Here is a 70,788-nt window from a genome sequence, read left to right as displayed (position 1 = left end):
ACATAAAAGAAACACAGCCTTGTTGTTTTACAGGTGGTGCTTCCATCCCCAACAAGGTCAGAGCTACTTCAGTTCTTGTTTACAAATCTCTTTGGGGTGGCTTAGAGTGAAAGACTGCAAGAACCCTGTTTGCAAACACATACACAGATAGACCTACAGGCTTCATTTCAAACCATTTGGCTGCAATGAAAAGCAGCTATGCAGCCACTGGGTTCTTACTATCTGCTGTCATACAGCAATATGAAAGGATGAAACTATTCCTTAAGGAAACACTTAAGGGAAAAGAAACTTTTACAGCTGGGCCAGGTGTGTCAGGGAGGGCCGTTAGCAGGAGAAGAGGCTCCAGCTCCTTGCAGGATTTGCCTCTCATCCCCTCAAAGGCCCAGCTGCAGCCTCCAGGCAGTGAGAGTTCACCCCCTGTCTCATGCAGATCAGCCATTCCACTCACAAACCTCCTCCTCCCAGGAATGCCCACGTGGCCAGGCCCTCCACAAGCACAGTCAATGCTCATCAAGGGTCCAGTGTCTCCCAGCCATTTGACCAAAGCCTTGCAGCACCTGGAACACCCTGGAAGAGAAACATGGCAGTTTGGGGAACCAAGGAACGGAGGAGCTGCCCTGTCCCAGCTGTGCCTCCACACCCAGCAGCAGGGCAGAGGCAGCCCTCAAGCCCCCCCAGGGCTTCTCCTGGAAAGGACAAACACCTGCATCCAGCCGGGGACAGACGTGGCACAGCCTGAACACGCTCAAGGAGCGCCTCCAGAGGGGACAAAGGGACAACCCCAAACAAGACTCACAAACAGGGGCTCACAGAAACTCTCCAACACCATTTGCTGTTGCTCTTGCTGCCAGGACCCTGAGAACTTCTGGGTCCCCTTCTTTGTCACGTGCTTGTTGGTGACTCGGAGAAGACAAGGTTACGTTCACTTTCCGAGCAAGAGCTGAAACCAACAGAGAAGCACAAAATGAGACAAAAATCCTCTTCCCCCACCCTCTAGAGGCCCAAGTCAGGAGAACCAACAGAACTCAACAGTTCTGGAGGAGGGCAAAAATCCAGGTAGACTTTTAGCTCAAGCAGAGGAACAGCTTCTCCTTCCCACTCCTGGGGAAAAACTACGGAAACAGGAGAGCCAAGGCACCAAATCAGCTCAGTCTGCACAGCAGGTTTTCTTCCAATGCCCCTGGCAGACAGAAGAGATAGGCCCTGCCCATCCCCACAGCACACTGCTCTCACTACAGTACATCCCATGATCCACACCCAGCCAGCCCCTCCAAATCCAAAACCCAGCACCATTCCCAACAGGCTGCCTCACGAACAACAGGTTTTTCCAACCGCTGTCACACCTGAACACCTTGGACTCCTCAGGTACTGAGGGACTTGGAGCAGAAACGAGCTCAGCAGTATAAAAAGGGTAACACTGCTTAATTCTCTTGCCAATTCCTGTAAGAAGCTAATTTTCTACTGTTTATTGCAGGAAAGCAAAGTTAAATAAACCAGCTCGGAGAAAAAAAGCCCAACAGCAGCTATCACAAACTCCATTGGGAAACTCCTTCAGGCTGAGCCTAAATCACCTATGTCCCCAGGGATGGAAAAGAAAAACACAAATAAATGAGTCCCGCCTCCAACAGTGCAGGAAGAACAAAGACAGGACAGCACAGATGCAAACAGCTGTGGGAAAACTCCCCCAAGTTGCCACATTCCAGTCCTGCCCTCCTACAAGATTCAAAAAGAAGCAAGGTTTTCACCTAAAACTCACAGGATCAAATGTCTGTAAATATTCCATGCAGCACAGGTCCCAGGATGTGTACTGGACAGTAGAAGTGTTTGGCCAGGGGGCAGGGCCAGCAGCAAAGACACAGACACCAGCTTCAGGAATCCAGCCTCATCCACCAGAGCTCAAAGCAGCAAAGAACTCAAACAACAAAGCCCTGCAATGCCCCTCACCATTGCTACCAAAGACAGCGGCCTTGCAGGGACTGAGACACAGCACCAGGGACCCTGAAACTTCACCATCCTCCAGAACCACAGCCTGCGAGCTGGGAACCCCCTGTCCCAGCCAAGCACTGGACAGCCTCTTCCCACAACCGGGAATTCCCACGGGTGCGGCCACCCGCAGGCAAAGAGGCTTCCGACTGTGCTGGGACAGGGCCCAGCTTGGACAATTGGGTGCCAGCAACAGGCTGACACAACGTCCAGTGCGGCAACAGCCGGGCTCGGCTTCCTCGTGGATTGGGCCCAAAGCCTGGCCAGGGCTTCAGGAGCAATCCAGGAGCTGCCTTGTCCCTGCACCTCCCCACAAGGCCTTGTGCAGCTTCTCTATAGAGAAAAGTCAATCCCTGTTTTGTTAATGAGCAGATAACCCAGATCCTAGCACTAACCATCCTGTGGCTTTCATCAAGAAGTGGAGGTAAACAGAACATTTTGTTGAAGGTTCCATCAACAGCTCAGCTTTGGCTCAGGGCCTCTTGTTCTGGCCTTTGTACACTGGTGACCAGTACACATCCACAGCCATCCAAGTGCTTCTTTACATCTCCACGAGCACACCCCAAGCCCCACACACACAAGAGCATCAAATTTTCCTAGTCCACTGATAGAGACATCAACAGGTCTAATTTTATTTTATTCTTCAGTCAACAACTAATCCAATTAACTACAGGGAACTTGGACCACTTCATGTGGAAGGGTCAAAGGAGCTCCCGTGCATCCTTAAGTACAAAGCACAAAAACAACAACCAGTTTTGACACCCAAAAGGAAGCAGAAAAAAATCAGAAGACGTGATCCCACAGACTAGAAGGCATTGGCTTGCCTTTGGGTGTAAGGCCCCAGAAGTCCATCCTGCATTCAAAACAGGGAACTCAGCCCAGGTGGACAAAAGCACCAAGCATTAGACAAACCTTTCAGCAGAAGTGTCATTCTGGGAAAATGGTGTCTCCAAGTCTCTTCGCCTCATCCCAAGCCTCTCTTCATCCTCAGGGATCACTGCACTCGCCCCAGGGTACTCGGCAGGGAAAAAGAGCATGCGGAGAGACTTTGGAGCTTCCCCAGGATCTTTTCCCCTTCGCCTGCCTCATCAGGCAGCACCCAGTGCCTGGGAAATGCTCTCTGGGAACCCGGGGCAGGCCACAGCCTCTGAGCGTGGCACAGATCCCCCTGCAAGGGGAAGGATTCTTACCTGTCCCCAGGATCCCCACGGCCACGCGACAACCACAACCGCAGCATTTGCCAGTCGAGGCAGGCAGGACACAGCCACAACCAAGATCTCTCCCTCAAGCACAGCACGGATCAACTGCCCGGGAAAGGAAGGGCTGCTTGAAAGGGCAGGACAGCTCTGCCCTGGGACAGAGGCAGAGGAGGAACCCGGCACGCCATTACACCCCTGAGCACCGCCAGACAAGCGCTCCAGGCTGGAATGCTGCCCATCACATCCCTGAAAACCACCCATCATACACACCAGAACAGCTGGAGCAGAGATCCAAGTGTGCCCCACAACTGCCAGAGACAAGAACAGCTTCAGGCCACTGCTTCCCTGAGAAGAAAGTGAAAACATCCACATCAGCTTGTTATCTTCCAGGGGGCTTGAGCTACAAAGGGGCACACCTTGGAAACTTTCACTCCCATCCAAGTTGAAAAACTGTACAGAAAAATCACCTCAACCAAAGCTGTAATTTGAGGGAAATGAACTTATTGCTTCCATCCTGTTGATACAATTTTGTGCAGTTTGTACTGCCTAAACTCCCTCTAAAATGATACCAAATCCATCCCATTCCTCCCTTTACATTATGTCATTATTAGAAAAAAATATTTAACTATTTTTGAGGCTTGTCCCTAGTTCAGTTGACATTTTCCTTTGCAGAGCTTTTCAAAGAAGCCTCTGCTTCGCCTCTCACAGGTGCTTAAGCATTGTGACCACGATCTCACCTTCTTCCCTGTGGATTTCAGAAGAGCATTGAATTTCAAGACTAGGACAATCGATTGAAAACTCTGAGAAACAGACAGAAGAGAGAAAGGCTGTGCTTGGTGGGGAAATACTTGATTCCTCTAGATCAGCAACAGCACAGCTGACGTTGCAGTGCAATAGCCATAAATGCATTTACTTACATGAGCAAAGGCCACAGAGTTCCCCCAGATTTCAGACTTAGCCAAGGTGCTCCACAGCCAGAAGGGCACAATTACCAGGAATCAGCGTGTCCACTAGAGCTGCCAGCCTTGTTCAGCTTGGGAACTTTGGCTCAGAAATCCCTTCATCAGCTCACAAATTCCTGGAGGCTCCTTCAATTCTTGGTGGAATGAGATGAATTACACTGCACAGACAAGGACCTTGCACCTGTTGGGAACAGCCCAGCAGCTACAGAGCCCTCTAAATGCTCTGAGGGAAACAAACAGAAGTCTGCCAGCTGCAGCAAGTGCTGTTTACTTTAGGACAGGAGGCAGCTCTACATCAGAGCTAGCACAATACCCCCTCAAATTCCAGCATCTCCCACAATTTTGGCCCCTTGACCAAGAAATCCTGAGCTAGATGGAAACCTGGATTTTCCTACTGCACTGGTACCAAACATCAGGAGGGGGGAATATCCCGGATCATGTCTCCCCAGCCCATCTTCAGGCTTCTCACCAAGCCCTCCCAAGGGTTCCCAGGGCAGAACAGAAGGAGCACCCAGCCTACAGCTCCTCAGTCCTGAGAGGAAGACACCTCCATGGCAGTTCCAGGAGTACATCAGGCCTGGGAGGAAGCTCACCAAAGGGAATACCGGGCCTAAAACCTTAAATCCTTGCAGGTTTGCTTGGCCAGGGGGGCAGGGGCAGCAGCAAAGACACAGACACCAGCTTCAGGAATCCAGCCTCATCCACCAGAGCTCAAAGCAGCAAAGAACTCAAACAACAAAGCCCTGCAATGCCCCTCACCATTGCTACCAAAGACAGCGGCCTTGCAGGGACTGAGACACAGCACCAGGGACCCTGAGACTTCACCATCCTCCAGAGCCACAGCCTGTGAGCTGGGAACCCCCTGTCCCAGCCAAGCACTGGACAGCCTCTTCCACAACCGGGAATTCCCACGGGTGCGGCCACCCGCAGGCAGAGAGGCTTCCGACTGTGCTGGGACAGGGCCCAGCTTGGACAATTGGGTGCCAGCAACAGGCTGACACAACGTCCAGTGCGGCAACAGCTGGGCTCGGCTTCCTCGTGGATTGGGCCCAAAGCCTGGCCAGGGCTTCAGGAGCTATCCAGGATTTCCCTTGGACCGTGGGCTCTCCAACAAGACCATAGGTCTGATTTCATGGTCTTGTCCAGCTTCTCAGGTACAGAAAGAACAATACTTTTCCAACTCCATTTGCTGCTTCTCCCTCTCTGTCAGGGTCCCAACAAGCTCTGCCTCAGCTCTTGTCCTACCCTTACAAGTTACCTCAAGAAAAGGAAAAAAAAAAAAAAAAAAAAAGGACAATTATTACTAATCACTCTGGCCACAGACTTTACATTCACTAATGGGTTCAGCCTTCTGGAAAGAGAAGCAAAGCTCAGCCTCCTGGGGCTGATCTGTCCATTCCCTGGTCTGCTCTCACAAACCCTTCAACCACTCTGCCAAAGCCGCAGAGCTACAGGAGAGCAGTCCTTAGCCACAGTCACTTCTCCTAACACGCATTTCCCATTACATATCCTGAGCAATCCAAGCGCTGATTTCACACTTCCATAAGTGTGACCCAAGATCCCATGCACACAAGCACACCAAATTCCCACTGTGTGCCAAGAACCTACAGGGCACTTTGGATGTATCCTTAAGTACAAAGCACAAGAAGAAAAACCCAATCTTGCTCTGTGAAAACAAACAGTGAAAACAGCAGGAAATTCTTCCATAGAACAGAAGACACATACCTTTAACCCAGGCAGGTAATGAACTGCAGGAGGGGACCACCTGGCAGAAGAACGCTGACCAGCCAAACACAGAGCACAGAACCAGGGGCTGCCTGAGGGCCTTCAGGCAAGCATGCTGGATTGAAGGTAAAGCAGCAGGAGGAATGAACTCTGCACAAATACTTGGTGAGAAATTCCAAGGCAGAGCTACAATTGAACAGGAAAATTACAAGAAAGACAATAGCACAGAAACACTGGCTTAAACCAGACTATGACCTGACATGCTGTTGCTCAGGGTGCTGCTTTTCTCTCTCATTCACCCCACTGTGTGACCACATCACAGTGCTGAGTCACTCTTCCCTGCAAGCTTTTCAGTCTGTAACTTCCATCCCTCAGGAGGAGCCTGAATTAACAGAAACACTCCAATGCTCCCTGCCCTAAGCAGGGATACAGCAACACCACCTGGAAAGGGAACAAAACTTCACAGCTCCCGCCCCAAACACACGAACCCCGGCCAGAACCACAGACAAAGCAAAAATGTACAGGTTAGAGGAATTAGGGCAGGAAAGGCTCTGTCTCCCCTTCCTTGCCCAACAGGCTCCAATTCCACACTGCAAGTAGGAGTCAGGGCTTTCACTGGAGAAGCCTGAAGAGCCGACATAATTCTGGTCTAGAAAGGAGCTTCCCAAAGCAATTATCTGGCCCAGCAGAGAGCAAAACCCTCTGCACTCTACCAGAGCCACAGGAAACCCAAACCAAGGGTAGAAGCTGATGCAGAAGATACAAAAAGCACCACTTCAGCCCTATAATGACCAGGAAAAAGACAAGCTGCAGCAACTCTTGCCTCCTGGGGGAGGCAACAGCCCCCCAGCATGAAACACAGCTTCAGCTGGGGCCACCCAACATCGGCCCTGCACCACACCACACGCCCAAACATATTGGCTCCAACACAGTTCAAACAACTGAGTTAAACCACGCGCTTACCTCGTTAAACAGCACAAGGGAGGAGAAGGCCATCACACACCAAAGGCACAGCCACAAACACCAACCCCCACCAGCCCTTAGAAACGCCCCCCCTGGCTCGTGATTGGCCGATGCACAGAGGCACTCGCAGCGCTGATTGGGCCGTGCGCCCAGGGCCCCCCGCCCCGCCCCCCACAGGTGCACGGCGTCCCCGCCCCAGAGCTCCTGGAGCCTCAGGTGGAGCTGCAGCACTGCCCGACCGCCGGCAGGGGGCGCTGCCGGAACCCTGGGACAGCCCCAACACACCTGCAGGCGAAAACCCCTTTCTGCCACTCTTAACAAATCGACTGGAGCCACTGCTTCAACTCCATGATAACTATTTAAACATTGTTTCAAGAATCCCAGGGGACTCCGAGCTTGGAACTCCCAGCAACTGCTCAGCTTGGCTATTTCAAAGATTTCCCCACCCAGGAAACCGAGCTCTCCCAGCCTGTAACAGCGCATCTGCTACAAAGCCGATCAAACCTTGCACACACAGATGACACGAGGCTGCTGCGAGTCCTTTATGGGCGGCAGCAGCAGCTCCCGGGGACGTGAACAGCACCCCCTGCTCCCAGCTGGCTCAGGGTGGGAGCAGGGGGCTGAGTGGGGACGGCAGGGAGCGGAGGGGAAGGGAGGGGATGGGACAGGCGCTCGACACGGCACAGGGACCGCTCCTGGGATGCCGGCCGCGGCAGGACCTCGGCCGATCTGGGCGACCCCGCCGCTGCCTGTCAGCGCAGGCCCGGCTCCCGCCCGCCCCTGGCACCGCTGAGCCCCCAGCCCGTCCCCCCGCACCTTGAAACGCCGCGGAAAATCGAGCCCGGGCTACGTCGTGGTCAGGATAGCGTGCAGGCAGTCGGCTGGACGAACCTTGATTTTTCCCACCCTTTCTTCCACCATCTTTGGAAGGTCAGGCATGTTGTGCCTATCCACCATCTTGGGAGTGGCATCATGTGACTTCTGCCCTTACCCATCTCCATCTTTATTAAGGGCAAAGTCACTTCTGGTGGGGTGGCCATCTTTTTTTCTGGCACCCCTAAGGCCCCCATAGGCTGTTATCGGAGCCACCTGACTAAACTCAACTCCCTGAAAGTGCCCACGGAGTGTCTGAGCCCACAGCCCATGTCTGCACACCTGGAAGCACCACGAAAAATTGTGTCCAGGCGGCGCCGTAGTCAGGATAGCCCGCAGGCAGTCAACTAGACGTACCTTGGGGTCCTCGATTTTTCCCCGCCCTTTTTGTTGCCATCTTTGGAAGGTCAAGCAACTTGAACCTGGTCACCATCTTGGGAGTGGCATCACATGACTTCCACCATTACCTGTTGCCATCTTTATTAAGGGCGAAGTCACTTCCAGTCTGGCTGCCATCTTTTTTTCTGGCACCCCTAAGGCCCCCATAGGCTCCTATCAGAGCCGCCTGACTAAAATCGACTCCCTGAAAGTGCCCACGGCGAGTCTGAGCCCACAGCCCGTGTCCACACACCTAGAAGCACCACAGAAAATTGTGTCCAGGCGGCGCCGTAGTCAGGATAGCCCACAGGCAGTCGACTAGACGAACCTTGGGGTCCTCGATTTTTCCCCGCCCTTTTTGCCACCATCTTTGGAAGGTCAAGTACTCTGTAGCCAGTCACCATCTTGAGAGTGGCACAAAACCACTAAGGCCCCCCTGGCTTGTCGTTTAGGTGCCTGACTAAATCGACTGCCGAAACTTTCCATTGACACCGCTGAGCCCCCAGCCTGTGTCCACGTGCCTCAAAATGCCCCGGAAAATCGCACCCGGGTGGCATCGTGGTCGGGGTCGTGCACAGGCGGCCGACTAGAAGCACTTGGAGTCCTTGCCTTTTTCCTGCCCTTTTTGCCGTCATCTTTGGAAGGTCAAGTGGCAGCACTGCCCCAGGCTCACAGCCCGGGCTTGGGGACAGGCAGAGAACGGAGGCAGAAAAAGAACGTGCCCAAAAATCCCCGCCCAAAAATCCTGTCTAAGAAATGCCACAAAAGACCCCCAAGCGCAACTACCAGAACCCTGCCACTCACCAAATTCAAACCAAAAAAGCCTTGATTGTAAGCTATATCTAAAATTTTTAGTATTTATTAAATTTATATTTATCATTACCATTTCTGTTTTATATCCATATCTATGTATATTAGAAATAATGCACATAGCATGTCATAATATAGATTGTATTTATTTATATTGCTGATATTATTTTTTGTATTTTACATTTCACTTTTTATTAATTATACTTTCCTAGTTTTGTATTGATTTTAAAAAAATTATGTTTGTTTATATTTTAAACGATACAAATTCATTAACCTAACACATCAGAACAACAATTAATTAGAATTAAATTAGCCTGGTTTTTAAAAGGGTAAAGATTTCATTCTCATTAAAATAATATTGGCATCTTTTCTCTTTCTGTGGTTTTTTTTCGAGGGGGGTTGTTTGTAGGGGGTTTTGTTTTGGTTTTTTTTTGTTTGTTTGTTTGTTTGTTTTGGATTTCTTTGTTACTAAACAATGAGGTTTGGAGAGTTACAGAATAAAAAAATCTACTTCCTTTTATTCCTACCTCTGAAATACACCACGACATCAAGTCACTGCTGCTAATACTCTGCATGGGTAGAATGAGACCTGTTAGGGGGTAAAAAGGAAAAAAACGGCACCGTGGCGTTCACAGCTTTCTCCGTTCGGGTTCTTCAATGGAGCAGAAAATACAGAGGTTTTGCTCTCGCTCCCGATTCTATCCAGACCTTCAGTGGCCACGGATGTAATTTTCCAACTTCTTTGTTGCCAACAGCCAGTCTGCCACATACTCCAGGTAAGAAAGGGTAAGGGAAAAAAAACAAAAAAACCAAAAAAACAAAAAAAAAAAAAACCAAAAAAAAACACCAAAAAACCCCCCAAAAAACCAAACAAACAAAAAAAAAACAAACAAAACCCCACAACATTTTAAAATAAAATAAAAGTAATAAAAAAGTAAAAAATTAAAGAAAAATAAAATAAATAAAATTGCCCCTTTACCCCTGCTTTTTCTTTCTGGACTTCCAGCAGAAGTCTTTTCAGGCTCATGTTTTCACTACCAAGTCTTGTGTTTGGAGCAATCCTGTGCCCCTTGTGCCTTTTTCTTGTCAGATCATGGATTCCTGTGCTTGGAGATAAGTTTGAGTTAGGAAGTTTGTTACGTGGCTTGGACACTGCTGACAGTCATTTCAGAGGCAGACACAACCAGTGCATATTGGGGCAGATGTTTGCATTACATTTTATCTCTTCTGCTTTCCTAATTAAAAAACCAAACAAACAACAACAACAAAAAAACAAACAAAAAACCCAACCAAACAAAAAAACAAACAAACAAACAAAAAAACCAACAGACTTTTCCCTGCTGCCTTTCCTTGAAACCTTCTGTCTACTTTCATCTTCCATCCGGGCCTCAAGCATGTTACAGCCTCACTATTCAAATTTATAAGATTTATATTTGTTCGATAAACACTTAATCTAATTTTTCTTGTTGGCGTTCTTTCTCTGGAAAACCCGGATGGATTCACCCGGTTGGATGGAAAACCCGGACTGGATTCCTGGCAAAAACTGGAATGGATTCACCCAGTTGGAGGGAAAACCCGGACTGGATTTCTGGCAAAAACTGGAATGGATTCACCCGGTTGGAGCGAAAACCCGGACTGGATTCCGGGCAAAAACTGGAATGGATTCACCCGGTTGGAGCGAAAACCCGGACTGGATTTCTGGCAAAAACTGGAATGGATTCACCCGGTTGGAGCGAAAACCCGGACTGGATTCCTGGCAAAAACTGGAATGGATTCACCCGGTTGGAGCGAAAACCCGGACTGGACTCCTGGCAAAAACTGGAATGGATTCACCCGGTTGGAGCAAAAACCCGGACTGGATTCCTGGCAAAAACTGGAATGGATTCACCCGGTTGGAGCGAAAACCCGGACTGGATTCCTGGCAAAAACTGGAATGGATTCACCCGGTTGGAGCGAAAACCCGGACTGGATTCCTGGCAAAAACTGGAATGGATTCACCCGGTTGGAGCGAAAACCTGGACCGGATTACCCCCAGAAAACTGGAATGGAGTCGCCTGGTTGGATTCCCCTAATTTAACTTTCCAAAAAGTACCAGACAACTTCCACCTCATCTTGAGCCACATGCCTTTCTTTGGAGCCCTCAATACCTCTCAGCATTCACATGCTACTGCTCCCCTGGTAACACACCAATCCCCTCACTGCTTAAACCAGGGTCCCCCCAAATACAAGGGATGTGCCAGCCTTTCCAGCGCCAGCACTGCTGAGCTGCTGTTCTTGGGGTGCTGGAGTGAGAGGAAGGCAGCCAGCAGGCACAGCTCAGCAGGACCACACACTCCAGCTTCTACGGCAGTGGTGCTCCAGCAAGCAGCAGGTGCTGAGCTTCTGTGGGATTTGGAGCTGCAGAGCTGCCCTGCCTGTCCTGCCTGTGTAACCCAATCCTGCAAGCATTCTCAAAGCACAGTCTGCAGGCTGTAAAACACACCTGCGTGGTTATGGTGCTCTCTGGTAGCTCACAGCTCACACCTGGGACACGGTGGCAGACGCTGGTTTAGAGCTGTTGGCTGAGCTACAAAGCCCAGATATCCACTCCACCAGAAAAGTCTCCTCCAGTGTAAGCACCAAACACAAGAAGCAGAATTGCTGCCCTTTCCAGAGCATGGGAATAATAATTTTAATCAGAAAAGCATCATTTGGATTAGGAATGAAGGTTCAGTGAGTGCAGGGACAGCCAGGCAGTTTCTGGGGAGCAGCTGACGCACCCTTGTCCATGTTCTCACAGTTACAGGGGTGTGTAGATTACAGAGCTGTTACCTGGATGTCTTACACCTTCAAACTGGCTTTTCCCCTGCTTTCCCAAAAAGGTTCTGCTGTTAAGTGTGGGGGGGTACAAACTTGGGAGGTAGGTTTGTCCCTTGTAAATCAGAATGCTTGCTGTTTCTGGAGGTTTTCTCAAGGATAAGAGTGGGTCAGAAGGAAGTGACTCCTCATTTTTTTAATTACCCATCCCTCCCCTGACATTGTAACACAGTTGTTGCTTTCAAGAATATGCATGATCTGTTTTCTTCAGACTATTGGCTCATCTGGTAAAATAATTAGCTGTTAGGCGGACAGAGGGAAAGGATCACATCTGCACAAGACAGGAAGACTGGGACAGTAGAAAGGGGGGAAAAAAAAATTTCCCTGCTTGAATCACAGCTGCCCACCATGCATAGTAACAGAGCTTGCCAAGAATATTCAAATTGATTTAGGAAGAAAAGCTGAGGAAACCGTTTAACCCCAGCCTGCTTGGATCAGTGACAGTATCTCCATGGGCTGCTCTGCTCCCACTTTGGGCTGAAAGAAAGGTTTTTAAGCTGCCTGTTTCCCTAGCCAGCCTTCCTGTGTCCCCCTTCCTCTTCTGCAACAGCAAAACAAAACACAGACTCATTGCTGGGCATAAGGCTGTGAGCAGCTTTCCACACCAAGGAAATAACCAAAGGTGGGAACATTTATTTCATATAGATGGGATTAAGTTGTAATTAGATCGTTAGATGTCATTGCCTTGTACAGACAGTTAAGCATCACCTTATACTGAGTGTCCATCTGACTTTCAATATATGCAAGCACAGGGCCAACTTCAAGGGAGATGTTCATGTGCATAACAGGCAGGATGAAGCTTTAAAACCACTGGTAGTTACACTTTTACTGCCAGAAGCAACATTTTAATCTAAGTATTGGCTCCTGACAAAGGCTGTATTCTGAAGTGCTCCAACATCTTTGCTCCATCTGAGTAATTGCAACTGCCTGTCTTTAATCTATTTTCAAGAATTGTTTGGATTGGTTTGGGTTTTTTTAAAGTACAAAAGAAAATGTTTCTGTGTGTACATTCACAGCAACAGAGCTACACAGAGACATAAACTGGTGGAAGGTCCATATGTTTAGAGAATATCATATGTAATGAGAACAGCTGCATTTTTGTAAAATGTAATGGGACAGATACGCAGCAGCTGTGGGTTACTCAAGAAGCAGCTAATTTAGCAAGCTGAATTCAAGGATATTTCCCAGATCTCCCAAACAATGAATAGCAGTGTTTTTTAAGATCACCATTATGCCTTACATCCTCCTTTGACAGGAAGCAGGGGGAGGAAGCCCCTATCTGTGCTTCTGGGGCAGAAGTAAATGATTAGTGCCTAGCTATCATATGGAGTCCCAGGGGAGCAAGGGGGTCTGGACTTGAAGGAAGGAAGGAAATTGTGTAGGATAAACAAAAAAAGAGCCTCGGGAAAGCAGTTGAGATGGGCAAGACTTGGTGAAACATAGAAGAGAGAAATTAAAAAGGAAATATTGAAGGGATTGACTTGAGTTCTAACTAGTATTGAACTTTAAAACAAACACACTGACTTCAGAAACAGCATCAGAAATTTAGCAGGTTGTATTTTTATACATTTAGGTTTCCTCTAAGTCAAGATATTACTCATTTCAAATACACAAACGGAAGTTTTAAGGCTTGATTGCCCTTAGATTTCACTTTTCCAGGGATTTTACCTATCCTTCCCCCAATAAAAGAAAGAAGATACAGACAACCTGGATGGAGTCACAGCTCCATTTTGCTGTTCACTGAGGATACAGGGGTGTATCCGTCTGCTAAGGTGACCAGTTTGCCTGCAGCCACTCCACACTGTCACAGAGACCCACAGCACAGCCCACTAGACCCAGCTGCCCTCAATTCCCACTGCAGCTGGAGCCAAATCCTTCCTATTGGAGAGGGAGATACACCAGTGGACCCTCTCCAGGTTCTGTTTATTCACATATTTAAACAGATTATACACATTGCTTAAAAAAAAAAAAAAACAAAATGGGGTTACTTGAAAGTCTGAGATCTTAATTTGTGTGGGGAATGTCTCTGCAGTGACTGTGCCAATGGCAGTTTCCAGCCATCCTTCCTCAGCTGGGAGGAGGATAGGGACTCTCTAATCTGGAATAATTTGTGGGAGGATTTACACATATAAATAAAAGCAACCAGGTCTTCTCCCAAGTAAGAGATTACCTGAGTAAATAGACTTCCTAAAGGATTTTCAGATATAGTAACTCGGTAGTAGTACACTGCAAAGGACATTGTTGCATTAAGATATATTGCATTTATCTGTTTCCTGGATCTGCTATTAGAATTTCCTCTTGCTCTACTATTGAGATAACCAAAACCTCTGCCTCTGTATAAGAGAAAAATGCTTGATGTCTAAACAAATGGGATGAACTTACACAACAGAAGTATGAGGAAAATCCTTCTTCTCCGGGCCAAGCTCATCTGTCTGCTCCACTGGTGGAAATCAGGAGTAAATGCCTAAAACTCCAAAACTTGATGTGAACTCCTGGGGGTAGAGCAGAGCAGAGGCTCGTGCTTAACTGATGGAGTCATTCCCACAAGCCCAGCTTTAGAAATTCATTATAGCAACAGGCTCAAGCCAACCCTTTTGCTTAGTTACACAGAGAAGGGTTTGCTCCTGGTGAAATGAATGTTAAAACCACTGAGTGGCTTATGTAACGTAGCACTGGGCCTCCAAAGTGTTCTGTGGCAGAGGAGCGCATCTGGAGTCAGCAAAAGGCTATCTTGGGCTAAGGACTTTGCTCTTTGCCATAAAACAGCTACATGTGCAAGTCTAGGTGTAACTCTGCTTCTAGAACCACAGCTGAAGTGAGAGAACACAGCTAAAAGTTTGGGAACTACTTGAAATACATACATTTTTAAGGACACATTTTTTTCGTCTTAAAAGTTTTTGAGCAGACCCTTTATATTTAGTGGTGCACATACACCCTGCTCTCATATCAGAATGTGGTTCCCAGAGCAGCTCATTCCTTTGCACAAGGACAAAAGCCCAGCCCATCAGCAAGAGGAGCTGGAGTTTATTCAGGAGTCCATAGGAAACAGCTGTTGCTTTCAACGCAGCCTCTCCTTTATCTCCTTTATTGTTTATTCATGTCTCAGCTCATACTAGCCACTGTGAGCAGGTCAGGAATATGCACTCCAAAAAGCTCCTCAGAAGCTGATGGAACTCAGCCCAGTGCCAGTAGGACTGAGGAGCTGGGTTTTATATTATTCATTTCCCAGGTGGTGACAGAGGCAAATTCCTGACTTCATTAGTTAATAGTGCAGACAACAGCCAGGCCTCTGCCCGGGATTTTTGCAGAGGGGGGCCAACGTTCAGTGAGTAGCATGAAAGAAACCAAATGCAGCAAGCCGAAAATGGAGGGTGCCCTTGGATATTTCTCCCCTTCTCTCGGAGTTTGTTGACAATTCCTTTGTACTGCAAAGGATGTTTACTCCCCCTCTCTTCTGTAATGATGTAGTGAGTAGGACTGTGCTTACAAACCTGCAAATGTTTATCTGTGGAGACTGTGCTGTGGTGTAATGGCATGCAGAAGTGGTCCAGAGCCTAAACAGACCAGAGGTATTTTCTGCAGAGGAGCAGGGAGTGGTGACCCCAGTACATTTGCTGGAAGTTTGCTACCAGGCAGGGGGAAAGACGGCAGTAATGAGCCCCGTGTGAAGAACAGGAAAAGACAAGGCAAGGCTCCCACGTCCTCCTTCTAACTGCCTTCCTTTGTCTCTGTTTCCCAGTCAAAACGTGGGTGTAATTGTTCAGGCATAGCATGAGGCTTTAAAGACTCACAGTGGATACGGCAGAGCGGGAGGACAGCATGATGTCAGCAAGAAGTGAGTTATTCTCCTCAGCAGTGAAAGAATTAGTGAGCTAGAAATCTAGGGATGGCAGGACTTTAGTCCAAACTGGAGAGAACATTTCAGTTCACCAGATTGGCAGGAGACAGAGGGACGACCCCACGCCTCCCCTTGCAGAAAGGCTTTCCTGAGTCACAAATCCAGAGCTGTATGGGTCATTCCCACACCCTTGAAAGCTCTGCAACACCCAAAGCAGTGTCCCCACGGCGAGAGAAACAAGGGTTTGCTACTTGGAAGGGGAGAGGTGAATGCCTGCTTGTGAGCAGACCTCGTTTCATTTAACAGCAGATGACAGTGCCACTTATTTTCACAAACAGCTGCTTAACATAAGGAAGCATCGTGAATAGAGAACAGCAGATAAGGCCTAAATTATGCAGCTGTCTCAAGGATGTGGCTCCTACTCGACTTTAAAAGGCAGGCCAGATGTCTTCAGATACCGTCGGCTGCTGCGAGTCGGTGTCGCAAAACCTTTCAAGCTCAGCTAACTCAAGTCACAATGTGCACTTGATTTCCTTGGCTGAAGGGGGAACTTCCCGAGCTGTGAGCAGGATCTACGCACAGCTGAAAATACCGTGGGAATGACTCAGTTCCTTGGAGCTTGCGTGGGAGGCAAAGACAGAACTGTGGGTGGCTTCAAAGTGTTAAACAGCCTTTTAAATTCAGGCCCGGTTTCTCAGAGCAATAAGGAAACAGAGATATTCACCCAGTCTGGGTTTAGTTTAATGTCTTGGGTCAGCCTTGAGAAAATTGCTCTCTGATAGTAACAGCCACTTCCCAGGAACACAGATCCACTTGCTCCCAAGGCAGCTCAGCTCCAGATGTAATTCTGTGGCGTTTAACAGCAACCCACTTAGTCCCTTCACCCACAGCAAGGCAGCAGCAGCTGACCATTCTCTCTCAACATCTGCCTCCAAGGTGAGGCAGAGCCCCCGCAGCTCCAGGTCAGGCATTTCTCTGTCCATCTCTGCTCCCTGCATTTCCCCCCTGGGGAAATTTTGCCTGGGCTGCCTGGGACGATAACTCCTCCAACACAGGCATTCCAGGTGCCCAGTCCCTGTGATGACAGAGAGCTGCTTCAATCTTTCCAGTTCTGTATTGGCAGGGAGTTTCCTCACCCTGCAATCTATCATTTCACCTCTGGTGCCAAGGACTTTGGGATGTGGTCCTACCCACAACTGGTTTGCACATATAAGGGAAAGGGGATGCTGTGGTTAAATTACCTGGTGCATTGGAAATTCAGGCCCCAGCCAATTACCTCCCGCCAACTGTTTGCCATTCAGCCTGGTTCTCCTATAGTGCAACTGGAGTCTGGTCAGCTCTAAAGAGGATTTATTGCTTTTACTGGATCAGGCTCACCCTTCCATTTAAGTGGATTAATGTGGGTTAGCTCCACACAGCATTAGCCAAGTCAACAGAAAGTTCCCTACTACTGGCAATGTTGTTGTTTTTTCTCTGTCACGATGAATTTTAATGGTCTTTTTGTGCAAGAGCAGCTTTGCAGATTCTTAGACTCCTGCTTTCTGACTTAGATGATTTGGCATGTGAAGAATGCAATGAATATTTAAACCTGTAGTTTGGCATAGCCTCCACAGAGCAGCTGGAAACCTAGTCCTGGTCTTTTGGGGACCAGCCAGCAACGATGCAAAACCCCAAGCCTGGAGGAACAGCACGGGGAGCTTGTGAGGTTACATAAATCTTTGGTGCTCAACCAAAATCACTCTAACCCTACCATTCTTTAGATTCTTTAAATGAACCTCAGGATTCATATGGAGGAGCTGTATGCGGGTGGAGCTGTGGGTTATTTGACAGATGACACAGTCATATTTTATTCACGTGACAGTAACTGCTGGGGGCTGTTATTTACCACTGGAACCAGGGTCCGCAGTGCAGCAGACGGCGTGCGACCATGTGGCAACCATCTCTGCCTGGAAGATCTCACAATCAAACCAGAGTAGACAAAAAGATCAAAAAGGAAGGCACCCTTCTTTTGCCCTCCTTGTACACATGGGTGAACCAGGGGCTCGTACACACATTCAAGCAGCCACCAGCTCAGGGTTTACTGTAACCCCTTTGTGCCCAGCTTAGCCCACGGCGAAATCAAGGCAAATGGACTCAGCTTTATTGGCTGTAAATGGATGCCCAGTTCAGGAACCACCGCCAGAAATCCTCCATCATCCGCTGGAACACACAAGGATAGATGCTGGAATTCAGCCAAGACAACGTGGCTTTCATCTTCTACATGAAAGGGGGCTCCCTTTGACATTTCGAGGCCCACTTTTTTAGGAGCTCTTATGCAAACTTCAGCTCACGTGAGCTCGAACAACACGTTGGTGCGAGCACGACCAAAACTTTCAGGGCAAGCAAAGTTTCTGTGTGCTCTGCAACGTGGGAACAATCCCATGGGCTGGACAACTCCAACAGCATCAGTTTGCAAGCACCAGCCATAAAGGTTGGCAGTGGGAATAAATTTCTGATCTCAGCATCCCCTGAGCTGTGGTTTCAGTAGAGATACCAGCATGGAAAGATGCACATTTCTCCAGAAGTTGTTGCTGCTCTCTGTGAGGCCTTCTGGAAATCCCAGATCTAAATATTGGAGGTTCTGTGCTATTTAACTTGCGAAGCCGTCCTGTAGCCAGTGGCCTTCTTCACACACGATTATATTTAGAAGGCTCCATAGGTTGGTATGTCATTATCTGAGTGTGTTAATTGATTAAGTCTGGCCTACATACAGCCGGCTGGAGTATCCTCTTTTGGGTTGTTATTATTAGCAAGAGGCAGACATTTTAAGCCTTTTGGAGCACAGGAATCTCTCTCATCATGCAAGCAGAAGCCCAGAGAAGTCTCTTGGAATCACTGGCTTTCCAGCTACAATAATTTAGGTGGAAAAATACTCATATTGATGCACAAGAAAGTAGTAAAAAAAGGTGAAAGCAGACTTCAATCTGACAACAACAACAACAAATCATCCATCTACAGTCCTTCAATGATGCAGCCAACACTCGCCGCTGAATTAACAAATTCTGAAGCAGACCCTCTAGCAGCAAGAGTCAGACTGAAAAAACCCGGGGCATTACTTGACAGATTTCTTTGCCCTGATTGGGAAAACATGTCACTTCCCTCCTAGATATCATTGGTGTATGTTAAAACAAGTATTCCACAAGCGATGTAATAAACGGGGCTTGGTTTCTAAAGGATGTGTCTGAGCACAACTGGCTGTTTAAGTGAGAGGTGTGGTGTGAAAGCAAAACTGCTCTTGTGGGGTGGCTGTTTAGTGTCCAGCAGGGCAGGACTGCCAGCTGAGTTTATCCACAGGTGAGGCACTCGTAACAAGGGTTTTCCCACACTGTTTACCCAGTGTCTAATCAGGGATGAGCTCAGCAAGAGTACTAAGAGCCCTCTGTTTTACACAGCTGCCTATTTTTATGAAGCCCGTAGGAAATGAATGTCTAGGAGACCACAGCTTGGTTTTCCCTGGACATGTGGCTCAAGAAACATTACTGGAGCAATGGACAGGACAAGCAGAAGATTAATGGTGCAAATAGAAATCGGTACGAAACCAAGCCGAAGATGAATTTGTGTGTGTCCTTTTACTCCAAGCTGTAATTAAATTCAATGAGGCACAGAGCCTGAAGACCCACATCTTAGAGAGCCCTGGACCTACTATTTTCAATGATCTGTGGCCTGGTTTCCGGAGATGCTGTTCGTCTGTACTGCATGTTGAAGCAATTAAAATTCACCAAATGACCAAATTAGATCAAATTAAATTTAGAGTTCTCACTCAAATTAGAGGTCTCACATTAGGATCCAAACATCAACCAGTGAGTTTCTGCAGCAGAACCACCAAGCTTTTTCTATCTGGCTGAACTGCTCAACTGGCCAGGCCTTGTGTTAAGCAAAGCCGGTCTTTGTGTTGTTTGTGACTAAGACCAAAAAAATGACCCTTAAATGGATGGCAACTTAGGCTGCAAAATTTTCCTGTATTTCATCATAGGTTTTGGGGAAAATGCAGAGAACTTTGCACAAAGAAATAAAACCCAGAGAGGCATTCTGGTATTTTTCTGTGCATTAGCCAAGCTCTTAGAAAAATAGCTGCCAATAGTTAGTGTCCTAACCCTGTATTTTACTAAAGAAATATACTGTATATACTTTACTAAAGTCAGTGGGAAGTTTTCCATTGACCTCAGCGGAGCCAAGTTTTGACACCTCCCAAGCTCATGGGTTTCAGAAAAAAATTAAGACATTCAACACCTCTCAGAGCAAAGCCCATTGAGCCTAAATACAGACCTTACACCTTCCTGTCAGACACCCCGTTCATCCTAGTTAACATTCACAGCTACAGCACAGCTGCTTTGGAAAGTATCTGAGTTCTAGAAAACAAATATTATAAATCCAGCTCAATGTCAGCAATCTGACAAACAAACAAACCAGTAAATTGCTGTGTTTTCACTACCTGCCTCGTACCCTCAATCTGTTTTGGGTCTTTGACAGACAGGAGGCTGCAGAGAAACTGTACAACAATAACACACTATCATCCCAACAATAAGGAAATGATCGTAATAGGATCCATAAAAAGAGGATTAAATCTCTTGCCAGGAGAAGGATTTGGAGGAGGAGACACTGTCATTTGCAAAATATCTGCCACAGGGCCACAGCTCCTGAACACTGTCACATTCCAAGGGCAATCTGTATTTAAAAAGTGGCTGGAAAAGACCCTCAAACTGTTATTTCAGCACTAGGAAAACCACCACAGAAAAAGGTAGGAGAATTTTTATTTTAGAGAAATCAAATCTATTTCAAATAAAAATTTGTTAGGGTTAATGGATAAACTCACCTCACTGTTACATTCAACTGGGTCTCTTTTTTTTTTTAAGAGGCACATAAACTTTCCTGTTTGAGGGGATAAATCAATGACAAATTGTCTGATGTTGGGAAGAAATTTCCTCTGCTAGCAGATGATTCCAATACTGTGTTTCTTATATTCTTTCCTTTGAAGTATCTGGTACAGGCTGTGGTTAGAGGCAGGATATCAGCCTGATGAACCCCAAAGACATTTTCTTGTAGCTCAAAGTTCAGATGGTCACAAACAGCAGTTGTTCTGGTTAGAAAAAAGTATCACGCATTTGCTCTAAGTTCAAAAGCTCTCTGCTCAGCACCTGGACTTGCTGCTCTTCATGCCTCATCTTTACAACCACTTCCTTCAGGAACTGGCTGTAAAAAGTGCTCTGATGGTGACAGCTCTGAAAATGTTATGTATGTGAGTGGGTTTGAAAACACAGTCCTTTCAGAGGTGCTTCTTTGTTGCAGGACCTTTTGGTCATGAATGTTAGTACACAGGCATCCTTTCAGCCTTTTTTTTTTTAATTCTTTGATTGGAAAATTTTCAACCTTATATCAGAAATAATTGCTACCATCTGGAAACCCCACAAACTGTCAAAAATGAGTGAGAGGTGGATGAGGGAACCTCCCTGCCAATTTGTTACTTTTTAAGTCATAACTGTCTACTCCTCCTACCTATATTTCTTTTGTGAAGGTCCAAGTAAATGAAATGTCCTAGTAATTTGGCACAGGAAAAACAAACAAACAAACAAACAAAACAAACAAAAAACCCAGGTGACAAACCAATGTGCTAAGTTTAAAATCAGTGATCCTAGGGTCCCACAAAACCCTCAGCTCTCACTAGGATACTTTGCAGGAGCAGAAAGTGGCTCCCATTTCAAACAGCTCTCTTAAGACAGAACTGGGGAGTTGGTGCACTGTGTAGTATAAGAAATCCCCTTTTGTGGATGTAGACTGTCATCGCAGCCAGTGTCTCTGAGGAGGATGGGGGAAGGAGAATGAGGGAATATCCTCAGCTGGAAGGGACCCACAAGGATCACCAAACTCCAGTTCCTGGCCCTGCACAGGACACCCCAACAATCACACCATGTGCCTGAGTCTTGTCCAAGAGCTTCCTGTTCTCTCTCAGTCTTGGTGCTGTGATCACTTCCCTGAGGAGCCTGTTCTAGTGCCAAATCACCCTCTGGATGAAGAAACGTTTCTTAATACCCGAGCTAAACCTTCCCTGACACAGCTCCAGGCTGTTCCCTTGGGTCCTGTCACTGGTCACCTGAGAGAAGAGATCAGTGCCTGCCCCTGCTCTTCCCCTGCTGAGGAAGTGGTAACTGCAGCGAGGTCTCCCCTCAGACTCCTCCAGGCTGAACAAGAAGAGCATGGGAAGTTCACCTCAGAGAGCTGCCAGTCAAGGAGGTGGTTTGGATGCCAAACCTTAAGATACTGGCATCCAAACCCTTCAAGTCCCGGGAGAGAAGTCCTGGTTGCACTTTAGTGTATGGGTCTTTTGCCACTGACTTAAGTGGAATTAGGATTTTACCTCAGGGAACTGGAGAACAGTCTCCAGTTGTTTCCTACAGTTGCCGGAAGGAATCCATTTATTCAAAGTCTAGAGAAGCACAGATGCAGCAAATAGCATTGCACCGGTGATGGCTGCTAAAGTCTTGAAATTAAATGTATGTGGTATATTTGCTACCTCTCTGGCACATTGCAGCCCTTCAAATCTGTCTATAAAGATCTGCAAAGACAGGGGTAAATGTGAGGACTCTGCTCACCCTGCAGCCTGCTCCAGGCCTGTGGCATTTCTGGCCACATGTGGAAGTAAAACTATGTCTCAGCCTTGTGGCAGAAGCTGTATTTAAAGTGTGGACTTGGCACTGCTGCAAAGGCTGCCTTGCTCTTGCCAAATGGCTTGGCCACAAACCCCTCCATTTCAGACAGATGGATGAAGGAATGAATGCACAGGGTCTCCTGCTTGCCAAAATGCCCACGGTTTGCCCAGAGCCCAGTCAATGGCCCCTGAGAAACAGAGTCACTGATCACCCAGCACCTGACCCTCGAGGCCCAGCGAAGCAGAAAACTCCTCTGAGCAGAATCTCTCTGCTTCGTCCTGTTGCTATTTTGTTTGCTGTTTGGAAGCCTGCTCATTTCTGTGGCTGGCTCAACCACTTAATAAGGTCCTGGGGTTTTGCTCTAGATGAGGATGTTCACTGAGACGTATTCAGTAAGCGAAGAGAGGAATCCTGCAGCCATCCCCAGGACTTGGGGTCACTGCACAGAAAACCCCATTCATTGTTGCCAAGCCACCAGGGTCAGCCACACAACTGGAGTTTTACCTGTTTATTTAGTTATTTAAAGGGCAGCTATCACTTAGGCCTTTAGATCATGTTGGTAATTTCAGATTTCTGTTCCAAAAGGTTATGTATACACATATTCATATCCACCTTTCCAGTCTGACAGCCTGAGCCATGCTCTTGGTCTGAATGCTCCTCTTGGAGGCACTGACCATGTGGCCTTCCATGGAAAAAGCTGGACTGATGTCCAGCTTGAACATCAGGCCCCATACCCATACATTGCTGTGACAATGGGAGCTTCCTTTTAGATATCCCTCAAAAGAAAGTAAAAAAAAGAAGATTGTATTTCTTTTTGTGTTTCATATCTAGGATGAACCACATTTCCCGCATCTGCATTCAGTCCTAACTTCTATTTCCTTTTTTGTTTTAGCTGTTCAGATTTTTCTGCTCAGACTCCTGAACAAAACCAGCAGAGTACTGCTTCTTTTGGCTGCCCACACCAAAATACTCTCCGCTGTTAAACCGTGGCCAGCACTTTTGCAAAATGTGGTTGAAAGTTATACTATGTAACCTGGCTTTTATCATTGTTCTCAGGAAGTTGTAAAGAGTAAGCGCTTTTAAAGTGAAACCACTTGTGTTCAGTTGTTCTGGAATTGGGCTTTTAAAGCTGGAAATTACTCTCTGGGGCACAAGGACGAGAGTGCTTCAAACTTTAGAAGTGTCTGAGCTTTTGGTTTCTGAATGAGGTTGGAGCTAAATGGAATCTGCGTACTGGAAATCTCAGATTTGAAGACAGGGTTCATTTGGAAACATAGCCAACTTGATACTCCAAGGGTCTCACTGTATTGACAAGTTCCTATCCCTGTTCTTTTTTACAAGTGAAATGTCACATCAAGAGCTCTATCAGTTAATAAGATAACATTGGCACAACACCGAAGTGGGAAATTAGGAATGTGAAAATCAGCAAAGCACTTGCTCAAAGCAGTAAGCCTAATAGCAGTCCTGTCAGTTGCCTTAAAACTGATGTTGGCCGATTCAGTAGCTCATCGTGACATAAAGGTCAGAAAATGCAAAAAAAGGAACGCCAGTCCACGTGACATTTTCTATATCATTAATAATAATTAAGTAACCTAGATAAGAATTAAATTTAAGGCTGTGTATGACTTGGCAATCTCATCCATCCCCAGGCACGCATTAATTCTCGCTCCCCGAGGCAACGATATGCACTCCTTAACATCAGTGACTCCTTAGGTGATTACATGAATCACATTAAGTCTGAAAATCACTCTGTGCTTCCCTTGCCACCTTGGAGCAGGGAGCTGTCACAGCTCATGCAGAGGGATGGGATGTGTTGCAGCCCTCCCAAACCTTTCTCCTTGTAACCACCCAGAGCGCTTGTAATAAATACGATTCACCAAATTCGATAAATCAAAATTTTAGAATTTTATTGAGAGACAGAATGACAGTCTCTGACAGCCACAATTAAAAGGACAGCGTCGAGCCTGGGATCGGTGCTGGGTGAACACAGTAACACACTTAGCTAGTATGTTACCCCCCAAGTTCACATTTCTGGCTTGGAGCAGTCTCTTTTTATACACTGGATCGCTGAGAGAAACTCAGGACTTCGAGGTTCCTCCTTCTGAGGCAGCCTCATTAGACATTCATGTTCCAGTTCTGGGATTCTGAATAGGGCAGCTGGAGAGGACAATGCTGTTAATGGCTGGATTCAGGTGTGGCGTGAAGAAGTTAATTTCAGGAAGAGACGGATGAGATATCGATCTGACGTAATCATCTGGTTCTCCGGGCTCTCATCTCCTTTTTCCGTTGTCTTTGTTCTCCCCTTAACGATTCCCGGCAGAGGCATCCTCATGTCCCTTCTTCTGGTAATTCTAATCATGGTTTCTTCGTGTCCCTCCCATGTCTTTTCAGGCAAAAGAAATTCCTGTACCCTTCTCTGGGCCGTTTTCATCTGAGTTAACTCTTAGCATACTGGATTAGAAACAAAACTTATAGGGGTTGAATCACATTTTACATCTTTTAACACGAATTAACTTTAGGACATATATCACAGCTGCCAGGAGATCCTGCCTCACATGATGTTAGGCAGCAGCCTTGGAATCCAACAGAAGCCAAAACAAACTCTGTCAACTCTTCCCAAATGAATTTACAAGTCGGGAATGAGATGAATGGCATGGCGTGGTTGCGCCCTGCTGCAGGGAAGCGACTAAAAATATTTGTGGGGATCTAAGTGACCCCAAAAATATACACATACTTTCCACCATTTAAGTATCTTGTCTCTGGGTGGAAGCCAAACATTTTTCTATTTATTTCCATGTATGTCATCAAGATTCTAAGGAATTTAATTGCCTAAATACATCCTGGAAAAGGACAAGGGGTTAGGAGGATGTTAACTCACCTAACATCGTGTGCTGAAGAAAGGAAAGCATCTCCTTGCTGCTCTCACAGAAAAAAGGCTGCATTTCTTTTATTACAAGAAGACAAGTTTTGTCTGTGATAAGTACTGAGAACACATGCAACGATACCGCTTGTTTCCAGGCATCCTGACAGCTACTTCAAATCTGCATTTTCAAGTGGGATTAGCAGAGAAAGGAGATTTACACACCCCTTGCTGGCAGCTTGGTTTGTGCTCCATGCAGTGAGGCTCCTGACAAAGCCCAAAATTCCCAATAAATCTCCAGGATGATAGGAGAAATTACCTTTGCATGAAGATGGTAGTGAACTTGTGCTCAGGACAGACTGTGTCAAAAAATCCCCATATGACTTTATGGAAGCAATTCAAAGCCTTGCTCTTGTTTTCACAACGGGTAAATCTGTTCTACCCATTTAAATCACAAGCTCTCCCAAGCAGAGTGAGAAAAACTTCCTACCCAGTGATTAAAGGAGGTCGGGTGAACTCCCCTTGTGCATCCTGTCCCTGAAGGAAACCCCAGACAGCTGCATTCCTGAGAAATGCTGTGAGAAATGCTTCTTCCCTTGGTCCCTTGGAGAAGAACAGAGCTGCAGGGTTATCCCTTGCAGTTGCCCTCCACGCACTCTGCCATTCCTGACCTGATGCTGCTTCTATGAGAGGCTTCTTAGAAGCATTTGTAGGCTTCCTGAGGGAGCAGTAAAGAAAATCCTCTCCTTACCCTCTGACTCTTCAGTTTCACAGGCTACAGGAAGAACAATTCACAGGTGGAACTGTGTTTGAAGCCAAGGATGCCTCCCCACGGGGAGAGCCTGGGTGTGAGCTGGGTCAGCACAGCTGCTGCTTAAGCAGGGAAAAAAGATGCCTGGAGAGCCACTCTGACCCAGGCAACGATAGCTGCACATTTGGTGTCAAGTCCCTGCTAGAAAATGCCAAACTGCTTTTGCCAGACCCTAAAACTCAGCCCCGGTGAGGACATTATTCTAAAATGCGTTTTGTATTACATTTACCAGTGAACTAGATTTCTTTTTTAAAGCCATAAAATATTCAACATATGGTTTCGTATGGTTGCAAGCTTACAGTACCTGTGTCCTCTCCAATTTCAGTCTCTGTGATGGCATCCTACCAATGATGAGTTGATTATGCTGCAGAAAGCTGGCTGACATTCATGGTGCCTCCTATCTTGATGACACTTGCCACAGATGACATTTTCCACAGATTCAGTGCCCAAATGTAACATTTTCTGGTTCAGTTCAGAAATCTCCAGGCATAAGCAACACCTTTGATCCACAGATGAAAGCAAAAGGACATTGCAGGCTGCAAGGAACATGGTTTAGCCAGGCAATTTGTGGGATTCAAATGGCCAGGGAATAGAGTTGGCGTTCTTCTCCATTAGTTAAGTGAGCGTGATGGACTGTGAGCAATCCTTTGCAGCTTTGCTGTGGATGGAGCCAAACACCAACACAAACGGAATGATTTTGTGTGCAGCAAGCCCTGAGGGCAGCACCTGACCCACAGTGAGCATTTCTCATGAGGGCTGCAGGTCTTTTTAAAAAACATGTAACATCTACATAACACTGCATAATAAATGCGCACAGAAATCTTTGTTTATATGAGCGTATCATGTTTCTAGGAAAATGTAAACAAAGATAAATGAATAAAAAGTGCCTCCCTCTCTTACATACTGCTTAAGGCGGCTTTGTTGTTCAGCAGCCAAACAACCAGCAGCACATAAAAAAGGAGCAAGAGCTTGGTTATCACTTCACTATGGAAAAATAAACCTGGGCTTTACAGATGTAGTCGGCATTGGCCTAACCAAGCCGTTGGAAATAATTATAAAAATTCAGATATACTCACTGTTTTCTCCGTTGATTGGTGGCAGCCTGGTTTCCATCTAAACTGGATTATTCTCTTTCCATTCTAAACCTCTCTGAGCAGGGATGGCAGGGCCAGGCACCTCAGGCGTCTCTCTTTCCCCGTGGCTGCAAACCTCCTCCGTGTGCCCTCAGCAAACCGGGATGGCAGCCCTTGCTATCTGAGGCCTTCCCCTGCTCCCCCCTTTTCTCCTCGCAGCCCTGCGGAGATGAAACAAAGCAAAACAACAACAGCCCTGCAGCTATTGTTATTTTATCTCTCACTCAGCCCAAGGCTGTGTGAGGGGTGAGGACTCAGGGGAGAAGAGCAGGGAGAGCAAGAAAAGGAGCCTTGGCCGCTGCCATGGCTGCCAGGGCCTACTGGGGCCTGGTGCTGCCAGGCCGCGTCCTCCCGCCAAAACATCTGAAAAACGCCTAAAAAACCACCTGAAAAAACCCACCTGTCCTCATCCTCCCTTCCGTGTCTGGATGAGAATGGCCCGTGCACGAGGCTAAGCAGCCTTTGCCGGCCAAAACTGTAAAATAAAGCAATTTTTTTTTTCCTTAGAAACACCGAGAAATGGAAATGCCCCCATTCTGTTCCCCCCTCACTCCCCAGCCACCTCAACAACAATAAACGGCACAATTGTGACAATGAACGGCATCATTTTGATATGATGTATTTGTATTTACATGGTACATTTTAAAGCAATAGCTACACTGATCATACATATTAGAAACAATAAAAAAGAAGTTAAGAACTAAAATGTACATCATACACTTGTATATATATATATTTACACAGAGGTAAAAAGGCTTATAAAAATCAATACAACAGGGTTTTAACTTTTAGTATATAGATACATAATGATGAAGCTTCAGGCACTTTAATTTGTTAATGTGAGCAATAGCTTGGAAAAAAACCAACAAAAAAAAAAAAAACACCACACCACCCCAAAACCCAAAACCTTTCCACAAGAGGAAAAAAAAAAAAAAATTGGTTAATGTTTTTGTTACAACAGATACAAAAATAAAATCTGAATAATTTCTCTCAAATGATTGATGTCAGTATTGTAAAGCTGACTGGGAGAATGCTACACACTGTTCAGCAGCAGTGTGGAAATTAAGGAGAAATATTTACAAAAAGCCACCCATTTCTATCCTTGTGCCCTTACACCACTGCCATCATGAACCAAATAACGTATGCAGCGAAATCTACAAGTATTACAAAAACCCAAGAGAAGAGGGAGGAAGGAGGAGGGAAAGAAAAACAAAAATAAAAAAAAGAGGGACTTTTTTTTTTTATAACTTTTATTTTCAGACATGCAGAAAGGCTTGGAGTATGTCTACTTTACTTAAATAAATAGGGGCACTTCAAGACCAGACAAAAAACTGTAAGATCTTTTTGTAGTGTTGTGCTTTATAGAGAGAAGATCTTACAGGTGTTTGTTTACATGAAACAACTTTTGAGAACAGAAATAAAAGGAAAAGGTCACTTCATTAATTATTTTTTTTTTTACGAGGCTGGCTTGATGTTTACTAGACACCATTGAGAGATTTGTCAACTGCTATTAGGCACAAAATATTTGTATTTCATTCAGCAAACCCAGACACATCACCCAGAGTGTAACACTCCATCCCTTTTCCACTATCATTCAATTTTTTTTTCTCCACCTGAAAAAAATCCCCAGTAACTGCTATGAATTAAACTTACCCAACTCTATAGTGTACAACAAGCACATTGCATACTTAATGGTTGACTAAAAAGCTGTGATTAACTCTCAGAGGAACCGTTGGGACATTCCACCAAGAAAGAACGGCAAGCATTCCTTTTACATTTATTTGGCAAATTAATTCTTTAAAAAAAAAAAAATCCTCTCTTTTAAGACTGATGTCAATGTGCAATAGAGAGAGGGAAAGGACATGCGCCCACTGGCAATTTACTGCAGAAAGAAATTATGGCAGGAACAGCAGTGCCAGCCTTGACAAGCCAATCCCTAGCTGCCTCAAAGTATTCCGATTGTACTATGCTAGTTAGAGCTCACTGCGCTAAATCTTTTTTTTAATTTATTTTTTAATAATTATTTGGCTATTCCTTGTAATATATTAGAAAAATACTCTTTTTCCAAGCTAATTACAAGCCTTGTACACAAGACAACATGACATTAAAAAAAATAATTAGGAAAAAAAAAAAAGAAATCAAAAGTAATATTATCTTGCTGTATGCACCTCATGCATCCACTTGATAAACCTGGGTGGTGAACTGGGGAGGGGGAAAGCCAGGCAGACACCTCAGTCTGGCTCCTGCAAAGACACTCATGCTCCATCCCATGGATTTTTTTTTTTAAATAACCTGCTTAGATTGCTACATGTTTTTACTACAGTGGACGCAAATGTTCTCATGCTCATGTATACAGAAAACAAACACACACGATTTCCTATATAATCCACCACTTAATGCAGCATTTCCCCAGAATTGCCATAATAGTGCTTTTGACATTGCATTGTTAGTAATTCTTTGCATATCAACAGTTTTCCTCATCTGGAACCTTAGTGTTTTATTCACAGATCTCTACGTTGCTGGCCAATGAAGAAGTTCCCTTTCTTTTTTGGGCAGAGCTCTGAAAACACATTTTTCCAATGTTATTCAGGGAAAAGAGAAAAGCCTAAAATTTCAGTTTCCCTTTCAAGTAGTGGTCTGAAATGATTTACACGTAAGGAGGACTACTGGATTCTCAATGGTTATGTGACAATGGTAACTGAGCCTTACTTTCTGTTCACAGAGCTTTAACAAACAGAGAAATAATTTAAGATGTTTGCAGAAGGAAATGATGATGGACCCTAGATGAGAAACTGCAGCTCAGATGGCTATTTTAGCTTTGGAAAACAGAACAAAAAACCCAAAGAAAACCACTGACAGAAACACTGTGTTGTGGTACAAGTTTGTTACTAGCACACCTTCTATACACACATGATAGCTTGACAGTAAGTTAAAATATCTTCCAAGTGAGATCTCATTCACTACACCGCCCCATTTCTCAAAATGCCAAAGCTTGCTAAACACGCTGATGGTACCACACAAGCAGAGGCAAGACAGACACAACCTGGAGATGTTCTACAATCCACCACCATTTAAAGCAGTTCTTCTCTCAAACTCATTTTAAACGAAAAAAAAAAACCAAAAAAAAACCCCAAAAAACATGTACAAGAGTCTGTTTTGATTACAGATTAATAATACAAAAGTCTATGCTGTAGGTTAGTTAGTTAGAAACAGTTGATGAGCAAATCAATGCAGTGTGAGCCCCAGATGACCCAATGTAAAGTGATCATACTGGTGGTTTCCGGATGCCGTCGGGCACAGCGGCTGCATTAAAGTGCAGTGACCTCAGTGCTCCAAAACCAACTGTGTTCCTTTGAACTACGGGACAAACCTAACACTTCGAACGCATCTGTAGTCATACAGCAGCTTTGTGTTTCCCACCACAGCACCTGCACATGACCCCACAGCGGTAACAAGCCCAAAGCGGCAAGTAACAGCACATACATGGAGCAATGAAAGACAAGGCGATAAGGGCCATCCACCGGAGGCAAAACATTTCATCACTGGTGTCGCACGAGCAAGGATCTGTATAGTCTCCTTCTGGGTCGGACATACAGTGACAGAGCATAGTGTCTGCGCACCACATACAGCTCACTCGATGGATCCAAGTCTTGACGCGGTCTGGAGCATCCTGGCATTGACCCCGCTTGTTCTCCTCGTGGTTGAACATGTCCCTGCAGTACACGCCACCGCAACCTCTCATCGTCTTCCTTCCTCCTGGCCTTGAATTTGACAGGCTGAGTCTTTATCACAGCAACCTTGGTATCTTCACCCAGGTCAAAGTCCGAGTTGTCTACGTAAGGATAAGTGTATTCGTGTTTCGAGGCCTCGCTTTTGGCAAAACGTACATAGGAGTCCATGTCGTCAGGATCGAAGATCTTTCCTCGTGCTGGGGCATGGCGATAATCCTTGTATCCAGTCATCCAAATCTTTTCCCGAGGGTTGATGCGCACTATCTCCTCATCGTCGTCCGGAAAGTTGACGTGCCGGTAGGATCGTGGTCCTACTGACTGTGGAAGCAGGAAGGAGATGAAGAGAGAGAAAAGATAAATAAGCCCACTTTGCTACTGGTAATGCCCGTCCCCTTGCTTCCCAAAGAGACAATATTTAACAACTGTGTCTTTCCTTCTCTATATTCACCGTGATCCATCACAGCCTTTGGCTCAGGAGGGAGTACAACTGTCACAGTCCTACACTGTACTACTTACAGGGGCAGAGACAGCTACAGGGAATACCCTGCCTCTCCATGCCCCGGGGAGGGTTTTACTGACTGTTCGATTTGTTCTTTGGACGGCTTGAAGGGGGAGAAAGTCCCCTGAAGCATGCATGAAGAAGAGGAGGCTGTGGGAGGAGGTGGTAGATCTGACACACGAGCAGCAGGACAGCAGTCGTGTGACTTAGGGTTCAGTCTGTGGTGAGAGCTGGAACAGAACGCCTTTGTTTTCCCGCTCTGGTGACGGTCCCTAGCATGGGCTATGCTCTAGTGCAGGAGCCATTTGTGCCGCCTCAGCCTGTGGCAGTGAGGAAACAGGTAAGCTCAAGGCAGATTTCCTCAGGTCTGTGTTCCCCACATCACAGGTTGTTTGAGGAGAAATCGAAGGAATCCACATATTAAATGTGCAATGGAGGCACTCAGCTCCTGCAGGTGTGGGTCTGTGACACCCGTTTCTGGCCTTTTCCCAAGGAGAATGGCTCCATTACCATGGAGAATGGGGTAATTGCTGTCTGTCTGGACACGATGAGGCACCTGACCTTGCTTCAGCTGCTGGACTCTGGGAGTCTGTGTCACCCAGTTCCTGGTCCTGAGCTCCTCAGACCTCTCACTGTGCACCTTTCTCCACTGCCAGTCCTTTGGATGCTGCCGTTCCCCTATTCCACTTTCTTTCAGAGTCAGTCCCAGATGGCTGCTATGCCAAAAACTTTGCACTCCTGGGTGATGTTCCCCTCTGCTGGGATGTGATGGATTATTAGTTGGAAACCAGGCAGAGGAGCAGTGCATGCAGCACTTGGATTTTGGCTTTGCCCTGAGATTCCTGCCTCCTTGTCAGTCCTAGCTGTAAGTGAGCATTCACTCTGGAGAAATGAGTGCCTGCTGTGTGGGTGGCTGCACTGGGACATGGGAACCTGGATCTACCAGGCTATTATCTCTGCCTTCATTCCTTTCCCTAGGAAGCCACTGACAATGCTGCTGAAGCCTCTGGAATCACCAATCACTGGATATCAGCAGGTGGATTCCCAAGTTCAGCCTTGGGCACCTGCAGTAGAAGAGGGGTCCTTATCCCCAGCAAGGAGAGGCCGGTGCCCCAGGGTGTCAGGTGCAGCCAACGAGCTGTCCAGGGAATGAGCAGCAAGTCCCCTGTGCCCCTGCCCTCACACTCAGAGCGGCAGCAGCTGCAGGTGAGAGCTGTCAGCAGGATGAGGGCTCAGAGCCCTGCTCAGAGCAGTGCCAGGCGAAAGCTGTTTGGATGATGAGGGGGCGGTTCCTGCTGAGGGCTGCTTTAAGAGGGGTTTGTCTCAGTTCCCTCTGGTATGGAGCTGCTGGAGGAGGGGGCTTTTTATTGGGTCTCCTGGGATAGCTTATGGAGTGATGGTGTGAGTATGTCATGGGGTTGGGATGCACTTATATGTGGAGCACTGTTTAATGGAGGTGCTGAGGGGCAAACCTTTGTGCCAGGAAGAAGCAGCTGAACAGGTGAGCTAGTTTGGGTTTGCAGGGGGAACTTTTCTCCTTTCCCTCTTCAATTCCATCTTGCCAGTCCCTCCCTGGTGCCCCCAGCAGGGAAAAAAAAAAAGGTGGTGGGGGGGTTTGAAGACAAAAGAAGTTTATATTGAGGGGAGAAACTCCTTTTCTGTTGTTGCCTGTAATTAAACTGGGGGGAATCCTACTTCACCTGGGATTTTAAGGGTATGAATTAAAGGAAAACTTGGCTTTTTCAGTGTGTTGGGGATATCAGTTGACAGGGAGTCCCTGTTTTCTCTTTTAAATGGAAGGGGGGAAAATATTGTTGTGTTAGGGGTTTGAATTGAGGGCAACCCCCCATTTTCATTATGCTAAGGTTTAAAGTGGGACAGAAGCCCTGTTGTTGTTCCTTTTAAAGGGTTTGCATAGAGGTAAAAATCTCCCTTTTTCCATAACTTGAGGGATTTAATTTGAGGAAGACCCCCTGCTTTTCTGTTCCTGTTGGGGATTAAATTGGAGGGGAGAATACACTTCTTTGCCATTGTATTCACTTAAGTTAAGGCCAGCTTGGCTGGTGGAGGCTTAGTTGTTTTGTTATATGCGATTTTTAAGGTTTTCTTCTGTTTAGTGGTTTTAAGGTGGTCTTTAACAAATTGTTGTGTAGTTTTATTTTGTTTGTACATGGTCTATGGTAAGGGATATGGTCTATTTACTTAAGGCCGTATTTCTGAGTAGAAGTATGTTTCTTTGGAGTGGAAGTAAAGCTGGGTATCTGTGGTAAAGGTCAATGGAGTGAGGTGAGGAGTGACCAGTGGACAGAAGCAGTTGTTATTGCTCTGGTCTCACTTTCAGGTTTGGTTACAGCAGCACCGAAGCAGATGCAGAGACCATCTTGACATCCACAGTGCTGAGGCATTCTTTTCTGTCGAGGATGGACTTGGTCGGCTTGTCTTCTGAAAGCTAAGTGTTGGGGACAGGGGTCACAATAAAGGGAGAAACCTCTTCAGTCCCAGGAGGCAATTTAAAGCTAGCTTAGAGGAGAGGGCCTTAGAGGGACAGACCCCTCAGAAGTAAAGGGTGAGGGTTTCTCCCCAGCATCACTAGAGCCTTTGCCAGGCAGGGCAATTCTGACCCATCTTCGTGTTCTAGCAAGCTTCACGTCTTCAGCCTTCTTTGAGAGTTCACAGGCTTAGGGTACACCGAGATGTTCCTGGCCAGCCCTGGGATCTCTGTCCCAGAACTATCCCTGGTTGCAAGATGTAGGGTTATAATGAAGTAGGGTATAGCAGGGGCACTTGACAGTGACACACAGAGGCTGAGGGAGGATTTGAGAGGTAAAGGATGCAAGGGCTAGAGAGCACATAGTGAAAATAAGGGGTACAGGCTAGGATACAAGTTAGAGTTACAGGTAGCCCGCCCTCACAACACTCCTGTTCCCCTGAGAGCAGCTGCAGGCAGCAACCCTAATGCAGGACAGTGGCAGAAGACCTGACAGTGGCAGGCAGTAACACTAAGGCGAGGGCTAGGCAGGAAGTGATAGCGGGGAGCAGGGTCTCCAGGGCTGGGTCTAACCGGGGATTTCCCACCCTGGGATCTCCTGTCTCCCTGCAGCTGGGGATTGCTCCTCCCGTTCCTCGAGGCGGCGGTTGGTAAGGCTTCGTGCCTTTGCCACCGCAAAGAGTTTGGCTCTGTCAGCCTCTGCCCTGACTCAGGGCCAGACTTAGTTAGGGGAGGAGAAACTGTGGATAACGTGTCCTGCCTGCAGGACAACCCTTGGGACCCTGGATAAGGAGCATCCTCAGCTGCAAGAATAGGGCTGTAGAGAAGTAGGGTCCAGCAGGGCACTTGATGGAGACACACAAAGGCTGGGGGAGGGCTTGAGAGGTAAAGGACTCAAGGGCCAAAGAGCACACAGTGAAAATAAGGGGTACAGGCTAGCATACAAGTTAGAGTACAGGTATACCAGCCCTCACAACATTGCTGTTTCTCTGAGAGCAGCTGCAGGCAGCAACCCGAATGTAGAACAGTGCCAGAATACCTGACAGGGGCAGGTAGAAACCCTAAGGGTAGGGCTAGCAAGTAAGTGAGAGTGGGGGCCGGGGGAAGAGTCCACTGGATTGGGGTTCAGCATAGGATGCCCACCCTGGGATCTCCCTGTCCTGCTGCAACTGGGGATGCTCACACCCCTGGTGGAGGCTGTAGTGGGTGCGCTCAGCACCAATAATGCCACAAAGACTTTGGCTCTGCAGCTGTCAGCCTCTGAGTGAAGCCAAAATGTGCTGCCCAAGGACCTGGGCATTCTTAGGATGTGTTGAGTAGCAGAATTGCTGGTTTTTGTCTATGTGCTGCTAAGATCATGCTTTGATGTTTGGTTTTCTTAACAGCAGCTGATGAAGAGACACCAGCCTGGTGACAGCAGGACATTCCCAGAGGGCAAGGTGGCCTTCCTTGACTCCCAACGTGGATTCTGATCCCCAGATGACCCAGAGATAAGTGGAGGGCTCGGGGCACAGAGGGGATGAAAATGGGGTGCTGGGTTGGGACTTGCCGGAGGGATTTGAGTCAGGTTTGGATACGGGGATGTCCAAGATGTGACCCCTTAGGCCACATCAAGGGCATCTCTCCCAGCACTGAAGTGCGCAGGGCCGAGCAGTCCCGATGCGTGGCGTGTCACTTGTCTGTCGTGTCTTTTGTGTGTCTCGTGTGGCAGGTCTTTTGCCTTAGCCCTTTGAGGGGCCTATCAAAAACACCAGGCGTTGTTCTTAGCATCTCCCTGTTCCTTGGCCAGGTGCTGATACCTTTGAGCCACTGGTTCGGACTTACATCTGAATCGCATCTCTTCAGAAGCGTCCAGTCCAATGTCTTCTCAGGTCTTGTTCTGAGCTGTATCGACAGCTGTGCACTGCCATGATCCATTGTGGTGGGTTAGGACTTGTCCAAAAGCAAAGATAGAGGATTCTGACCGTAGGACTCCTGGGCATCCATCTTTGCGGCTCTTGGAATGAGTCCTCTTGTTAGCATCTTCTTCCTGCAGGGTTCTGTGAGCCTGGCCAGCTCACCCTTGGTCTTACCTTGGTCATCTCATTCCGAGTCCTCACTGTCATTCTTCTTGCCAAGAGTTTTCTCTCCCTGTTGTGTCCCCTCACTTGTTGTCTCCTGTGTCACAGGTGCCAGTGAGTGTTTGGCCCGGAGCTGCTCTGCCCTGCTGCCTAGTTGGCTGTAGGGGTAATAGGACAAGCCCCAGGGGCCTGAAATGGGTGGTGTAGGGTGGAGTTGGACTGTAGAGGGTAGAGGGCCTTCCTAGGTTGCCACCAGATGCCTGCATCTGTCAGGTTATGCTGCAGCGCTTTGACATTTTTCCCTAACTTCCTTTCAGGTGCAGATGGATTGAGCCCGTGGCAGAGCACCCCTCCCTGAAGCGGTCAGTCACTGTTTGTCTTTGCGGGGGTGGTGTGCGTGGTGACTATGTAACAGCGTTGTTCTTTGTCTTTACTTTGAGGAAGTGAAGCCGGATAGCGGCAGTCAAGGTGATGTGAGCAAGGTGAGCGGTGATTGGCGGACAGAAGAAGCTGCTGTTGTTCAAGTCTCACTTGCTGGTGCCCCTCTAAGTATCTGTTTTTGTGTGTTTTAGGTGGTCCCCTCCCATTACGCCGAGTTCCCCTCACCAACCAGATGATGGATCCGCTTTGCCCGTCTCGTGAGTCCTCTGGGGAGCAGCACAGGACTCTGTGATGAAGCCTTGCTCTTCTCTGTTTGAAGGTGCCATCCTGGTTGGCTTTGGTGTTAATAGCCTGGGCATGGAGGTGGGTAGGGAGGAGGAAGAGTGAGGGTCCACTCAAGATTCCACCTTGTTGCATCAATACAGAGCTCTGCACAAACACAAAGCTGGGCACGGCTGTTTTGTAACTCACAAATACGTTTTATGGCATTGAAAAGGCTTGATAATCTTGCAAATCTCTTTTTCCTGAGAGCAGAGTCCCTCAGCCCACGGAGTGTGCCCTGATCTCCACGCTGCCCTCCAGTCACACACCTGTACAGGGCCAACTGGTCATTTCATGGTCAATTTTTATTTCATTTTAATTTTACATGGAGCATCCATGTGGGAGCGAGACGTTGCTAAAGTGTGGCTCAGTAACGACACCTCGGAAGTGTAATTGTTATTTTTCCTGCTGAGTCCTCTCCTGTCTTGTGAAAATGTCCCTGTTGTGGTTTCAGGCAGATTTTGGGAGCAACCCTCCCATGGGGCCCCCTCCCAACCCCCAACTGGTTCGGGGAAAGACTTCCTCAGAGAGAAGTGGAAAAAACCTGTTTATTAAACAGGCAAAGCACTCCCAGCACAATACCCGATGACAAGAGCTTCGTGCCACTTACGGAGGGATAACAAACTTAAAGAAAGAAGGTCTCCTCTTGAAGATAGTCAGTGTCCTCCGCCGCTCTGTCTCCGCTGGCGCTGGGAGAAAAGGAGATGTGCAGGGCTGGTCTTGGTGGGGTGGGTCCCCTGTGGAGGCCCCCAGGTCCTTAGTCTGGGGAGCTTGGAACAGTTCCAAGGAGAGGGTGAAAAAAGGATGGAAAAAAAAGGCAAAAAGCTTCAGCTACTCTACAGCATCTAACTATGCTAGCACTTAACTAACTAACTGCTGGGGAAAAAAACAACAGAGCTTCTTTTGTCTTGCAGTGTTCCAACTCCCCCGCTTCAAGGTCACTCTGAGGAACAGAGTTTTCCTGGGGAAAAACAAATGGCGCTTCCCCTCCCCTTTGCACCCCATAGACGATTGGGGGATACACAGTCACCCTAGGACAGTCCCGCGTGCTCTTGGTTGGCTTTCAGTGTTCACTTCTGACTGGCTTAAAGTTTGTTGTGAGTCATGTGACTTCTTTCAGTGTTGATGGCTGAAAAGCTGGAGCCTTGCATTTCAGAGGAGACCTTTTAGTTGGTTTAAAGCAAGAAATGATTCTTGCGGATGACAGACTTTCTGCGTGCTGGCTTTTGTGTTGTGGTAGTCAGAAAGCGTGTTTTCTGCCTTGCGTGGTTGGTGGATTTTGGTTTGTTGCTGGGGTCTTTTCAGGTTTTTAAAGAGCATGAGAAGGGTATTAGTTTTTTTTCACAGAAATCCCCGTTTTTTTTTAATGCTATAAAACCAGTATAGGGAGACTCAGTATTAAAATGATGAGAATTTTGACTTGCATCTGTAGATTGGCTTGCCACAATAGGCACTGACAGAAGCTGGATGTTTAAAAAGTAGCTTATCTCTCTGGCACAGCTACTGTTCTGGGGCAGGAATTGTGCCCATTGCTCGCTAGTGGTCACACATTTGTTTACCGTTACCCATATACAAAGGACCAGGTATTATGTTACAGGAATTGTATGATGTAAAACCAGAACCTCTTCCTTGCTACAGTTTTTTTTTTTTAAGGTTAATTTGTGTTTAGGTGGTTGAAAAAGTTAAGACTCTAATAACCGCACAGTCTAACGCACGGAACTTCTGGTGCCATGTGTGACTTCATTGTGTGGCAAGTGTCCCAGGAGATGAGCTGTAGAGCTGTTTTCAATAAAACATAGAATTCTCCCTTTTTGCACTGTTTGTCATCCTGTGCTTGGCCAGGAGGAAACTTGCAGCAAACACATTTGCTGAAGAGATGGGCATCATCAAGGCTGATCAAACCCTAGTGCTGCTGTATTCCTGCGTGCAGAATTACAGAGTTAATTGCCAAGAGTTAATTTAGAGTGCAGAACTGATTTAATGAGAAGTGACTGCAAACCTGCAGATATTGTGCATGTTGTTTTAAAGGATGCAAAATACTAGTTTCTCGAAGGACTTGAATTGGGTAGGAGTAAGTTTTTTTGTTTCATGGTCTGTTGCTTGTGACTTGGCCAAGTTACATAGCTTTTCATGTGAAAGTCATCCCTGAGTGTATTTGGGAAAAGAAACTTAACAACATTTTAAAACATGTTCTTAGAGTTTTAAAAGAGCGCGGTCTCAATTCCACCCACTTAATGCCAAACCTCCTGACATAAGGTAAAACATAAAAAGAGCTAGTACTGTTTGTTTGCTTTCTCCAGAATGTTTTTAATGGCAACTATTCTGGGATTTGCTTCCTTTCTGGAGTTTTTAAAAGTAACATCAATTGAAATTTCCTGGCAGTGCTAACAATGTCTTCCTACCCGTTCCATTCCTGATAGAGGCCAGCTACGGCACAAAAGTCAAATGTTATTGTAAAGTTGAAGGCACGAACACAAGTTTCTTGTCATCTGACCCTGAAGTGGGCGTCTGTATTTCATACAACTGAAATGACTGGTTAAATCTGGAGACTTCTGAGCACGAGAGAACTAAAGTAAGTGCCTTTAAGTAGACTGTAGTATACTTTTCTGTAAGATAGAATGTGGTTTTTTTTCCCAGCCAGCTCTAAGTAACTCACGTGCAGTGTTGTTGCATGTAGTGAGTGGAAAGACTGTGCAGCAGAGGCTGGCGTGTGACTGGACCCATCAGTGTGGAAAGTATCCAAGCTTCTAGGTCCAGCAAAATCCCTGCCTGTTGCTCAGAAGAGAGCACCTCCAGAAGTGCCCTGAGAATGGCTTAGGCAGGGCAGACCCAATGTCTTCTTTCTTAGGGATGGAATCAAGCAGTGGTTTGTAAATTACTTTATCACAGTCTGCTTGGTCTATTTTTTTAAGAGCAGGCCAGCTCAGAATGGCACTTTCTCCTTGGTATTATGTGTATTCGTGTAGTGGAAGATTGAACTAAACAGCAGCTGGCAGAGGATGAGTCTGATGGGTTGTACTTGTTCTTAAAGGAAAATTGGGAGGAAAGTCTGAGTAGGGGGATGTAGTTTTACCTGTTACAGTGTCACTGTTTTAATGCAGTGTATCATTGCTTAACAGATGCAATTTCTATTTCTCCTGTGGAATCATGGGTTAAATCTTTAGCAGCAGAACTACAGGGGCCTAAGGGGATGTCTTTCAAGAAGAGTGAGCAGAGAGCAACTGAAGGCTTTCTTAATAGAAAACTAGGGAGGTGTGTTTGCTGTCAACTGCATCAGCTTTTGACACTGTGGGAGGCATGCATTACCTGCAAGGGATTGGAAGTAGTGAAAATAGACCCAGTGGCTTTAGAAAGCCATGGATCAGCTTTCAGGCATAGTTTTCCTACAGATGTAATGTTGGGGTAATTAGCAGGGGTAATCTGACAAATGCTTTCTTTAAAAACCCCACTCACTTTTTGTCATGCCACCTAATCTAGGTAGGTTTAGCTGTTAAAAGGAAAACCACTGCTTCCTTGGATCCACTCACAGGACTGAATTTCCACTTTAGAACTCAGCTACCAGACTGAATATTAAGAAGCAGTCCAGGAAAAAAGGTAATCGTGGCAAGGGAAAGGTAATACATAGAGAACAAATACAGGATTAGCAATAATGAGTACAAGTGGACAGAAGTGATTGTTAGCATAAATTGCAAGGAATAGAACTCTTGACAATTGCTGGTCGACAGGCCTTAGCAAATAATTTTATGTATTGCTACTAAATAATGTGCTGCTTTTATTTGTAATGGTGATATAAAGCACAAATATTATCTATCAGATCCCATTGTAATAGACTATGAACACGAAGAAAAGTTCCAATAGGAATTTATTACATTACAGCAGGCAAAGCAAAGGCAAATACAGCGCTGGACAGGCAGGGGAGTCTCGCTCCACCAACTGCCGTGAATTGGCAGATTTTTCAGTCTTGCTTTTATCTTGCTTCTTTCCTCCTGATGTATGTGTGACGTGTTGCTAGGGAGGGTCTCTTTCTGTCCCTCGGTGGTCGCAGAGATGAAGGCTGTAGTTGTAAGCTGGAATTCCTGAAACTTAAAGCTGATTAAGCAAGTAGAGAAGGAATGGGCTAAGGGTCTGTTTGCCTATAAGCTTAGATAGTGACATAGTAACTTCCTGTTATCTTGAGTTATTTGATCTCCAGTGAACAAAAATAGTTAATGTTTATCACAATTCCCCCCATTTCTCTTGTTCTTACTTATTTTTGTTCACTGTATCTTTGCAGCTCTTGTCTAGCTAACTCTAAAGTTTCTAAATTTTCTTCTTCAGGTATCTAATCATACTTAGTCCTAAGAAGCATAAGATGTGCCGCTTCCAGACGGCTTTTCACTATAGTAATCAGTTTATTAAATATACATGGTCTAAAGTCTGCTTGCAAATATTTATCATGTCCTCCCCTGAGTGTCTAGTTAGAGGCAATTGTTTCACAGCCCCAATATCCACAAAAATATTCCCCAGGATAATTACAATATCCTTTACTGTGATTTGAGCTTGGGCACATGTAAAATCCCGTTAGGTTCAGTACTTTTCTACAATGATTTATGTTGGTCAGATCACACAATTTACTCTGAAACTGGGTGCTCCTACAGTAGTTACAGTTTGCAAAGTCTCATTGTCATCCCATCGCTATAGTGACTATTTAAAGGGTTGGTGTGGTAGATTGTCTAAGGCATTAATCCCTCTCAAGTATAACATCAGCAAAAGAAAAGTAATCAGCTGTGTCACGTGGTGAGCATCATTGGGGGCATAGGAATGCGAGTATATTTGAGGATTGTTCCATTTCATAGACCGCAACCTGTCTCTCTGCCCAGGGTCCTTGCTCTAATTCCTATTCCTGAGGCAATTCCTCAAATATTGTTTTGTTGTCTCACCCCTGGGGTTTCTTTCCTCCACAGCTTTTTACCCCTCTGCCTTTCCCGTCGACTCGGTTGCCTCGAGCCACGGGGGGTACCATCTTCTCGGCAGCAGGGATATTCTTCAGGAGGTCCCCGGGGGCGACTCTGTTGCCTCTTGACATAGGAATCCCAGTTCCGATACTTAACTGGGGGTGTATCACACCGGATTCCCTTTAGGCGTGTGTGGCAGGTGCAGTCAACAATTTCAGCTATGAACGGGATGGGTTCATTAGGGTGATAACTAATAATATTTTGGTTTAATCCCTAATGCAAAAATCCTCCACCACTCTTCTGATTCTCCTACTAATCCCTCATATTTAACTTTATATTCTAGAATCCAATCAGTTATGTTCTGCTGCAGTACCCAACAGGAGCTGCAAATTCCTCTAGGAGGGGTTCCTCGCCTACAATGACTCCACCACCTGTCCCCACAGATTTTACAAATATAACAAACAAAGGGATAACAATTGCACTCTGGGTCTCTACACTTTATCTTAACATCAGAGTTACAAATTAATCTTTCCTCCGTGTAGTGTGGTTCTGGTGCATATTTTACACGGTGTCCATTCATTGATGATCTCTCCTCTGGATCCGTAACTTCAGGTCTCTAGGATTGCTTGTTACTTGCTACTCAGGAGTCGGTTTGCTCACTGGCCCTTTAATTCTGCTAGCATGGGTCCATCCCTTCTCTGCTGTTCTGACTGCAGTATCTGTCAGTAAGCAATACAAGGTAAGGGCCCTCCCATTGTGGGGCTAAGGTTGCTTCTTTCCAGGACTTTATCATTACTCAATCTCCTGGTTGCACCTGGTGCAGTTTTCAAATCTAGTGGGGGTCTCTGAGCTAACCTTCTCTTATTCCTATAGATTTTCCCTATATTTCATTAGGCTGGTAATGTATACATTCATATTTTGATCCCTCAACTTTGGATGATCTTGCGGTTCCTCTATATTGTAGGGCATTCCATACAACATTTCAAATGGAGATATTCCCATATCTGATCTAGGTTGTGTCCGGATATTAGCAATGCTAATGGTAGGCATTTTACCCATGACAGTTTGGTCTCAATCACGAGTTTGGTCAATTGTTTTTAATTTCTCCATTCATTCTTTTTACTCTTCCTGAACTTTGGGGGTGCCAGGGGGTGTGATAATCTCATTGTATTCCCATTATTGCCATGGTTTCCTTAATTATTTTGGATGTAAAGTGGGGGCCTCTGTCCGAGTCAATGACCCCATATCTGGGAATAATCTGCTCTAATAGGGTCTTGATCACTGTTTGTGCCGTTGCCTTTGCCGTAGGGAATGCCTCTACATAATGGGTTAGGTGATCCACTATTACTAATAGATATTTATACCTCCCAGTCTTTGGTAACTCAGTAAAGTCTAGTTGGATGTTAGCAAATGGCCGGTATGCTGTAGGTCGTCCCCTCATTAAGGTTTTTCTTAAATTGGCCCTATTTACCTTTAGGCAGGTAATGCACCCCCTCACTACCTGCTTTGCCAAGTTCATCTGCCCCAATACACATATGTTTGGTGGCGAATTGATCTACCAATGCTTGTGCCCCCCAATGTGTTTTGCTATGTATTCTCCTCATAATATCCATAGCTATGGATTTAGGCAGTACAGTTCTATTATCCTCTGGAAGTCGCCATTCTCCTTCTGGGTCTTCTCTCAACCCCACTCTTTCATCTTTTCTTCTTCCTGCATAGTAAAACTATATATCTTTTGCAAATTCCCTCTGCTAGTCTCACGCTCTTTTCTTTCAGCCTTCGGATCTTTCTGGGGGGTAGATTGTGACGTCTGCAAAGCAGCCCTTCTTGCTTCCTGATCTGCTGCAATTATTTCCCCTGCTTTTAAAATCCAATCCCTTTTGATGCCCTTTCAGGTGAACAACAGCAATTTTCCTAGGTCCCCTCAAGGCCTTCAGCAGTTTCCTGATTAGATCCTGGTGAACCAGGTTTTTCCCTGGGAGTTTATCAACCCCCGTTCTTCCCATATTTTCCCAAAAGTGTGTATAATCCCATAGGCATATTTTGAGTCAGTATAGATGGTACTTGATTTATCCTTTAACAACTGCAATGCCCGCAGTACAGCATAAAGTTCACAGGCCTGCGCTGACCAAGATCCACTTAGAGGGCCTGATTCGATAACTGCAAGTCCTTTCTCCCCCAACTATTGCATAGCCAGAGACCTTTTTTCCATTAATTACTCGCGATGAGCCATCTACAAACAACCTATCCCCCTCGGGGGAGATGGGGGTACTGTTTAACCTTTATCGGTGTCTCTGGATCTTTAATGATTACCGAGAAGGGGGGGTATATTCAACCTTCCTACACTATCAGGAGTGTACCATACTTCTGAGTTAATTTTTTCCTCATCCTCTACCCTCAAGGGACAGAGTTTTATTTTGATTTCCTCATTTACTACTTCTATATTAATACCCATTTCTATAATTAAGTCTCTCCCTAACAAATTATAATCTGCTTCTGGTACTAGCAGAAGGTTCCCTATTCCCATTTTGGACCTTGATTCCACTAGTACATTCTTAATAACAGGGACTTCAAAGGGCTCCCCCTTCGCCCCTACCACTTGAGCAGTTTCTTTTGATATCTTACATCCCTCCAGTAGTACCTGGACTGTCGATCGCTCAGCTCCAGTATCTACTAAAAACTCAAATTCCTGCTGCTGAGGACCTATTTTTAATTTTATCGAGGGCTCCTGATGTTTCCGTGTCCCCAGCAAATGAAGCCCCTGACTCCTTCAGTCCTCTTTGAAGACTCTCTCATCCCTCAGCTGCTTCCTGCAGTTTCTCTGAAAAGTGTCCTTCATTCCCACAGTAGAAACATACGCCTCCATCCTTTTTCTCTACCCGGAGAACCCCTCCCCCATTTCTCTGGGCCACTTGACTTGTTTTGGGAGGGGCATCAATTCTCCTAGTCTCCCTTACTGCTGCCAGCTGTCATTCTTACTTGTCTCTTGTGACTCTCTTCATCTCTTCTCACACATACCTTCTGTGCTTCCTTCAATAGCTCATCCGAGTCTCTATCTTGCTAATTATCTAATTTTTCTAACTTCTTTCTGATATCTTCCCACGATTTAGCCACAAATTGTGTTTTTAGTAGTGCTTGCTCTAATGGTGTCTCAGGATCTAAGCCCGAGTACATCTACAGGGTTTTTTTTTTTGTTTTTTTTTTTTTTCTCAAGCGTTCTAGCTAATCCGTAGGTGTCTCCTCCTTTTTCTGTCTCTCATTAAATGCTTTGTTGATGTTCTGTCCCCTAGGCACCGCTTCCCGGATCCCCTGTACTATTATCCCCCTCAGATCCTGCATATTGATTCTGTGATCCTGCTGCTGATGATTCCAATTGGGATCCTGCAAAGGCCACTTGGTGTCTGCTAAAGGTCCTTGTGCATGTTGTGAATCTCATATCTGCGTCCTCGCTCATCTAATCATATTTCTTTCCTCAGCCGTGAAGAGAATATTTAATATGGCTTGCAACTCGCCCCAAGTATAAATACTGGGTCCCAAAAATTGGTCCAGTCTCTCGGCCACCCCCAAAGGATCTTCCAGGAGGCTCCCCATCTCCCTCTTAAATTCCCGAACATCCCCAGAACTCAAAGGTACTGAAACAAACCCTATCACTGGGTGAGGTCCCTGCCCGCCCCCCACAGGCATTTCTCTTAGGGGATATAGGTTATGCTGTCTAGCCCGACCTCGGGTTATGGGTCCCCTGCACTTCCTCAGGGGGCTCGGGATTACTCCCTGCTTCATGAGGCTCCATTGGAGGTGCATCCGGAATCTGGGGGTTCTGAGGGGGTATGTAAGGAGGTGGGATTAGTAAGGCTTCTTCCTCTTTACTCCTATCTTTCTTTCGTCCTCCCTCTTTGAGGGGAAACAGGAGCACTTCACCCCCAGGTCTTGTAACCCATACATTAGCATATTCACTTTCTTCCTGACTAACAGGAATTTTAGTGTTTACCCACAAGTTGAGTTTTTGCCTCACCCAATCTTCTGATGATCTAAAAATAGGCTAAAAAATATTCCAGGAAATTTCCTTTCCACCCCATACTACCACACAATAATGGATCATTTTAGCTTTATCTTTACCCCCTGTGTTAGGGTAATGTTTCCAATTGTCTAATATGAACCCCAGTGGGCTATCTCTAGGCACCGGGGGGAGTTTATGGGAGTAGAGGGCCTGCTCTTCCCCTGTCCCATCTTCTGGAGTGCCCTCACACAAGTGTGGTGCAGAAATCACTCGCTTCCCCTTGTTCGTGGCTCACGCCCTCTCAGGCAATGAGAACCGCACTACTGAGGGTCCACAATCGCTTGGAAAATCCGAGCTGCCGGTTCTCCTCTCACTCACACACACACTCGCAGCACTCCAGGATACCCGACCCAGACCAAACGGAATCTTCCACACAGATACTCACGCGTCTTGAGTCTTCGTCCGGACCTTTGTGCACAAAGTTTATAGGGTCTGCCGGCTTCCTTTGCCTAATGCTTTGAATTTAGGTTCGTCGGTCCAACCGAGACAGGAATCGGGTCTACCAGGGCCGCCGACTGATCGGCGGGGGCGCCCCCCAGGCAGAACCAAAAGTCCTATCTTGCAGGTGGATCCGAGTCACGGCACCAAATTGTAATAGACTATGAACACGAAGAAAAGTTCCAATAGGAATTTATTACATTGCAGCAGGCAAAGCAAAGGCAAATACAGCGCTGGACGGCAGGGGAGTCTCGCTCCACCAACTGCCGTGAATTGGCAGGTTTTTCAGTCTTGCTTTTATCTTGCTTCTTTCCTCCGATGATGTATGTGTGACGTGTTGCTAGGAGGGTCTCTTTCTGTCCCTCGGTGGTCGCAGAGATGAAGGCTGTAGTTGTAAGCTGGAATTCCTGAAACTTAAAGCTGATTAAGCAAGTAGAGAAGGAATGGGCAAGGGTCTGTTTGCCTATAAGCTTAGATAGTGACATAGTAACTTCCTGTTATCTTGAGTTATTTGATCTCCAGTGAACAAAAATAGTTAATGTTTATCACACCATGACAGCCTATGTTCTACTCTATCAAGCTCAAGTTAAATCCAGTAAAATTGCTTTGTCTCCTTGCTAGTCTGGATTCAGGAATGAATGTTCAACTACTGTAAACTGCAGAATATCACAAACAAAGTTGTCTGATTTGTTTTAAATTGGCAGAGTAATTCCCTTTTGTTCAGCTGCTGAGACATGTGAGCTTTGTATGGTAATCAATTTTTGTGCAAGTCAAGCAGTACAGGAGTGATACCAGGGAATCAAATGTGCTTGCAGTGGAAAACTACTTGCAAGGTTTCTCCCTGTGTGGAAGGACTACTGTGATAATGGGAAAGTTGTAGCTATTTTAAGGCTGTGGTGGAGTACGTTTTTTGAATTGTTCATGGCAATATCACTTTGGGTGGCTACCAGAAGCTGTTTCTACAATTAGAGTAAGAAATAATATTTAAAAAAGGAACTATTTCATGTCAGTTTAAAATGTTTTTGAAAACTCATTTTCTCTTGGTCTAGAGAAGTCTGCTTCCTTAAGGGTGTGTCCTTGTTTGATGGGTACTTTTTAATGAGACCTTAATCTTGTCTATTGTCTGAAGATCACAGAAGCATAATCCAGCTTGGTAGGGACTTCAGGGGGCCTCCAGTTCAACCCCTTGCTCAAAGCAGGATCAGACCCAGTTGCTCAAAGCTCTATCCAGCAGGGTCTTAGAAACCTGAGGATGAGGTCTGCAACTTCCTTGAGGCCTGTTTGCACAGGCTCACTGCCTTACAGCGCAAAAGAAGGGGTTTGTTGTGGGTTTTTTTTTTTTTTTTCCCCTGAAATCAAGCTGGAATCGAGTTTAATTTCTGTTGTATCTTGTCGCTCACCACTTTGAAGACCCTGGCTCTGCCTTTTCAGCAACTGCTTCAAAGACAGCAGTGAGTGGCTGTGAGGTGCTGCTGAAGCTGTCTCTTCTTCAGGCTGAGCAATTCCCAGCTCCTTCAGCTTCTCACTGTAGGGAGGGCAGGGGCTCCATGTTCTGCTCCTCTTGGGGAACCTCAGCTGAACTCATTGCAATTTATCAATGCCTGTCTTTGACTGTTTTGGACTGGGGTCCAAAAGTGGTCTCTGTTCTAAATGCTATCTAATGAGTGCTCTATAATGAATGACTAGGACTTAGTTTATTTATGGAAATATGGGTGGTTATAAATGTGCTTATTAGTATTTAAGATTTTTAGGTATGACTGGATTTCAGAGCAAAATTTTTTTAGCAGTAGAAGTATTCTTCCACTTGCATACTGATGAAATGAACTCACATTCATTTTAGTGAAAGTGCTTCATGATTTAAAAAATACTGTGACAGATAACGCCTTATCTTCATTACATATTTATTCAACTTGATTAGCTCTAGTTTGCATCATTGAAGTGTTGGAAATGAATCAGAGTAGTTGGTTGTAATTCTAGAGGGAAGTTTTCTATAGAAGTTGAAGTCAGATAATGAATTTATTCTCACTGTAAAGAATGTTTACAGAGATGGGTCTGGGGAGAATTGGGGGAATCTTACACAAAGTAAACTGACACACACAGAAACGAAAACATCTGCTGCAAGACCACACACATCTCGTTTGCTTGAAGTGGCCTGGTGGGGTGGCAGCGTGGGGCAAAGGGGAGCTCTGTCCTGCTGTCTTGTCAGGTTCCGCAAAGAGAATTTTTTCTGAGAAGCTGACAGGATCTCTGCCTGTTTAGTTTTTCCACATCTCAGTGTGGATTATAGTCAGTGTTCTGGATTATTTCAGAATCTTACCACACCTCATGTAATGCTACAGTTCAGCCCAAACTTAGTGAAAGTGCAGTAAGGGGAGGAAGGAATACAGAAAGCAAAGGAGCAAACAGAAGGTTTTGGAAACGCTTGGTGCTGTTCCCTGTGTGAGCAGGAGTTCACTGTGATTGCAAGGCATGAGCAGTGTCCAAAGGAGCTTTTGCTTTTCTGAGCTCGGGCAGTGGGCTGGCTCTGAGGTGAGTGTCCAGGGTCCTGGGTGGGCTCTGTGGCCTCTGCCGAGCTCTTCCTGTGGCTGCAGGATCAACAGCCAGCTCGGGTGTGCCGGGACCCGCCGCAGTCAGAATTTCCATTGTGCAGCGCAGAGCTATCCAGGGTTGTCACATCCTTTAAAAGTCACTTTTCTAGGGCTTGTTTGTTCTCTCTTGTCTCTTGTGGTTGGTGCAGCCTTAGGTTAAATTCATGTGAGCTCCAGTTAAAAGCTCCAATTACTTAGCCTCTGCTGACATAAAAGAACTGGGGCTGCTGTGCCTTTGTCTCACCTGGCATTTCTCACTTAAAATATATTAAAAAAAGGATACTTCATATGGAAGAATTTTTTTTTTAAACAGCCTTCTGAGTAAATGTGCTTTTTACCTTTATAAAATGAAGAATCTCATCTGAACGAGTATTGGATGTTGACAAGGTGGCATAGCAATATAGCCAAAGCTGAATCTACTTTAAGTTTACAGTATGTAAGGTATTGCAAGGAAGAAAAAGCTGTCAAAATAGCTTCTCTTAATACTTGATAGAATCCTGCCCGGGGTCCCACCTTCCTTAAGTTTATAGGACGTAAGGTATTGCAAGGAAGGAAAAGCTGTGCAGCTATCTTCTCTTAATACTCTATGGTCAAGATATTCAACTCCAGTGATGCAACAGTATTTCTGTGGAGGGTAGTTTGAAAGGATAATGATTTAATTTTGATAGCTAATAGCTTTTTATTGAAACTGTTGGCTTGGCACTAAAAGTAGTTCAGAGCCCCTATTTCAGTATTTGGAGAAAGCTGAGACAGCTGAAGACCCAGAAGGGAGGTAGTAACCTCTGTGTGCAGTATCACACAGGCTCTGTGGCATTCAAGAGCTTTTTTCCTTCATTTTTTTCAACTGAAGGTGTGTTCCTTTTTAATGTTGTGATTTTTTTGTGATTTTTTTTTTTTACTGATAAGCTGTATCACTGAATATTGCAGTTTGAAACACAATATCAAGTTTTCTATGTTCTTAATGAGATATGAAGGACTTGGGTAACAGACCTGTAGAACTTTAGGATGTGGTTTCCCACTTTATTCCTGCAGACGCATTTATGTAGTGTTCAAGTGATGTCAGAGCACTTTTCCTGTTGCAGTGTCACCGCCCAGCGTTACGCAGGAGCGTGGGCTGCCTTTGCTGGTGCGAAGATCTGGCCGCACTTTCCAGTGTTGAGGGGGGAGAGACGGTGCTTTTTAAAGACTACGGATTTGTGCAATGGAAACAAAGACTGTGTAGTCTGTAATTGTTTCTCCACCAACCAAACAGAATCCCTTCAAGACTGCTGTGTGATGTCAGGTTGGTTGATGAAGGGAGTAGTTGAAAGGGAAGTGTTTTCCCAGTTCTAGAATTCCTTTGTGCAATATTGGGAAATTAAGATGATGAATCCTCTGTCATACAAGATTCTGTCTTTAATTAATGCCACTTAAAAAATGAAGAAAGTCCTTTTTCTTAAAATACATGAAGGTTGTTGGACACGCGTTCTTTTGGTGTGCGAACTGAAGCTCCAGTTAGGAAATGGGGGATTATTTTGAAACAGAAGTACTGTGGAAGTCCAGCTTTCTCTTGTTTTGTTTGTTAAGCTTGAACCACTTGAGTGTATTGACATGCTTGTGACTTGAAGAGCTGTGCAATGATACTCCAAGTAGGTAGCATTTCATATGTGTATACAGTGACTTAAAACAAGCACTCTAATGTCTGTTTACTGAACTAATACTTGTATTCCACCATCTGAATTCCATTCTAGAGCTTGAGTCAGAACGTTTCTTATAACAAGACCCAATTGCAAAGCTAGTAATGAATTTCTCATTAGATTTGGATGTTTTTGAATAGTAACCTTCAATTATGAGGGGTTATGCAATTTTTTTGAATTACTAGTAGCTTGCAAAACATTCTTTTAAGTTCTTGGTGTCTCCCTGTGGTCCTCAAAAGTCTAAAATCTTTCCTGGAAAATAGTGTGTAGCACAGGAGGAAGTTTAAGTCTGCAATTTGTGTTTACTTGTCAGATACCCTGCATGGCCTCATCATCGACACCTAAATATAATTCAAACTCCTTAGAGAATTCCTCCAGTAAAAGGGCAAGTATAACTTTGTTCATGTTTTTATTTTTTTTACATCAGAGTTCCCAGAGTACTTAAATGGCTTCTTGGATGTATATACTTATTTTTGTTGCTACAATTGTAATGCAGTTAACTGAGATGATTTAAATTTCTTTTGGAGTAGATAAGCAAAATACTCTCTCACAGCTAATGAGAGGCTTCTCAAAACCAGTTCTAATGTACTTGATTTTATCCTCACTTTCTACCTTGAAATATTCTGTGGCAGTCTTGAAAATTTCTGGCTCTTTCTTGCCTTAGATTCTGTATCGCAGTTGCTAAGTTATGCCTTGTTACGTTTGTCTGGCTCAGTTTTAAGATGTTTGTCTAGAGTAAAAAATACTTTAAGCCAATCTAAATGTCACGCTCCTTTGCTTTCTAATGCTGTGCAGCTGAAGATGATGTAACCAGGGTGCAAGAAAACAGAAAGTACTGAATGTGGGGAAGTCACAAAAGAGTAGATTGCGTGCGATAGTTGTGAGTGTACGTTGCTTAAGTAATTTCAGTTGATTTGTTCTTCCAAGCCCAATGTACTTGGGAACTTAAATGCACGAAAACTCCAGAGGACTTACAGTATGGATGTTTAATTTCCATTTAATACAACTAACTGACTATTCTTTTAGGAGAAAGATTAAAGCCTGCTTATGTTTCAGATGTGTTCAACCTTTACATGTTTCATAGCTGCATTTTAAGATAGCGGTGCGTGTTCCTGTTTTGGTTCAGTCTGTGAATTCCTACTTTGGCTAAACCTGTTCTTTCCCATGCAGGAATTACCTTAAAGTTTGGTTGGTCTTATTTTTAATCTGGAACTTGAAATTGTAAATAAACTGTGATGGGCTGTTGTGCTTCTCTTCTTTGGACTCTAAAAGATGGAACTAACTGGGAACAAAATGAAGAACTACCTCGTCTGCCAGGAAGAGACCAGGGTTACAGGTATGAAGCTCTATAGCTGCACGATGCAGTGATGTTCAGCACTCTGGCACACACTTGTATCTTACTGAATTGTGAGGTTTGGGCTGGGGCTAAAGGTAAGTCATGCGGAAATGTCATCAATTTTTCAAAGAAATTCTGAAAGATTATTTTTATCACTCACCACAAATAACTGTAAACTGTTTAAAATCTTGGCTTCTATACATGGAAAGAAATTGCAAGTTATGTCCTAATAGTATCTACAGATTAGGTAGCACATGTTGGGTGGTATCTGATTTTACTGGTACTTAAGTGATACTGTCCTTAGCTCTCATTTTTGTCTTTTCACAGTCTTTTAAGAAACACGACATAGTTTACAGACAAGGATGTTACGTATGTGTGTCCATTTAATGGCCCCGTTAAAGGACAAGGGTACGTCACAAACTGCAAGCTGTACCTGAGGAGTGTGGAAAATGTGAGTAATATGCCACAACTACTTCATGGGATGAGTTGGCTTTAAACTCCCTTCCGTTCACCCCCTCTGCCTTTGATTTCTTTTGTGACCAGTTCATTTGTTTTAGCTTTGGCACACATCTGTTTGTGGAATTGCATGGGAGGCTTTTTGCTTGAAATGGTCTGTAATGTTTGTAATAACCACATCTTCATTCTGTAATGACTAAATGGTAATTGCCTTTGTGCCACTGAGAAATCTGTATAAAAATGTAAGTTCTTTAAAGCTAAATGTGTTCTAAAAGTGTGATTTTTGCCTGGTAAAATTACAGTTTAATCGCTTACACTGAGCTGATACCTTTATCTTTTGTCTGTCAGAGCTTTTTTTGAGCCATTCCCTTTACCCTTAATCTGTGATAGATGAATGGCAGCAACTAATGATGTGCAGTGGTTCTTAAAATGGCTGTCAGTAAACCAAGACATTGATTGTCCTTGCTGTTAGAAGAAGGAAAATACTTTGATCTGTAGAACCTTCTGCGGGTGGGGGTGGTGGTTGCTGGAGTCCAGGGCATTCCTTTGGCTGCCCTGGAGGGTCAGAGACCTGGACAGGGGGGGTCTGGGACCCTGGCCCAGAGCCCAAAGGGACATTGGCTTTGATCTCAGTCCATGGGAAAGGCTTCCTGCACTGCAGGAAGGATTGCAAGCCACAAGAGTGTGAAAGATAGTAGTTTAGCTTATCACAGGGTGAGGAAACAGTAGATTTGGGCTTTTAGTATTGAAGTGAATGGGGGCAAGATGGAGGATTTGGGGCGTTGTCTCCTGCTTCTTCTTTCTTCTTCCCTCACTCCATTTTCTGCAGTGACGGTGGCACAAAGTAGTTTAAAGAGATTGGGTCAAAGTAGAGATGACCCGTTTAGTATAAGTGATAGGTATTGGCAAATAATGATAAACAAAGAATACGTAGCAATTAGTATAAAAGATAGGGACAGCCCCGCGCGGGAGGAGTCGAGGAGTCACCAGATGCCCGAGCAGCTGCACAGACCTTTGTGGGGCACTGAGAAATTTGTAAGATAAGAAACAATAAACGAAGCGCGCAACCTTGAAAAATCAGAACCTGAAGACTCCGTCTCTTTCTTGTGTTTGGCTCAGAGCTTTGCAGAGGGCAAAAAGGCTCTAAAACCACCTGAATCTCGGAGAAAAAAACCAAGAACTGGCGTCCCTGAGTGGCCTCCTCTAAAGGGGCACCAAAAGGGTCACAGTGAACCCTCTGCAGTGAACATCGCAAGCTCCCAAGAAGATCAAAAGCCAAACGGTCAGCTCTGGAGAAGAACATTTCTGGCCAGAGCAGCTCATCTCAAATTCGTCCCAGACCGACAGATCTCCAAGGGCCCTGGAATCCGTCACCCTGAAACCTGCTGGACAGTGATCAGGACACCTCCGAGACGAATTCGACCACAGCTGCACACAAGCCTTTGTGCTTTGGTAAGAACAGTTGGATCTAGATCGTAGGGGGAACCACTTCACAGGAACAAATCTCTATTTTAGAAGCCCTAAAGGGGATCGTTTCAAAATACAGTGTGGCTCTGAAAGAGAAAGAGCTTCAGGCGTTGTAATTACCCACATTGTGGGACCCGTTTCCTGTTTGAGCCAGGATTTTGGCAGGAAGCAAACAGAGTTGTATGATAGAGCCACAAAAAAGGACAAAATAGCTGCTAAGCTGTTGTCCGCAGGTAGAATTATGTTAGAAGCTGTATTGGAAAATCCCAGTGAAAGTTCTGGGGTTGGACAGCTGCCAAGCAGAGGATAGTAGTGGCTTATCTGTTGGCCAGACAGAGGCAGGAGAGAAAAAACTGCTATCCCCAGGTTTAATACCTCCTCTGGGAGGTGGGGGAGGGGGGAGCTCTCAGCTCTCTCAGGGTTTGTCACAGAGTTCGTCAAAAACCCCGAAACTAGTCCCAGGGAAGAGGAAACTTTTAATCCATCCTAGCGATCAGGAGGAACTGGATGTGCTTTATTTTGAAGTGGTTCCCAAGGACACATTACATTTGTGCCAAGAGGGGGGGACAGGTCCGACACAAAGTCCACCCTGAGGTCCTTTTACCCCCCCCACAATCACCACGCGGCCGTGCCCCGCTGCTCCTTTCCCTTCCCGTGCAGGAACCAGGTGCGTGGGGGGAAGGGAGGAGAGGGGGAAGCACCATCAGAACACCAGGTTCCGACCGAAACGGTAACAGTGGGCGGAACTGCGACGCAAGCGCGCGGGGGCGATCCTAACCTATCTCGCCAGGGTGCGGAACGCAGCGGAGTGCGGTCGGAGAACATGTCGGGTGGGGGTGGATTGCGAGGGAAACCAGTTTGCGGACGAGCGAGCCGAGATCGCAGGCGGAGGGACGGGGGCGTGGGAAGAGCCGGGAACCGGGTCGTCGATTCGGCGCGTGCCGATGATACAAGCTACAGGAAGCAACACAGTTCAAAGTTCATCCGCATTGCGGGGCGCAGGGGAAAACCCGAACCCGGAAACACTGAGCAAAGCACGACAAATCCCAGAAGCCTCAGTGGTGAGTCCAGGCGCAGGCGCGGCAGGAGCGGGACGAGGCTCGAAACGCGATCCTGCTCTGGGCGGGGCAGATTCTGATGACGAGGGCGAAGGGGCGAACCCTGGGCATGAGCGGGGAGGGGACACTCTGTCAAGCGCCGCCAGGGCGGGACAGGTGGAGGCGAAACAGGCAGGGATGGGGCGTGGCCGAGGCGGAGAGTGTCTCCAGGGTGCCACCCCCATGCGGCGGACGTCTCGGAGCTTGACTCCGCCCACCAGCAGCTCGCTGGCTTTTGACTCGCCTGCCCGCGGCAATTCAAACACTGCCGCATTTCTGCGGATGGGCGCGCATCCAAAACTATCTCAGATTTTACGGATGTATCCAGAACTTGAAAGCCTTTTGAAAACTCCGAGCCCGCAGAAGCCAGCTGTCAATGTGTCATCGTCACCCAGGAGCGGAGCAGCAGGGCCGTGGGCACGGAGGGCGTCAATCACACCAAGCGAGGCATCTTTTGGCAATGAGACACCTACGTTACACCGCTTCTTTCCGGTTTCATGTAAGAAATCGACTTCTTCAGAAGAGCAGTTCAAACAAAAGCGGAGAGAACCTTTGCCAATGGTGAGGGATGATGAAGCTGCAGAAGAAGATCAGGACATGTCAATTACAGATGACAACATCATCTGGATCACTGCTTCAGAGGGCATTCCTGTCCAGAAAGTAAAAGCACTTGAGTTTCCACAGCAAGCTTCATGCTTCTTGTTATCTAAGGACTTTATGAAGCAGTTTTTCTGGCAATTCACTGAAGCAGCTTCAGAATTTCAACGTGACCCCATGTCTTCTTTCTCTCAAATTTTTCTTCCAAGGAAAGGTGCTGCAGAGAAATTTGATGCCCAGCAATCCCTGGTTCCTGTTCTTTGGGAGAAGGAAACAAACCAGGATGAGGTGCAGCCTCAAAAACAGGTGGATCCTGGAAAGGATGAAGCAGCAGCAAAGCTGCAAACACAGCAGTCAATTCCAGAGTCGGACAAGACACAGGCTTCTGGTGCACCGGAATTTCTTACAACAGACTGGACGGACATAAGGAAATATGCATTGAAAGGGGAGACGCTTCCGATGGGTTCAAGAGGCATGGCTATGCCAATGACTTATGATGCACAGGATGCAAACCCAAGGTAGGAGCGATTAGATCGTGAAGTCGTCAGGGATCTGATGAAAGCCGTTTGTGATCATGGATTGGGGTCTCCATAGTTCAAACAACTTTTAAAAGGGACATTTAATAGATATGATTTAACACCCCTTGACCTCCAATCCCTTGCTTCCATGATCCTCACTGACTCACAATTTATTATCTGGGAAGCAAAATGGAGAAAAGCTCTTAATGAGCTCAGAGTCAAATACCAGGGGGGAGCGAATGCAGGCTTCACCATTGCTCAGTTGGCCGGCGATCCACCACTTGACAGTCCAGCACATCAAGCCGGAGTTTTTCCTCGAGGAGTGTTGACAGACATCAAGAATGCAGCCAGGAAGGCAATGGTGCAAATTCCACCAGCAGGAGTTACAGAAAGTAGTTTCACAGATATAAAGCAAGGTCCTTCAGAATCTTTCACCTCATTCGTCAATCGTCTCACACAAGCAGTGGACAGGCAAGTCACTGATGAGGGGGTGAAGTCACATTTGATTCGGTGTCTTGCATTTGCAAATGCCAATCCAGAATGCAAACGTGTCATCAGTGCAATGCCAGGCCAACCTTCTATGGCAGAAATTCTAGAGGCGTGCAGCAAGGTGGGGAACACCACAGCACATTGCCACGATTTTGGGGATCAGGTGGAAAAGGCTGTCAAAGAAGCGTTCGCAAATTTTCAACAAAGACAATGCTACAAATGTGGCAAACGAGGGCACTTCGAGAAGGACTGTCCAGAACTTGCAGAGATCGCAAGCTCACTGGATGTTTGTCCAAGGTGCGGTATTCATGCTTGTAGTGCATGAGAACACTGTTGTAACACAGAAAATGTAAGTAAGCTGTTTTTCACATCAAGGCACACTCATCTCTTTTAGGATTTTTAGTAAAAGGTAATGCACACGCAGACAAATTGACGATGCCAATTTCTAGGACTTTACCAAACATTTTTGAACAGGCAAAATTGAGTCATGCATTCTTCCATCAGAATGCTCAAGCACTAATGGAAACTTCTCACATTTCCAAAAGTCAGGCGAAGGAAATTGTTAGTGCTTGCCTAGATTGTCAGCTTGTACAGCCTCCTGCTTCCATGGGAGCAGTCAATCCAAGAGGATTGCACAGTTTGCAATTATGGCAAACTGATGTCACAAAATATCCATCCTTTGGGAAACTCAAAAATGTTCATGTTTCAGTTGACATATTTTCAGGTGCAGTCTTTGCATCATTGCACACAGGTGAGACAGCACAACATGCTTGTCGACATTTCTTGCAGGCATTTGCATCATTGGGCGTGCCACAAGAAATCAAAACGGATAATGGACCAACATGTATAGGGAAAGTGCTTGACAAATTCCTGAAGAGGTGGGGTGTCCATCATACCTTTGGTATCCCACACTCTCCAGCAGGTCAGGCAATCATTGAAAGGACACATCCCTCATTGAAAGGACACATCACACATTGAAATCCCTTTTAGACAGACAAAAAAGAGGAGAAGCAGACGCAACACCATACATGCGCTTGAATAAAGCCTTGTATGTGTTGAATTTTCCAAATGGCTCTTTTGCAGAACCAACTCCACCAATGATCAGGCATTTTTCAAACAGCACAAGAGTGAAACTGAAGGAAAATCCTTTGGTTTTGGTCAGAAACCCAGGAACAGGGCAGATTGAAGGGCCATTCAAATTAATAACTTGGGGCAAGGGATATGCTTGTGTCTCCACAGCGGTCGGACCGAAGTGGCTGGCGGCGAGGCACGTGAAACCGTACCGAGTCCAGACGCAAGCAGAGGCGGACCCCAAGACCGGAGGAAGAGAAGTGGGCACACAGACGTGAGCCGGTGTCAAGACAGCAGACATCCCTTTGTTCTACATGCAAAAGAGACTCTGGGACTTGAGTTTTCTTTGGGGCTTGGGTGGTGTTGCATTTTTAGGGATTCCCGTGAGAAAAAGGCCATTGAAAATGAAAGAACTATCCTTGTGCCTCATTCTCTCCTTGGTTGCCTTGAGCAATGCGGCAGTTTTGCCCATGGCTCAACCAAATGAGAATGTTTGGATACCATCTGCCTGACACACTCAAAGCCAGGGAAACCCTTCTCAACATGTTTAGTGGGGTTGCCAGTGAGCAAATGGCCGATTCCAGACAACATCCTTCCAGCGATTTCAAAGTCCATTGTAAATCCAGTGGACCAATGGGATGTTTGGGCGAAGTTCCTTCCTGTGGCTTCTTTTGAACCTCAGGAACTGGAAATTCTTGGATCGGTCCAAATGCAATTTTGTGTGAAATTTGGCCTTTCTGGAGTGGCACAAAATAAAACTATAGACGTCACTCCAAACCTCAATTTTTACAGAAATTCATCATCTTGGTGTAATTACACTAAGATGTTTGACAAGCCATCCAACCATGTTCCAGCACAATTGCCGAGAGGGAGCTTTTTCATTTGTGGGGACAAAATTTGGCCTGCAATCACCGCAAATGCCACAGGTGGTCCATGCAGCATTGGAATGCTTTCATTGCTAACACCCAACATGACATTGATTAGGGAACAAAAGTGTAGAGGGAAAAGATCTATCAAAGTGTATGATCCAAATTGTGATGACAATGTTCACGCATGGAACAAGGCTCAGAGGATTGCGGTTGCACTTTTTTCACCACGGGCAGCATCAGGAGTAGCCTTGACACAATTGGATCGGGTGGGTTGTTGGCTGAGCAAACATGCCCGAGCCACCTCTCTTGCGCTGAGTGACATGTTATTAGACGTTGACAGTGCAAGATGAGCAAGTCTCCAAAACAGGGCAGTGATAGACTATCTATTGCTGACCCACGGGCATGGGTGTGAGGAATTTGAGGGAATGTGCTGCATGAATTTGTCAGATCATTCCAAATCCATTCATGAGAACATCAAGCAATTGCAGGAGAGTGTGAACAAACTTGGAGAGGTAACTGGGTCATGGATGGATGGTGTGTTCAATTTGTTTGACCTTTCACCATTGTGGAAGGAAATTTTAAAAACATTTATATATATTTTCGTAGGGCTTGTAATTCTTCTCATGATCTTGCCGTGTTTGCTTCAATGCATACGGCAGGCCATGGACCGGGTTGCCAAAGAGGTGTTTTTGCTTCAAACAGGAGGGGGAGAAGTGGTAACTTGTTTGATAAGCAGACATGGAAGAGAGTAAAATGTGCTTGTGATTTTTTTTTTTAATAAGGATTTGGGACTACTGAACCGAAATCTTTCTGGCTGTAGCTAACTGTTCTAGTAATGTCTTTTTGTCCTTTAGTTCTGCTTTCTGCTGTATATCAACAAAGCAGTATTAGCAAGCAGGGGCAGTCAGCATGTAGCCGAATGCATCTCTTAGGGTGCCCATTTTCCCTGCATACTGAACAAGGCATGAAATATTTTTGCAGCATGTTAAACTGGATGATGCTCAAAGCTGTAGAGTGACTGTACAGACTTACTGACATGCTGGGAGAGGAGACTCAAAGGCAGAAACATGCTTTTGTTTCCTGTATGTCTGCTTTCTAATCTGCCACGCATAAGAACATTTTGCTTGAGTCTTCTTTTCACCTTAATCTTTTCCTCACTCCAACTTTTCTTGCCAGATCCAGTTGTGATATTAAATGTTCCATTGGGTTTGGATTGAAAAAATGGGTGGAGCTTCAAGCAGAGGAGAGAACTCTTATGGATTAGCTATAACCTGTAAAGTAAGACTTTCCAATAATTCAGTAGGAAATGGAACCTAGAGGGTTTTTTTTTTTTCCTCACTGATTATAGGAAGGGAAAAGTACATGCTTATGGATGAATTTAAAAAGAGCTTTTTGAAACTGGATGGCACACAGAGTGGTGCTGCTGTAATCCTGCGCTGCGGTCAGCCCCTGGTTGCAATGAGCGGCAAGAGGAATAAAGATGAGGAAAGATACCTTGATATCATCAGGGAGGCCAATGGGCAGATCTCCAAACTGACCATCTATGATGCTAGGCCCAATGTCAATGCAGTTGCAAACAAGGTAAACAGATGCTTCTAATGTCTTCTTTTTGAAAGAAATGAGGAGGAGACTTTGAAGTTTTCTGTAAGAAGGTTTTGGGGAATAGTAGTGATCTTGATATCGATAAATTTACATAATCAACAATGGAGGGTAATGGACATGAGTGTCTACAGTAGGTCCCCAAGCAGAGTTTCAGTACCGTATGTGGATTTCCAGACATGTCTGTTCTCAGCCACGCACAGATGTTAGCATGGGACTGAAGTCAGGCATGACTCCACTCTGCACTGGGAGGCTGCTGTAGGCTGGGCTGTGGAGCATGTCCCCTGTTGTAATGACAGCCACCTCTGTGCAACCTTCAGATCCTCTGGGAAAATTCCATCCTAGGAAAGATGTGTGCATAAAGCCAAGCCCACTTACAGGCATCGTTTGCTTGGGTCTTCATAACCGTGACGTGGACTACTTCAGACTTATCCTGGCATCCAGCAGATAAAGAGAAAGTGAGAAGTTAATTTGGGTGCTTGCACTCTAAACAGCAGTGTGGGTATATTCTTGGATACCTTGATACCTGTTGTTCTTCCCCAGCTACTTGTAGTTGGTAAGGACAGAAACACTGTTTTTATTACTGGGTGACTGTTTCTTTGTTATCTGTCATCAAGACCTTCATGGGGTCAGAATCATATACCAGCTCAGGCTGGAACAGACCTTGAAAAGTCATCTCCTCTAACCTTCCAGGAAGAAAAGTTGTGCCTGTGGATTGATTTCTCCTCTGCTTCCCTGTCAGCTCCCTGTGGAGGATTAGCTTATTTAGGCAAGCTCAGATCATGCCCGTACACTGTGTCAGTGTTGTTTTTGGCATGGAACACAGTACAGAGGGATGTATGTCCATTGTTATACGCAATAACCATGTTAGGGGGAGGTGGTGAAGGAGACAAATTTAATGCTTTTGCCATAAGAGAATGTGCCACTCGTGGGGATAGTCCCTCAGTCATGGGACTTCAAACACAACAGAAGGGGATGTGCTTTTCAGTACTTACTCATGTGTCTGCACAGCAAAGAGCATGAGCTGAGCTCCCGTGGGTTTGAGACCTGAATGAAATGCTAAGTGTGCTTATCTGGAGAGAAAGAATTCTAGCTTCTCAACTGCTTTGTGGAACACCAGTTAGGGAAATGAGCCCTCTTCAGTGCTTGTGCTGAAAGGAATATGAAATGGTAAAACTTGTTTGCATCTAAGAGGTTTATGTGTCATAAGTATTCAGGTGCTTTCAGGAATAACAATAATAATTCGAGGGGGGCAATAATACTGGTAGTTTGCTCGGTGCGAGTTAGGGGTGTGTATTTGTACCTGCGCAGTCTTCTTCTCTATAGTACAGAATGTAGTTTGTTAAGCTTTGTTACTGTGTTTGTGTGTATAGCACACATTCTTTCTCTCCTAGGGGCTGTTTTAACCTGATGGTTTGTATTTTGAGGGTCTGCCTCAATTGTTTGCGTTTGACTGCACAAATCCCATTATCCTCTGCACACTGAATTTTTGGGGGCAAACCAAAGATGGAATCTTTGTGTTTGCCTTTTGGAAAGATTGTCAGTTACAACTTTGAAACAAATGGGGTAAAAAAAAAGAGTTTGTCCAAGAACCGCAGAAAAACTTAAGATGTCTTATAGACAAACTTGGTATGTACATGTTTTAAGTAGCTCCTCATATGTCTAAATATGAATTGCTCAATCAGAGCAGTAGATGCAGTAGGGTCCGTTTCTGGGTCTGAGGGAGGAGGACATAAGAAGTTCAAATCAGTGTTGATCAGCACTGAAAATATTTTGTGAACAGCTGTTAAGATTTGTCTAAGCAAACTCTTGGGCTGTGCTACTCATGCATTGCTTAGTTCCTTGTACATAAGTCAAGACAGAGCCAGGAGCTGCAGCAGCCCTGATGCTGAAATTACAATCATTCCTCACAAAGACTTCATAATACTCAAAGAGAAAAACACACTCATTGCTTCTTTCACTGCAGAGCCTGGCAGCTCTGATAACCCCGCATCTGAGGAAAGAGAGAGCACAGAGTACTGTGTTGCTGCACAGCAGTGTAGGTGGCACTCATGGGGAAAAGCTGCACAGCGCTTTAGGCTCTTGTCTGATGTACAGCTGGTGCCTGCGATGGCATGCAAAGGCAAAATTTATTTCTCCCAATTTATGGCGGGTTTTTGCTGTCTGCAGGAAGTGCTGCAGTTTTGCAGCTCTCTGAGCTTGAGGGAGCTGATGTTTAGTCTGAAGAAAAGGAGGCTCAAGGGGGACCTTATCACTTTTGTACAACTGCCTGAAAGGAGGTTGGAGCCAGGTGGGGTCGGTCTCTTCTCCCAAGTAACAAATGACGGGGCAAGAGGAAATGGCCACAAGTTACACCAGGGGAGGTTTAAATTGGACATCAGGAAAATTTTATTTGTGGAAAGGCTGTGCAGGGAAGTGGTTGAATCACTGTCCCTGGAAGCATTTAAAAGGTGTGGCATTTGAGAGGGTGGTTTAGTGGTGGGCTTGGCACTGCTGGATTAATGGTTGGACTCAATGATCTTAAAGGTCTTTTCCAACCCAAACAATTCCGTGTTTATCTTTGGAAAGTCTCATTGGTGGCTTTGTGCCTTAAATTGTGTATGGTTTTTCTGCTTCCTTTTGTGACCAGGCACATCCTCTGCAGTGGTGGCCGTGAAATGTTTGGAAAGAGCAGCAGCAGGATACTTTACTTATGTGGCCCCTTAATAGCTTAACAGTCTAAACATATGTCTAGTCTTCAGCACTAAAATTTCATTTTAGAGAAGATAGTTTAAAGTAAACCTTAATGTTATTGCTAATTTACTTCTTAAAGACAGACTCTAAGAATCTTGAACATCATTTTTAAATTAAGGGTATCTTCTTAACTGAACTCCTAAATTTATTTGGCCATACATTTTATCACTTTTGTCTATTTCCATGTCAAGTGACATTCATTCCTTTCTTGTTCTGTTGAAAAGGGTGTCTATGGGAGTAAGGTTAATTTCAGCTCTCTTGTTTGTAGGCAGCTGGGGGAGGATATGAAGGTGAAGGTGCACATCCCAATGCAGAACTTTTCTTCTGGGACCTTCACAATAATCATGTCATGTGGGAATCTTTGAAGAAGCTGAAGGACATTGTTTATCCTAATGTGGAAGAATCACATTGGTTGTCAAGTCTGGAATCAACGCATGGGTTAGAACATATCAAGGTAACTTTTCCTTGATTGTTTGAAAAGTGTTTGTCCAAATCTGTCATCTCATCCTTGCTTTCTTTGCTGAGCTTTGACGTAGTCCTAGAACACATCAAACTACTTGAACTGCAAAAAACAACATCGCTGAGTGTTGGCTTTTTTAGCCAACTAATCTTAGAGTATGTTACTCTAAGACTCATAACTAAGCAACAGCAGGTGACATTGTATGTTTGTCTGCTTCAAGAATCTTTAGTAGAGGAATGCTTTCTTTTGATTTGCTTTATGTGAGCGAGAACTGATTTATTTTGGTTTCTTGCAATACAGGCCTGCAGATGACCGTCATTGTGAAATACTAGTAAATACTTGAGTTGTGTGTCTGTGACTTATCTTGTGAATTATTGTTTTTTAAATCAATTCTTAAGTTTTGTAGTTTTCATCTGGTAGCACAAATAAAATACTTAGGCTGGTAGTTCACCAGTGTTCCTGCTAGTTGGCCTTTGAATCTTTTGCCTCAAGTACAGCTGTGCAAAAGTAATTAGAGTATTATGTAATGACTCCTACTTAATAGAATTTTGATCTTAATTTAATATTTGGAAAAATAAGTAGATTAGAAGGGTGCAAGCTCTTTTTTCCAACATCTGAGATAATTCAGTCATTTAGTTCAAAGAAAGGAGTCAAATGAAATAACACTGAATTTTTAGAGAGAGTATATCCTATGGTAAATCCCCTCTTTCTTTGAAAAAGAAGCTTATGTCCTTTGGTTGATCAAGGTTACTGTTTTCTGCCCCATTTTTTAAGAATTTACCATGAGGTGAATGTGATCTTACTAAGGGATTAGGGAACCGATCTGTTTCTCTATTTTTATGCAAGAAATTCCCTTGGTCTCCTAGAAAATTATTCTCCAGCTACTTACACTGCTCTTTTCAGGTATTTTAATGGAAACAGCATTAATTCAGATACAAAGAAAGGAAGCTATGGTTCTGATTTGAGCAGAAATAAGCTGTGTCGTTTATTTGGTGTGTCTTGCTCCTGGGCAGCTGGTGCTGACGGGAGCCATTCAGGTGCCAGACGAGGTGTCCTCGGGCCAGAGCTCGGCGCCGGTTCACTGCGGCGCCGGCTGGGACCGCACGGCGCAGCTCACCTCCCTGGCCGTGCTCGTGCTGGACGGCTACTACAGAACCGTTGAAGGCTTTGAAGTTCTGGTGCAAAAAGAGTGGATAAGCTTTGGACACACGTTTTCATCGGTAAGAATCAGAAGATAATCGCGAAGACTGTGCGGTATTACCTTTCTGAAAAGCTTGTGGCGTTAAACTGCTTGCTTTGCATAAGGGTTTGATAACTGCTTTCATTGTTTTTGAATTTAGATTTGAAATGTTTCCGGGTAAACTGAGCAGAACATTTGGGTTTGGACCTGTTTGATCAGTATTTTTCTTGCTGTTCTTTCTCTGCGAACTCGTATTTTGTCCTTTGCATCTTTTTAAAAGGAGAGAATTGCTAGGGTCACTGTGGTTATTGAGCAATGAATCTAAGGAAGCAGAAAAATGGTGTCCTCTCAAATTCTTCAGATAAAGCTGGGACATGAGGTTCTCCTCGCTCTTTCTTTGGACTGTTTTGACTGTCACAAGAAGCAGATGAACGAGTCTGGCCGGTGTCTTCTAAGTGAGATTTTGCTTGCTGAATCCCAAATATTTTACACTTGTAATGCTGGCTCTACTTCTGTTCAGTTGTCTTCTGGGCAGGAGGTTAGAAGCTCAGAAGGTTAAGTAGCTACTTCCATAGCAAGTGCATAATATTTCACAGGTGTGTGAACCACTTTCATGGAAAAAAATTCCCAGAATATTCTGAGGCAGGGGCTCTGTTCATCCTGTTTGTGTTGGAAAACTTTTCAGAGCCTTAGTGGAAGTTTTTCTAAGTGTGGCAGATAACCATTTAACCAGGAAATCTGTAGGAGGAACCTGGAGGAGCAGATCAGGTTTCCTAGGAGCCTGTGCTGTTACTTACTATAAACATTACAACAATGTTGCTTGTTGGTGCTGGAATTGACTCTCCTTAAGAAGTTTCTACAACTTCAGTGTCAGTTACTTGCCTGGATATTTTGTCCCTAATGGAATATTCTAAAGATATTAATATTGCTAAAATTTGGAAAATAGGCAATCTGGGAGAAATCAAGAAATGGAAAAATATACTTGTGTGTGTGTGTGTTTCATGCCCATTTTACATTTGCAAATGTGTAAGAGCGTTGCATTCATTTGGAAATCCATGTACAAGTACTCAGCATAAATCACTTCACCATCTGCATGTTCTTGTAGGCTGTGGCAGTTTTTGATCTGACATTTGAAAGATGCTTTGAGGCTTTTTATTGTCATATTTATGTTGTACTTAAAAAAAGGTTAAGAGTCAGGATGCAGATGAAATTAGATGGTATAACTAGATTTGTAGTCAAACACGTGTGTTATGGTTTAACACAGAGCTTAAAAAGAGATCTGTGTGTTCTTCATCATTATTGATAAATTCAGATAATCTATGTTTCTTTTTGTTAAACCATTCATTTTAGTTGGGTAATCAAAGGATTTTGTTCTCCCTTAACAGGTGTTTTTTTCCAAATATTGAGGCAGGACTTGGCATGCCTTCCAGATGATTTGCTCAGTCCGTTGGTTCAGGCCTGACAATGTAGCAGCAAGAAGAATGATTTAAGTAGTTGCTTTTTCTTAAACTGCTGTTTCCCCCACTTGCTCAGTCAAGGAGTAATCTTTGGAAATGGCTGAAGCCACTCTTTAGCCACCTGCTGTAATCTGAGAGTACTGTATAATTGTATTTGATGGGGTATGTAGCTTATAGTGAAGGTCAGTCTTTTCTGGAGTGTTCTGTAGAAGTGGAGGAGTCACCATCCCTGGAGAGATTTAGGACATGGGATGTGTTTCTTGGGGACATGGCTTAGTGGTGGACTGGTCAGTGCTGGGTTAACAGTTGGACTCCATGATCTCAAAGGTCTTTTCCAACCTTAACTATTCTATGATAAAAAAATTAGAATGCAAGCAGAAAATCTTTTGATCATTCAAACTCTCTTTTAGCTTGGTAAATATGTGTGTTCTATTTCATCTGTGGAAAGCAGGTTTTTGGGACATGTTTTATCCTTCTCGTACCCTTCCAGGGGAGAGGGAGACTGATGCCTTCTGATAATGACCCAGCCATTCAAACCAGGTGAGGCAGTGTTTCTTACCTCTTTCACCACTCCTCAGTCCTCTAGGGGGGCATTTTAAGGTTGGCCTGGAGCTGTTGGATCTGCCCTGGACAGCAGACAAGCATGGACTCTCTGCTTCTGCTGGGCTCTGGACCCCCTCCCCCCCGAAACCGCGGTTCCACCTACCTAGAAGCCTGCCAGGAACGGAGTTCCTATTAAGGCTAAGTTGCCAATGGTGAGGCAGGAGGTAGTTGTTGGTACCACCGATTTTTTTGTAATCCTCCTATTTTTGGGATGTCTTGTTGTCCATGAAGGTTGTGGATGATGGAGCCTGAGCACAGGAATAGTATGGCTTTGAAGAATGCGTGAGTTGAAACATGGAGGAAGGCTAGTTGTGGGAGGTTGAGTCCGATGGTGACTATTATGAGGCCTAGTTGGGTTGAGGTGGAAAAGGCGATGATTTTGTTGATGTCGTTTTGGGTGAGGGCGCGTGTAGCGGCAAATAGTGTGGAAAGAGCTCCTAGGCACAGGCATAGAGTGAGGGCGGTTTGGTTAGTGTTAAATATAGGGTGGGTTTGGATAAGGAGGAAGATTCCGGCCACTACTATTGTGCTGGAGGGGAGTAGAGTGGAGACAGGGGTTGGGCCTTCTATGGTGGCTGGGAGTCACGGGTGGAGGCCGAATTGGGCGGATTTGCCTGTTGCTGCCAGAAGGAGTCCCAGGAGGGGGAGCGTGGGCATTTGGGAAGGGGAGGAGAGTTGTTGGATTTCACAGGGCTTTGAGGTGTAGGCTAGTCATGCTATGCAGAGAATAAGTCCAATGTCGCCAACTCGGTTGTAGAGGACGGCTTGGAGGGCGGCGGTATTAGCTTCTGCTCGGCCATGTCATCAGCTGATCAGAAGGAAGGATATAATGCCCCCTCCTTCTCAGCCGATGAGTAGCATGAAGAGGTTGTTGGCAACAATTAGGATTAGTATAGCGATAAGGAATAAGAGGAGGTAGGAGAAGAATTTTGTGATGTATGGATCTGAGGCTATGTATCATGTTGCAAACTGTAGGCTAGACCAGGATACGAATAGGGCGATGGGGAAGACTGTGAGGGAGTAGAAGTCTATCTTTAGGCTGATTGGGCTTTTGAAGGTGATGATGAATTTTCATTCTCAGAGGGAAATGAGACTTTCTGTCCCTGTGTAGGTGTGGATTGCTATTGGGATTAGGCTGATGAGGAAGGAGGTTTTTCCTGTATTTGTGATGGTGGCTGGGCTGTTATTAAGGTTGGGTGATAGGAGTGGGAGGATCATGGGGGTGGATAGGGTTATTAGGGTTAGTAGTAGGAGGGTGTTTAGGACTAATGGCAGGTCCATTACTTTCACCTGGATTTGCATGGGGATGAGTGGCTCCTAAGGCCATTGGAGTACTGTTCTCCTTTGAAAGGAAGGGGGCTGAGGTTTTAGACTCAGATGCAAGAATTAGCAGTTCTTGTTGGTTAAACCTCCCCTTGGCAGGTAAGAAGGTTTTAACTTCTCTTTTTAGAATCACCGTCTAATGTTTTGGTTCAACTATACTTGCATATGGGGGTGCCGGAGATGAGTTCAGGCTTGAAGATGAGGAGAATCATGGGGAATGTGTGCAGGGCTCTGAGGAGATGTTCTCGTGTGGAGGAGTTTTGGACTGATGTGATGTGGGATGGAAGAGTGCCTTGTTGTGTCATTGTTAGTATGTCTAAAGCGTATGAGGCGGTCAGGAGGTTTGTGAGCGAAGATCAGTTGAACGAGGCGATGATGATGGTTAGCTCTGCTCTGAGGTTAGTTGTTGGGGGTAGTGCTATGTTTGTTAGGTTTGCTAGTAGTCACCAGGTGGCCATGAGAGGTAGGAGGGGTTGCATGCCTCGTGTTAGTAGGAGGATTTGGCTGTGGGTGCGTTCATAGTTGGTGCTGGCTAGGCTGAAGAGTATTGAGGAGGTCAGTCCGTGTGAGATGATTAGGATTACTGCCCCTGAGAAGGCTCATTGGGTTTGAATGATGGTTGTGGTGACAGCTAGGCCTATGTGGCTGACGGATGAGTAGGCGATTAGGGATTTTAGGTCGATTTGGCATAGGCAAATGGTGCTGGTTATCAGTGCCCCTCATAGTGCAAGGGTAATGAAGGGGTAGTGGAGGTTGTTTGATGCTCATTTTACGAGGATGGTTATTCGTATAATATGCCGTATCCTCCTAGCTTTAGTAGCAGGGGGGCGAGGAGCATGGATCCTGCGATAGGGGCTTCTACATGAGCTTTGGGGAGTCCTAGATGTAGTCCCTCTAGGGGAGCTTTAACTATGAACGCTATTAGGAGGGCGAGGCTTGATGCGATGCCTGTTCAGGAGGAGGTGATTGTTGGGTGTGAAAGTTTGAGGATTGGGAAGTGTAGGGTGCCTGTTTGGTTATGTAGGTGGAGGATGGTGATGAGCAGGGGCAGTGAGCTGGCAAGTGTGTAGAATAGGAGGTAAATGCCGGCATTTAGTCGTTTCGGCCGGTTCGCTCCTTGGGTGATGAGGATCAAGGTCGGGATGTGGGTGGCCTCAAATGCGATGTAGAAGAGTATTAGTTGTGAGGCTGAGAAGGCCAGGAGGATGAAGGGTTGAACTATTGTAGAATTTCCCCATGAGATTAGACGGCCGCCGATGGCAAAAGTGAAAGAGTCTGCTCTCTGGCACCAGGAGGGATTTTACAGCTTTGATTCTCAAGTCCTGCCTGCTTTGCTGGAGCCCTTTCCCAATGACTGGCCAATGCCAGAGAGAGAGCTGGCCCCTCCCCCGTCGGGGCTTTTTCCCCAGGGGGCAGGGCCCAGAGGCACCACCCAGTAAGGGAGAAGCGGTAGGGGAAGAGAGTTAGGTGACATTTCAGTGGGGGGGATGGGCTGTGCTGGGCAAAGTGAAATAGAAAAAACAATTACAAATCCGATGCAATGGAAACCCAATGAATGCATGACAACATTTCCCCTTTTCTTATTAAATTAAGAAGGAGGAAGGCTCGGTTCATGGGAGCTGCTCAGAGTTCGGACCTTGAGTTACCTTTAAAGTTGCAAAAGAAAAATGACTTCTGGTGCCAACTGTTTAGAAAAATGCTGTTAAGGAATAATGATAATGAGAAGGAGAAGGTTGGGCGCTTTCTCCTCCTCCAGGCAGCACTGGCCACTTGTGGGCGCTCTGCAGGTGGTTTTGCAGTTTTCAGGATGAAAGGTTTCACCCACTCAGCTGGCACCCACTTGAGATCTGGGGGAGTGGACACATAGGCGTACCCACGACCCCAGGTGACCTGATCATGAGGACGTTTTGTTTCTTTGGTCACTGGATCCTTGACTATCATATCTGGTGACTGAAAGGCAGAACTGGTTAAAGCGGGAGTGTGTCGTTTAACATTTACATTTTCTAGTTTTTTTGAACAATTCCCTTTGGACCTTGGAGACCTCCCGCCCCCATTGCCCCAAAAGTCCAGAAATTGCTTCTTTAAAGGGCATTGAGATAGCCAATGTCCAGCCTGATCGCATAGGAGACACTTTGTTCCTCTCTTGGGCGGTGGCCGTGGCACAGGTAGAGGAAGCACGGTGTCTGCAGTAGCAGCTTTTTGTGGTGGCTTGACTCTGGAACTGTGGTTTTGATGAGCTTTTATGAAGGGAATCTTCCTGGCACACACCTGGAGCATGTCACGTAAAGTTGGAGCCGCTTCTATAGACAGGCTGAGGATAGCTGCCTTGCACTGTTTTCCCTGTATCGGGCCAGAGCCATCTCCTCCAGGACCTGTTCCTGGGCTCCTTCATTCTTAACCTGTAACTCAATAGCTCAGGTTAACCGCTCCACAAATGTTCCTAAAGGTTCTGATGGAAGCTGCTTTCTTTTACTGTAAGGTTGGAAAGACTCATCGGGCTGGGTTGCTAATTGAATTGGCAGATTCTTCTTACCAACAGCCATTTCAAGATTTTGCCAAAGCTCCGGAAGCAAATCTTTTTGGAGGTGCAAGGAAACGGTAGTATTTCTTGCTAAATTTGCTTTCAAACGTTTGCAGAAGTATTCTCTTTCATATTTAAATTTGGCCTGAGCTTTGCATAAACCCTGAATCACTTGTTGGGGGAAGGGGTCCCAATTACTGTGGACAGCACTCCCTCTTTTTGATTGTTGATATGTGAAAGGGGTGGCAGAAAAGCTGGGATTGCTTCCTGGTTCCCGGCTCCCCCCGCTCCCTCCGGGGCGTGGGAACTGGGACTGTGGGCGGGGAACCCATGGGAAGCAGGGGCAGGGAGGGGCTGGAGGCTTGAGTCACACGCGGCGGAGTCGGAGGGCAGAGGTTTGAGGGTAGGGGGCAGAGTCAGAGGAGAGGGCAGTGCCAGGGTCGGCACCGAAGGGAAGGAGGTGTCTGGGGAGAAGAAGGAATTGCGGGAAGGGGGGACAGGGAAAGGGAGAGACTCCTCATGGCTCGGGAGCACATGGCTTTGGCCATTTTGGACAAAGGAATCCCCTCCATCTTGTGACACCCCCCCCCCCCCCCCCCACCTGGGGACCACTCAGATGGAAGGTTTGAGTACTTGGACTGCCTGCAAAGGTACACGCTGGGGAAAAGTCACAAAGAAGTGGCTTTTTTTTCCTTTTTATTTTGCTTTTGCAATGCAAACCTGATTTTGAAGCTATAAAAAGCAAAATTTGCATCTTCTTTGTTA

At 45.7% G+C, this 70,788-nt stretch overlaps 2 protein-coding genes and 2 long non-coding RNA genes across 7 annotated transcripts; 3 read left to right on the top strand and 1 right to left on the bottom strand.

Annotated features, from left to right (window-relative positions):
- Positions 1–27,966: 27,966 nt before the first annotated feature.
- Positions 27,967–31,437, bottom strand: LOC120751209 (sprouty-related, EVH1 domain-containing protein 2-like). Its single transcript, XM_040060695.2, is given in 3 exon segments — positions 27,967–30,798; positions 30,800–31,123; positions 31,381–31,437. Coding segments are annotated over 3 exon segments (711 nt in total). The 3' UTR covers positions 27,967–30,468.
- A 1,230-nt stretch (positions 31,438–32,667) lies between these two features.
- On the top strand, positions 32,668–50,624 carry LOC120749898 (uncharacterized). 4 transcript variants are annotated; one of them, XR_005699868.2, is made up of 8 exons: positions 32,668–32,805; positions 33,646–33,733; positions 35,178–35,231; positions 36,170–36,214; positions 36,293–36,334; positions 36,425–36,552; positions 38,975–39,126; positions 50,561–50,589. It is a non-coding gene; the product is annotated as an uncharacterized LOC120749898 (long non-coding RNA). The 4 variants fall into 4 exon arrangements; XR_005699869.1 differs by lacking the exon at positions 38,975–39,126 and having other exon boundaries at positions 50,561–50,624; XR_009207618.1 differs by lacking the exons at positions 38,975–39,126; positions 50,561–50,589 and having other exon boundaries at positions 35,181–35,231; positions 36,425–36,884.
- Positions 50,625–51,424: 800 nt separating this feature from the next.
- Positions 51,425–54,598, top strand: LOC120749902 (uncharacterized). The gene is made up of 4 exons (XR_005699873.2): positions 51,425–51,583; positions 51,911–52,034; positions 53,159–53,491; positions 54,297–54,598. It is a non-coding gene; the product is annotated as an uncharacterized LOC120749902 (long non-coding RNA).
- A 171-nt stretch (positions 54,599–54,769) lies between these two features.
- LOC131378466 (myotubularin-like) lies at positions 54,770–64,285 on the top strand. The gene is made up of 5 exons (XM_058420088.1): positions 54,770–55,718; positions 59,496–59,728; positions 62,748–62,933; positions 63,953–64,159; positions 64,280–64,285. Exons 1-5 carry the CDS (start codon positions 55,694–55,696, stop codon positions 64,283–64,285), a joined length of 657 nt encoding a protein of 218 aa, XP_058276071.1. The 5' UTR covers positions 54,770–55,693.
- Positions 64,286–70,788: the final 6,503 nt, after the last annotated feature.

This window comes from Hirundo rustica, chromosome 3 (genome assembly GCF_015227805.2).
Source record: "Hirundo rustica isolate bHirRus1 chromosome 3, bHirRus1.pri.v3, whole genome shotgun sequence".
Taxonomy (NCBI): Eukaryota; Metazoa; Chordata; class Aves; order Passeriformes; family Hirundinidae; genus Hirundo; species Hirundo rustica.
The sequence above is the reverse complement of the archived record's forward strand: the minus strand, read 5'-3'. Positions and strand labels throughout refer to the sequence as shown.

What these genes read in the sequence shown, in the direction of transcription:
- LOC131378466 (XM_058420088.1), top strand. Translation starts at nt 55,694, where the DNA reads ATGATGCACAGGATGCAAACCCAAG. An exon ending in GCACAGGATGCAAACCCAAG is followed by an intron (nt 55,719 to 59,495) that starts GTAGGAGCGATT and finishes CACTGATTATAG; the next exon opens with GAAGGGAAAAGTACATGCTT. An exon ending in TCAATGCAGTTGCAAACAAG is followed by an intron (nt 59,729 to 62,747) that starts GTAAACAGATGC and finishes TCTTGTTTGTAG; the next exon opens with GCAGCTGGGGGAGGATATGA.